Source organism: Rattus rattus, chromosome 15 (genome assembly GCF_011064425.1).
Source record: "Rattus rattus isolate New Zealand chromosome 15, Rrattus_CSIRO_v1, whole genome shotgun sequence".
NCBI lineage: Eukaryota > Metazoa > Chordata > Mammalia > Rodentia > Muridae > Rattus > Rattus rattus.
Genome location: NC_046168.1, coordinates 58,471,397 through 58,543,485, shown reverse-complemented (window position 1 = coordinate 58,543,485; position 72,089 = coordinate 58,471,397). Strand labels below are relative to the sequence as shown.

Sequence of the window (72,089 nt, the reverse complement as noted above, 5' to 3'; positions counted from 1 at the left end):
GTGCTTTACCACTGGGACTATGTGATCCAGCATACTCAATGGTGCTTGAGACGTCAAGGACAGGTAGGGATGCTGTTTGGAGCCTTTGGTGAATTACAGAAGGGAACTTTGGGATTTGGGAATAAGACTCTACCATCATCTACAGACAACTATTCTGGACAGTTCTTGGCTTGCTATTGGGTCTTAGTGGAAACCGAACGTTTGACAATGGGCCACCAAGTTACTCTGAGCTGCCCACCGTTGTCTGACCCACCAACCCATAAAATAGGATGTGCACAGCAACAAACCATTATCAAATAGAAGTAATATGTACGTGATCCGGCCTGAACAGGATCTGAAGGTGCAAGCAGATTACACAAAAAAAGTTGCCCAAATGCCTATTGTTTCTACCCCCCTTACAATGCCATCTGCTGCCAAGCATGTGCCCATATCCTGACAAAATATTCCCTGTGATCAGTTAACTGAAAAAGGGCAGACTAGGGTCTAGTTCACTGATGGTTCCTCACATCATGAAGACACCACCTAGAAATCGACAGCTGTAGCACTACCACTCCTTTCTCAGACAACCCTTAAAGACACCAAAGAAAGGTCTTCACGGTGGGCAGAACTTCAGATATATATTTTGGTCATACACTTTTGTCTGAAAGAAAAAAATGTCCAGATGTTCAATTATTCATGGATTCATGGACTACAACAAATAAATTGAGAAGGTTAGAATTTGGAAAGAGCATGACTGACTAATTGGTGAGAAGAACATTTGGGGAAGAAGTTTGTAAAGATCTGATCTCTCTGAATGGGCAAAGGATATACAGATACATGTGTTGCCTCTGATGCCCATCAAAAGGTGACTTCAAACAGAGGAGAGGCTCATTAATGAAGTAGATAGAATGTCCTATTCTGCAGACAGAGCGCCTCTTTCCCCAGCCATCCCTGTCATTGCCCAATGGGCCTGTGAACAAAGTGGACATGATGGCAGAGATGGGGACTATGGGTTGGTGAAACAACACGGACTTCTGCTCACCAAGGGTGACCTGGATACATCCGTTGCTGAGTACCAGATCTGACCACGTCAGAGTAACCAACACTAAGCCCCAGATATGGGTGACAGCATAATGATCTGGTAGCAAGTTGACTGCACTGAACCAATACTTCCATGGTCCTTACTGGAGAAGATAATTATTCTGGGTATGGATTTGCCTTTCCTATACGTAATGCTTCTGCCAACACTACCATCCATGGATTTACAGAGTACCTTACCCACCATCATGGTATTACACACAAGCATTGCTTCTGAACAAGGAATTCACTTAACAGAGGAGTCCAACAGAGGTCCCATGACCATGGAATCCACTGTTCTTACTGTGTTTCCAACCATCCAGAAGCAGCTGGCCTGATAGAAAGATGAAATGGCCTTTTGTGAGCCACCATGTGGTTGCTGGGAATTGAACTCGGGACCTCTGGAAGAGCAGTCATTGCTCTTAACCACTGTGCCATCTCTCTAGCCCCTGAATGGCCTTTTGAAGACACAGTTACAGCATGCAGAAGCATGGAGGGCTGAGGCAGGGTTCTTCAGAAGGCAGTATATGCTTTGAATCAGCATCTGATGATACAGGTTTTCCCATTGCCAGAATTCATGTGTCCAGGAGCCAATGGGGTAGAAAAAAAGAACACTTTCATGCAATATCATCCCTTTTGGCCCACTAGGAAAACTTTTGCTTCCTAACCCTGTGACCCTAAGTTCTGCCGGCCTAGAAGTTTTGGTTCCAGAGACTGGAGCACTCTGTCCTAGAGACGCCACAACAAGCATTCCATTGAACTAGAAGCTCAGACTTTCTCCTGCTCACTTTGGGGTTCTGATGCTCTCAAACTCCTTCACAGTTAGTTACTTCTTATAGTCTTAATAAAGGAGTAACAGTGCTAGGATGGGTGATTGATCTGAATTACCAAGGGGAAACTGGATTGCTTCTCCACAATAAGTAAACAAGACTATGTCTGGAGTGCAGGAGAGCCTTTAGGATGTCTCTTAGCGCTGTGGTGTCATGTGATTAAAAGCAATGGGAAACTACAACAATCTAATCCAAGCAGGATGACGGGGGCACGGACCTTTCAGGAATAAAGGTCTGAGTAAATCCACCAGGAAAAGAAACAAGCAAGACCTGCTGAGGTGCTTGCTAAGGGTGGAGGAAATACAGAATGGAGAGTGGAGGAAGGTAGTTAGAAATACCAATTACAGCTTGTGACAAGATGCAGAAATGGGAACTGAATGCGTGTTTCTGTCATATTCTGTTTATAAAGTGTTTGTCTAGGTGTTTGTATTTTCTTTCCTCAATGGCTATTCTTGGTTGCCAAACTTGACTAAATCTGGAATTAACTTAAACCCAAGTAGGTGGGTACACCTGTGAGGGGTTTGTCTTAATTAAATCATTTGAAATGAGATCTAGTTTTTTTACTTAAGTATTTTATGTATGTGAGTGCTCCATCTGTGTGTACACTTGCAGGCCAGAAGAAGGCATCAGATGTTATTATAGAGGGTCGTGAGCCACCATGTGGTTGCTGGGAATTGAACTCGGGATCTATGGAAAAGAAGACAGTGCTCTTTACCACTGAGCCATCTTCCCAGCCTGAGAAGACCCATTTTAAATCTGGATCTTCTGAAGTAGAAAGATCCACTCTTAATTCATATCCTTTAAGGTGGGAAGATCCTCCTTTATCTGGGCTACATCTTCTTCTGGCAGCCTATATAGAGAACACGGGAGAAGGAAGCTTCCTCTCTTTGCCTGCTTGTTCTTCCTTTCATTAGCAAGTCCATTCTTTCTCCGACTTTAGGACATAGTTCTTCAGACTTCTGGTTTATACTGCAGATGAACTAAGACACTAACTGTGCAAACTAATGTTCAAAAATAGGATTCAAAGAACATGGGTAATGGCCTTCACTCTCATTCAGTGAGATTAACATTCATTCTTTAAGTTCTGTTTCTCTAGAGAACCATTACTGGCTTCGTGGATTTTCTGTTGGTAGGCTAGCAAGACTATGGCCTGTATGCTATTCAACTATAGACAGACAGACGGACATATCCTCTAGCAAACCCGTATTAATATAGGCACAGTACAAGCATGAATGTTATGAGAATAATGAACTACTTCCTAATTGGATTTAAGGTTCATTCTACAGAAGAATATGTATGCCTGGTACTATAAATTCTAGTCAAGAGCCTATGATTGGAGAGCTCACAGGCCCCAGGGGTGAACCTACTGCTAATTTTTTTTATTGTTAAATGGACATACTTTCAAATTGTTCTCTAATTCATATCTCCATGGAACTTTCATACATCAGAGAAGTTTCTTTGTCAGTGTCTGGTGCTTAATCCGGAAACTCACAACTAACTCAAGTGCATAGAATAAGTATCGGGGGAGTGCTCAGCCATAAGTCACCCTCCCCAAAGTTCAGGGACCATCACAGAAAGGGGGACAGAAAGATTATAAGAGCTAGTAGTCAGGGAGGAGCGCAGTGAAACAGTGTCATCTGGACATGACGGAACTGTCACACTCATGAATTCATAACAGCCTACACAAGATCTACACAAAATCAAGACGGTCAACATTATAGCACAGAAGAGGAAAGGGCTCATGGGCCTCCACCTCTAACTGAAAATATTGGCAGTTGGTGACTTCTGCAAAAGAGACAGTGTTCGTTAAGGGTGTGGAGCTTAAGTCAAACACTCCAGTGGATGGCCCCACACCCATGAATATATTACAAGCATGTACTGGACTTGATAGGTTATTTTAAAAGAAAAAGAGGAAAGGAAGTTAGGAGGGAATGAGGAGGTGATGAAGGACCTTGGAGGATTTAGGACAAAGAATGGGGATGAATATTATCAAAATACAGTGTTTGAATTTCTCAATTAATTAATTAAAAATATATTTTTCAAAACAAAGGGGGGAAAGCTGATATTTTGATTGAGATTAGATCTACTACCTAGAAGCCATATAAGGAACCATCTGAGTTGCCCAGATCATGAATATGATAATCTTCTCGATTTTATTGTATTTATTTTATTCAATCTTCTCAGCTACATATCTAGTTCTTCCATACCCACATCTTAAGTTAGAAATAAACACAGAAAGACAGCCAACCAGACTCAGAGTAGGATCTAGGATCTAGGAGGGCACCCACGCAATGCCACCAATCTAGGCGTTGGCATTACAAGGAAGGGGTCCTTTATGATTGCAAGTATCTGGCTCACCTAGCTGAGGGCCAAAGGAACACGGAGCATTAAGATGATGGGCTCATTTGCTCTGATTAGTCCTGCAGTGAAAGGCAGTGCCCGAGAAGCACCTGGATCATCAATTCAATCAGCAGTCATTACAACCCTCACGAGCCTGTGGAGACGGGATGCAGGGAACAGCACCTGTCTTGGTTCCTCTCGTTCACAACATAGCTAGAAAATGAGGTACTTGAAAGGGAAAAAAACTTAAAACAGGCGACCAGAGAGTGCCCTGGGCTCGGGCCTCGGCTTCTCTCTTGCCACCACTTCTCTCCAAGAGACAAGTTATATTACTCATCTTTCTCATCGCTGTGAAAAAATAGCTGACAAGAAACAAGGGAGGAAGAGGACGTTTGGCTCATAGTTTGAGGATCCGGTTCATTGCACTACCAGTATTCTGCCTGTCACTTCCATGATGCTGCCCTCTACTCTGAAATCTTGTCTTCTTTCCTCCTGAAGAAATACTGTGCATGAATCACACTATTAATTAGAAATGAATGCCCTTACCAATTAGACTCTGAGCAGCCTGGGGCAAATCCCATAGTAATAGTTGTCATCGTCTCTTCAAAGCCACCATAAAGATAGCTAACATATATAACATATATTAAGTGGTAACTGTCTTGAGTATTCCGAAAACACTTAGCATATTTTATTAGCCTAATTATTCCTCAAAAAACAACCATAAAACATAAGTTATTTTATTATCCCCATTGTATAAATGAGAAAATTACAGTCCGTATAGAAAATAGACCTATGCAGGCTGGTTTCAAAACCTCCACTGTGCTGTAGGTGGCGCTCTGGTTACTGCCCAGTTGGCCACCCTCTTGAAGCAATAAATTACCTATTAAAGAAATGAAAGCCATACTCTCTTAACCTACAACACTAGTAGACATCTGGGCTGGATAGTTTATGTCAACCTAACGCAAGCTAAAGTTCCCTGAGAGGAAGAAATCTCAAGTAAGAAAATGCCTCCATAAGATCGGTTGCAGACAAGCCTGTAGGTCATATTCCTCATTAGTGGGGAGAAGCCCAGCCCACTGTGGGCGGTGCTGGAGGTCCTGGGTTCTATAAGCCGGCTGAGCAAGCCGTGAGGAGCAAGTCAGTAAGCAGTACCCCTCCATGACTTCTGCATCAGTTCCTGCTTCCAGGTTCTTTCCTGCCTTTAGTCTCTGTCCTGACTTCCTTTCCTGATAAACAGTGCTGTGGAAGTGTGAGCTGAATTAACCCTTTCCTCCCCAACTTGCTTTGTGATCATAGTGTTTCACCATAGCCATCGAAACCCTGACTAAGACAATAGCTTTAAAAAAAAGTCTTCAATAAATAAAGAATCAATGAGATTACAACTCAGTGAGAATATTAAGATATACCAACTCTTCTTGTACCCTTAGAAGCCACTAGAAAGGCCTGGAGGAGAGAATCAGTGTCCTTTGCACTAGTCAGAATTCTCCAAAGACTAAACCCAACAGGCTACCGAGAGAGCAGAGGCAAGCGAAAGGGAAGAGAGACAGAGACTCATTGAATTGACTCTCATGATGGTAAGAGAATTTGCTGTAGTCCAGAATTTTCAGGGTAGGCTCACACACTGGATGCAGAGGGAGGAGGTGATGTCACAGTTTAAGAGTGGAGGCCGACTTTCTTCCTTCCTAGATCCCAGCCTTTCAAGGCTCTCAGTGGCTTAAGAGTCCTGTCCACATCCAACAGGATGATCTTCTGTGATCCGAGGATACTGGTTTAAGTGGTGATTGTATCTTAAAAAATACCTTTACAGTAATATCTAAACTGTCGTTTGAACAAACAAATGAATTGCCTGCCCGTGTTGACACAAAAAGGTAGCCAGCATCACAGATGGCAAATCCAGGCCAGTTCAGAACTGGCCTACTCTATCATTTCCTCCCTGTACCCCATAATAATGATTACTCCACCCATCTGAGACAAGTTACACAGTGACCTGCTTTCTTGTTTACCTTTGATTTCCATGTGCCTTGTCTCCCTCATACGCAGGAACGTAGTTTTTCTAACTCTTTTCTTTCCTCTGCCTCACTCAGAAGTAAGCACTCAGCAGACACTATGTGGGGTGTTAAAGAACAAGCCTGAGGAAGAATGGCAAAATAAAGTGGAGAAAGTCTTGAGGTGAATTACGCGATCCTGTTACCTCGGTTATCCACGGAGACAGATGAACTTCTGCATCTTACAGGAAAATAAGAGAAGGATCAGCTTACAGGGTGGGACGTCCAGTATGCAGAGGCCTGTGACTCGTGTGAGGGCTAGCCACAGAGGCTCTACAGTACGCATCAAAGGTATATTTCTGTTTGGGATCCATTCAGATATTTGCATTTTTTTCTATGCCCCATCTACAAACATCTCCAGCAAAATGGAGGGAAAACGAAATGAAAGTTCTCTCTCTCTCTCTCTCTTTCTCTCTCTCTCTCTCTCTCACTTTCTCTTCCTCTCTTCCTCTTCCTCCTTCCTCTCTCTCTGACTCTCTTCTGCTCTTCCTCCTTCCTCTCTCTCTCTCTCTCTCTCTCTCCCCTCTCCTGACTTGACACAAGAAAAAAAAAAAAAAGAAAGAAAGAAATGGAAGTTATCTGAGCTCTTAACCAACATATAGACATGGCTAAGGTCCTTCTTGAGGTAAAACCAGTCACTGAACAAATAGAAAACCGAGACTTAGAGAAGTCTTACGGTAGAAATCAAATCCTGACAAAACCAAGATAAAGAGCAGATGTTTCAGCTCTTGGCTGGAAGCTGTTTCCACCTGTCATCTTTTGCCATTAAGCAATTTTTCCTAACTCTGTTGTCATTTATATGTCAGAATATTGTTAATTTACTATGGTGGCAGTGACAGTAGTTGTTTGGCTTAATAACTCTCAGATCTATGGCTTTGGCTCAGAGCCACTGAGTGGGTAACTGATAGTCGGAACTAAACCGGAAATGGAACCTCCATTTGGATCCGCCCCTGAGAAGCTGCTTCGGACCCCGCCCTCTGTGAACTATCGCATCCCCCAAGAACACTTTGGAGTCTAACACGTTTTTCTCAATGATTCTCCACTCACACACACCCGTCCCCCTTTTGTTCTTCTGTCTCCAGCCAAAACAATTCTTAGAGTTCCCAGGCTTCTCTCTAACACGTACCCAACCTATTTCTACCCAGGAAATAGCTGCCAGAACATTTCCTTCGGGGTTTCTGTTTCCCTTTAGCTTAAGTAGGTCACAGCACTACAGAAGGCATAACACAGAATGAACGTAAGTAAGCCCCTGGATTTGGCTGGTCTTCAGTCTGTGAAAATTGCAGAAGGGGCAGAGTGGCCAGACTGGGAGTGCCAGGGAAGTCCCCATGATCCTTCCAATGACTCAGACCTCGCGGAGTTAGTAGTCAGACAGGCAGGGTGAGCATTGGAAAGATTTTAGCTCTAAAAATGTGAAGTCACTGTTGGCCTGTGCCTGCGTGGTTCCCTTCCTGTGGAGAAAGGAACTCAGCGGGCAAGACAGACTACAGGGAATGGTATTTGGCGCATCTGAGGGGTTGCTTGAAGCTGAAGAGGCAGAGATGGGAGAGCTGAAATGCAGCTCTCCTAGGAACATGGTGGACTTTCAACAAAAATAAATTAACTAGAGCAGGCGCGGTAGCATAGCAGTTAATATCAGCACAAGGGAGACTGACGCAGGGGGATCATGAGTTAGCCAGCCTGTCCTGTGTAAGAAAAAGGATCTATTTCTCACTGAACCAAAAGTGCAAATGGCAAAGGTGACCTAGTTGGGACAAAGGAGGGCTAAGTCACCAAGAAGATAGATAGATAGATATCATGGAGAATAAACACTATAGCAGCACAGTATATTTTTATATGATGACATTATTGGTCCTCATCTCTCAAAAACACCCAATATTTTGTCTCATACCCACCAAGGAAAGATCTACTCATTTGTGGCCGTTACCTTCCCAGCCCATCCCAGAGTGTGGTCTGTGCCTTTGTTTAAGTATGATACCCAGATTTACCAAGTTAAGCGTTTTCACTTCCGGGAGATGAATACACACTGGGACCTCATTAACCTCACTGCTTTATCACTTTTACCCGAAATGTTTACCCTAAGGACAGACTGGTCTGGAGATGTGTCTCAATGAGAGAACCATTGCCTACCATGAACAAGCCCCTCCGTTTGATCTCCACCACTGAAGAAAAAAAGATATAAATACACCAATAAAAATATGGTTCTCTAGGCATAGCCGTTCCTAGGACTGCACTGCTGTCAGAGAGCACCCTGCCATCCGTTCACACATGTGCCGACCATGTGTGAGCACCTAGGAAGCTGCCTGTTCTATGGCGAAAGACAGGGGGTGAGAAAACTGCCCTCTTTCAACTCACACTCAACTCCAAAGGCACATAGAGCCTGAGAGGTGACAATGTGGCCACACACGGCATTCTGGGTTTTCTTGTGATCCTGCTTTAAAAGGTAAAAATAGGCAAACTGACTCTAGAAACATATTTTATTTAGTTTGGTAGATCTGGAACATTATTGCCTCAACATGCAATCAACATTTTTTTGGGAATATTTTCCTTTATTCTCTGACTATTTCACGTATGCAGTGTGGTGTGATCATATCCACCCTCCATTCTTCCCATTCCCCTAGGCCCTCCCAATGTGTCCCCCTCACGTCTTCATAGCCTCTTCTTTTTACTTTTTTATAACCCTCTGGGCTCAATTAGTGATGTTCTCACACGCAATCATGTGAAGACAGGCATGAAAGTGTGGGCAACCTACCAGCACCCACACCCCTGAAGAAAAATGACCCCACCCCCACCCCAAGTAGCCATCTGTTGCCAATAACGCCTTAGATAGGGGTGGAGCTTCACAAGTCCCTTCTCCATCCAGGCTGGAATGTTGACTGGCTTGATCCTGTGTCGATAAGCATAGCTGCTACAAGTTCATCAGTGCGACAGTCACATCATATCAAGACAGCATTTCCCAGCGCTCCTCCCTGACTCTTACCTTATTTCTGCTTCTTCTCTGGATGTTGACTGAGCCTTACATGATTGATATAAATGTCCCAATGCTCCAAAATCACCTATTCTCAGCGCTCTGACCAGGTATGAATCTCCATAATGACTGATGCTCATTGCAAAAATATAAGATTCTCTGACCAAGGTTGTGTGAGGCACAATTGGGAGCAACACTGATTAATACACAGATACAAGAGTAAATGTTTAGAAGACAGTTTGACAGCATGTCCATTTAGCAAAACAAGTCTTTAGGTTTCTCTCAAGAGCCTATGCTGTCTTGAGCCATGGGCTTTTGACCATGTTTCCAGGGTCAGTGCCCTTCTCTATATTGGGATCCTTGATCCCACCCCTCACCTTCCTCTGGGCTTTGAGTGAAAAGCCTTCTGTTAAATGCTCTGTTATGGTACCACTGTTACCAGAGGCCCAGAGCAACCGACCTGAGCAACTGTGGATGGAAACCTCAAAACGAGATCAAAGAAACTTCTCCTCCTTTTACATTGGTTATCTTGTGTTTTGTCCCAGAAATGGAAAGCTCACTAACGCAGACCCTAAATATTATCAGAAAGTGGCAAAGGGGGAAGGCAGGGAAAGTTATATTTTAGAGTAAATACATTTCAGCAGAAGTACTTGATCTATGTATAGATTCATACATGTTTATAGGCAACAGAGCAGATTGATCACATGCCCGAGTAGTTTCAAACACGCTTACGAGTTTACCGGCAACTTTGACCTTAGTTCTTTAATTGGAATTAAGTAAAAAAAATAGCAAAAGCATACAGCTCAGTTCCTGGACTGGGCTATATTGAGTCACCATATCCAGCAGACACATGTGACCAGTGACTGCTCTATACATGATAAAATTTTAAAGGGAACATTAAACAATAAATAAAAATAATTTTAAAAAAAATCTGGTTGGGGGCTGGAGAGGTGGCTTAGTGCCTAAGACCACTTGCTGCTCTTACAGAGAACCTAAGTGAGGTTCCCAGCACCCATGTGGCTTCACCCAAGAGTTTGTAACTCCATTTCCAAGATATCAAAATGCTGTTTTCTGGCCCCTGAGTGTGTTTCACACATGTGGTGCACTTACATACACAAGCAAGACACTCATAAAATAAAAAATCTAAATCATTTTTAAATAGAAGAAAAGCTCTATTAGAATATGTGAGAAATGACGCTGTGTAATACCAGCTTTGAGAGGAGGGCAGAGTCTCCTGAGGAAGGGTTTTGTAAGCCTTTTGAATATTCATGTAGGAACAGTGAAGCTAAAAGAGCTTTCATAGCTAAGGAAACAGAATGTACAAAGGTCCCGAGGCAGAAGGGAACCCTTGGGGTCTGTATTGTTAGCATCCTGTGGAGAAGCAGATGGCGCTTTTCTCACTGGGTAAAATTTAGAAACGTTCCGTGAACGGACGCTGAACTCTGCTGTACGGGACACGGCAGAGTACAGGGCTGTGCCTTTCATTTGCAGCAGCAGACGCCATTCACTGACATCCTCGCCCCAACTTAGAAGCAAAGAAGGGGTTGAGTATTAGAAACTAGACCAAGTATAGCAAGGACCGTCTGACAGGGACTGTAGTCTTCAGTAGGGAGGAGCAATGGGTTCCAGTCAGATAATGGACGGCAGGGGAATAAATAACTGGGCTTCACTTTCCTCCCACCTGTTGAGTGCCACTCTCCCGTGGAGACGAGAACAAATAAATATCTAATCACCTCAGATAGGGAGCAGATGACAGACCAAAATACGGTTACCTCCAAAGTCCAACTTGGTGAACCAATGTATTTTATTGGTGTTACTTGGGTAATATATGGGTGAGAAGTTACTGACAAGAACGGATATGACTCAAAGACAGCTGCATCACCAAAGCCCACACCAGCCCAGGCGACAGCTCACAGAAGCTGGGGACTTGAGCCTATTGCACAGCCTGCAGGCAGCCCAGCAGGATAGAGGTGCGTTGTTGGTCTGAGCCTCCTCCCGGCAGCTCAGCTACTCTCCGCTTACTCTCTGGCAACTTGGTTTCTCTATCTCTTCCAGGTGTCTCAGCTGGTCAGAGCCTTTTCTAGGCAGCTTGGCTTGTCTAACAGCATCTTTTACGGCTTATATATTCTTGGGGAAGGAGGAGCTAGTGAACCTGGTCAGTTTCAGGGACTTCCTGAAGTAACTTTAAGTTGCTTGTTTCCGGTCTTAATGAATTTCCCAGGAGGAGGGACTGTTTCATCTCCCATTAGAACACCCTATTGTCTCAACTCCCTGTAAACGTCTTGTGTTTTCCCTCCAAGATGGAAGGCTTTAATCTCCACAGAAACTGCTATAGACACCACCCTCCATACCCCAATGTGTGTCTCCCATTGATTAGCCAAACCCAACCAAGACCAGCAGTAAAAGAAGTCAGTGATGTAGCCAGCTTGGAAGCATAGTGCAATACAAAGGTGGTGGAGAATAAATCTGGAAAGGTTAAGTGCAGCTCCCTGCACCTGTTTCCTGTTGTCACTAAACACATATACACACAAACACACACACACACACACACACACACACACACATATACACACACATACACACATGCTTACATACACACACATATACACATATACACACACATACACACAAACATATACACGTGTATAAACATACAAACATATTTCATGACTTAAAATTATTATCTTTCATTTCTGTAGGGTTTTTTTATTTTTTTTCTCCATCTTTATTAAATTGAGTATTTCTTATTTACATTTCCATTGTTGTTACCTTTCCCGGTTTCCAGGCCAACATCCCCCTAACCCCTCCACCTCCCCTTCTCTTTGGGTGTTCCCCTTCCCATCCTCCCCCCATTATTGCCCTCCCCCCCCCACAATCCTGTTCTCTAGGGGGTTCAGTCTTGGCAGGACCAAGGGCTTCCCCTTCCACTGGTGCTCTTACTAGGCTATTCATTGCAACCTATGATGTTGGAGCCCAGGGTCAGTCCATGTATAGTCTTTGGGTAGTAGCTTAGTCCCTGGAAGCTCTGGTTGGTTGTCATTGTTGTTGATATGGGGTCTCAAGCCCTTCAAGCTCTTTCAGTCCTTTCTCTGATTCCTTCAATGGGGCTCCCGTTCTCAGTTCAGTAGTTTGCTGCTGGCATTCGCCTATGTATTTGCCATATTCTGGCTGTGTCTCTCAGGAGAGATCTACATCCGGTTCCTGTCAGCCTGCATTTCTTTGCTTCATCCATCTTACCTAGTTTAGTGGCCGTATATATACACATGTGGAACAGGCTCTGAATGGGTGTTCCTTCAGCCTCTGTTCTAAACTTTGCCTCCCTATTCCCTCCCAAGGGTATTCTTGTTCCCCTTTTAAAGAAGAAGTGAAGCCTTCGCATTTTGGTCATCCCTCTTGAGTTTCATGTGATCTGTGCATCTAGGGTAATTCGAGCATTAAAATTGAGATGTTGACAGGGCTATATTTCTAGCCCTTCCTTGCTTTCCCAGCTCTTAGAAGTTTCTGCACTCCGTGTCCCAGTCCCTCGCTCACATCGCTGCTCCCTGCTTCCTTCACGCATCCTATCCTCTGCCTTTGACCCTCCTGTCTTCCTCTTAAGAGAACCCCAGCAGCTGCATTAGGCTCCCAGATGATCCTGCATCATCCTAAAAGTCCATCTCAACATCCCTAACTGAATCGCATCCACAATGTCCTCTTCACAAAAGTATGTTATTTGCAGTGAATGGCACTAGAGTTCATCTTATTCAGAGAAATAGGCCGTGTTCAGAATGGCAAGTGTCACATGCTTTCCCTCTTACACGGAATGCACGTGTGTTTTTACATGTAGGAAGGCTCAGAAGTGGAATAGGGGCAATCTGTGGGTGGAGAAACCACTGGGACGAGGGAGGACCAGTAGAGTAGAGAAGCAATCAGGTGTGTACTGGTTACCTTTTCATCGATATGACAAAGTGAAGCAGTTCCTGAGAGAAAGGGTGTGATTTGTTCATGGTTAGAGGGTACAGTCCATCACAATGGGGAAGGAACTGTGGAGGGAGCAGCTCCCGGCTATGACGTCATCTGCTTATGCTGCATGCACCATCCAGAAGCAGAGAGATAGATGCTGGCACGCAGCTCACTTTCTAGGTCCTGTCCATTTGACTCTGGACCTCAGCCCATGCATGGGACAGTACTGTCCTCAGTCAGGGTGGGTCGTCCCTCAGTTAAATCTCTTTGGAAAATACCTCAGAGGCAGGCCGACAGGTACATCTCCAAGGTGACTCCAAATCCAGTCAAGTTGATGATGAAATTACTGTACTGATGGCAATACACTCCTATCAGGTTTGTCTGGAGGACAGAGGATATCATTTTGAACACGGTGACCCTGAAGTGGCTCTAAGACAAGTAAAATGTCAAAATAGCACGTGGAGAAATGTATATTTTTAAAACGCAGCCTTGAGGGGAGTCTTTGCTCCATCGTTTCAGAGAATAGCTGAGGCCAGACAATATGGGGCAGGATCAGAATCTTGATCAGAGGTCTGGAGAAGCCATTGTGTGGTGCTATAGAGGCAAAAGCAAGGTTTCAGTGGAAACTCAGGATTTTGGAATTGCCAAGACCGCAGGATATCTACCAAGGAGAGCTGTGGGCACAGAGTAGAGCTGGTTCAAGAGAGATGTATGCTACAGGCGGCCATCAAAGAATGGAAGTCAAGCCGGCAAGCAAACGGAACCCAAAGACAAACTGGTGCCGTTAATCTTATAGACTTCAAGTCAAAATTAGCAAGAAGAGATAACAAAGGTCACTACATATTAATAAAGATAAGTAAACATTCAACAAAGTAAAATTATAAATATATGTGTACAAAATTTGGGGACTCCCAATTGTATAAAACACTAAAGAGGCACGAAAGGTCAGATAAGTGCTCAAAAGCAATAGTGGAAAACTTCAGCACCCCACTCTCATCTTTAGATAGATCTTCCAAACTAAAACTCAACAAAGAAACGTGAGAGCTTACCTATCAAATAGATCAGTTGGATTTAACAGTGACCTTCGGAGTACTCCATCTAACAGGGAAGAACCTACTACCACTGTTTTGCTGGATGGACGCATGGTCAAACTGCCTTCCAAATATTTATATGTACTTGCATATATTGGTGCTAATTTCCACTTCATCAACAATCTTCTTACTGCAGCGGACTGAAATTAATGAGAAGACTCTCATCTGGCCAACGTACCAAGATCGAGTGCTGGCAGAGAATTTATCCCTAACTGGGACATCTGTATAATCTAGATCTCACTTCCTAAGACTCCATTCTCCATGATGTGGAGACTGCACCAGCTTGGTATGACCTCAGCAGTGACTTAGAGATGCTCTTTTGCTCTTGCTGAGCAATTGCCCTCAAAGAAAAGCCACAAGCTGCGCTTTGAATGAGAACGACACCCCTCCCAACGTCTCATGCATTTGAACACTCAATCCCCAGTTGATGCTTTTAGAGGGGGTGTAGGAGGTACAGCCTTGAAGGAGGTACATAACTGGTGGTGAGCTTTGAGGTTGAAAAGCCTAGCACCCTATCCAGTCTGTCTCTGTCTCTGTCTCTCTTTCTGTTTGTGTGTGTTGTATGTTTGTGTTTGAGTTTATGTATGTGTGTGTATGTGTGTGTGTTACGTTTCATACTCATGCTAGTGATTTGAGGTACCATGTCTGCTACCTGATGCCATACTGTCTCCACCATTATGGATTCTAACTCTCTAAAACCGCAAGTCCCATACACACATACACACATACACGTACACACATACACACACACACAATTCTTTTTTTCTGTAAGTTGCCTTAGTCATCTTATTCATGGTATTTTATTAAAGCAACAGAAAAGTGACTAATACACCCCACAAGAATAAAAAAAAAAAAAAGTTTATATCTCTCTCACCTCACACATACATATGTACACACACACACACACACACACACACTTCTAATGTACTTTATCAACACTTACAAGACACCCCTATCCCTGGCCTCTGTCCCTTGATGGACTCTAAGCATGGAGCTCTTGTTGTTCATTACCACTCTGCAGGGCACCAACGGTTGGTACAAGGCTCGGAATACACCGGAGATGAGAACAGTACAATATTTAGGAGCTAAGCCAAAATACCTCCTAGAAACGTCCATCCTTGCCTGTCCTGAGCATTCTGTCCCCAGCATAACCTTACGCCAAGCTCAGGCATATACAGTTTCCCTCTGAACCGTCAGATCTTTTTGAGAGTACTCAAACTAAGGGGTTTCTTGGATTCCCTCACAGCTCAAGTTTTGAACTAGAAGTGGGGATATAGTGAGCACAGCACCCCAAAAGTATCCACAGCAGATAGTTTAAGCCTATGTCTCTGGTATTCCCTCTGTGGAAGAGCAAATGAACAACTGTCTGGAACACAGAACGATTTTCCTATTTGCCTAAAAGAGTTAGGTAGATTGATCAGAACTGAGGAGAGTCCGTCCTAAAGCCCATCTGGAGTTCTGAGCGAGCTATAGAACCTACCTAACAGTATATAGCACCGTTTCTATGGAGAAGCAAGTTCTGAATTCCAGTAAAGCCCATACCCTTGCCATTGCCACCAGCAGGAACAGTCAGGTTTTCGCCTTTCTTCTGCAGCCTGCCAGCCCAATGGCAGGGAATCGCCCAAATCGTGAGTGCCTTACCCTTTAGGAAGGAAGGGTCTGACAGGACCTCGCCTGTGGGGAGAGGGAAGGGCAGAAGAGCCTACCTACCTCTGGGTTTAGGCTCCTCCTGAGATAGGCTGATCTGCAGACTGAGATCAGGCCTTAGTGTTTCAAAGTCTACCTCAGCCTTGCTGCTGTATAAAACAATGGAGTGGGGGGGGGTCTGATAAAAGAGGAGCACAGACCAAGAAAAATCTGTTCAGCTAGGATTGAGTTTCTATGAACGACTGATTGTGAGTTTTAAAATACCTAGCATCTAAAGCTGTTGGTATTATGACCAGTACTGTTGTCAATGGTGATGAGGTCAAATCCAGCCCATGGGCTATAACTGGGATGTCTGAAGAACGCAGCTCACATCAGTCCTATTAGACGTGGCCCTTTTTTGGACTTGAAAGAATGCCTTGACCTCTGCCAATATCTAATCTCTCTCTTGTTTTCACCTTAATACTCAGCTTGTGTAAAAGAGAATACATTTATAATTTCTTTTTCCAAATATATGTATATGAAAGTGGGAGCCTCTGTTTGAATTCCCTGAGTCTGTTCATCAATGTCAAGCAAAAGGTATATTTACCAGATGTCAAAAATTGAAGACGTGTTGTTTTATTACATTTATTGTGTGTATATATGTGCATAAACGTGAAGGCATGCACATGCGACAGTCTTTATGTGGAGGTCAGAGAACAAATTGTGAAAACCTGTTCTCTCTCCTTCCATGTGGGTCCTAGGGATCAACCCCAGGTCATCAGGCCTGGCAGCGGGCACCTTTCCTTACTAAGTCAGTTTGTCAAGCCCTCCCACGGTTTTAATAAGCTTGTTTGGAGACCCAGAAAATAGTCTTAAAATGATAATAGTAACATAAAGATGTTTCTTTTTATTGTGAGTACAAATTGATTTAAATTGGGATGGTTCACTTTTAATCTAAATCTCTCTTATCCGATTTAAGTCGTTACAGCCAATTACTTTCACATAACTATAACATTAAGTAAAAAATAAATAAATCACGATCTAGGAAATGTATCAGTTTCAGGAAAGAAACAGGGGCCAGCTTAAATTCCAGAAACCTAGTAGCTTTGGTAATGAATTATCGGATTGAGCGAGTCCGTGGAAATTACTTAGGTACAATCAGTTCAAAGATATTTTCTGAGATTATCCTAAATAATATAGTGTAGAGTATATGATTGCACACACACACACACACACACACACACACACATACACAACAGTCCCATCATTCATGGAGAGGGGGGAGGGGGAGGGAGAGAGTGAGAAGGCAGGGTAGGGAGGGGGAGGGGGAGAGGGAGAGGGAGGGGGAGAAAACTGAGAATTTTGCTTAATATATTACCAACTACTAAACCAAGTGTTTGCTTCCCTCAAACAAAAGGAAAACTGAGCCCAAGGTGAGCTCCTGGAAACAATTTAAATTCATGAAAAATTAACAGAGGCCCAAGTCATTACCCTTGTTCTCTAATAAAAGACCATGAAGAAATTGGCTTGACCTGAGTTAACAAGATGTTTTGGAAGAGCTAGGGAAGGATGGAAAGTAAGGAGAGCCTATTTTGAGAAGATGGCTCTGCTGACGAAACAGAACTTGACGGGCAGAATACATACCAATTATGAGGTCACTGAATCTTCTCAGGAAGGAGGGTGACAGAGCACAGTATGGCGAGACATGAAGAGGGATAAGGAAAGTCACTCCAACAGAAATATAGATACAACGAGCAGCTCATTAGACATAAGTAGAAGACAATTCTCTTCCCTCCTGAACTTTTGATCTTGGTTCTTTTTCCCCGCTGGAGCCATTTATTATTATTTCTATAAGATAATTACATTTCTCCTTCTAAACCCTTCCATACAGAGATCCCCAATCTCCTCTAAATTCGTGACCTCTTGCTTTCACTAATTGCTATCACATGCATATGTGTACACTATATCCATATATATCCCTAAATATAACCCGTTCAATCCCCATCATCTCACTTGCATGTATGTCTCCAGGGCTGACCATGGCACAAGGCCTGAGGAAAAACACCCTTCCCAGCTTATCTCAGTTGCCTATAGCTTTTCATGTAGAGCTAAGGCCCTGTGGGATTTTTTCCCTAACCAGTTTGGCACATTCATTAATTTCATCCTCGTTCAACCTATTTTGGTCAGCCATGTTGGTGACAGTTTATGTGTGTCACGTCTGACAGTGCTAGGAGACGTAGTCTGAACAGTAAACTCCCTGATCCTCCGGCTCTTACAATCTGTCTACCCCTTCGGCAAGGTTCCCTGAGCCTTGGGTGTAGGAGTTGTTTTGTAAATATGCCCACTGCAACTGGGCTCTACGACTCTAACTTTTGATTGCCTGTGGTTTTATGGAATGATCCCATCTGTTTCAAAGAGAAGTTTCCTTAATGGGTGAAGACTACACTTAGATGTCGGTAAAAGGACTAATGTTTAGACTTAATGTTTAGGAAATGAGAGGCCATAGATTCTCCTCCAAAAACCAAAATTGACTTCTCTAGCTAGCACTGAGTAGATAGACAGGTTTCCAGTAGTAAGCATGAGTCCCCTCTTGTCACCCAGGTCTTAAGTCCATGCGCGTTTCTTATACAATGCCTTCCACATATATCTTATTTTGTTGTCTAATTCTGTTTCGTTCTGATTTGGTTTTGTTTGCTTGTCTTTGTTTTAGTTGTGGCACCCAGACCCTCACCCCACAGAGATGACTCAGATACTGCTATGTGTAAGGCTTTCCAATCCTGGTATGGTTTGCTAGGAGCAGTTGTTAATAAGATGGGCCTGTCGGAGAATAGCAAGGGCTCTGTCTCCACAAACACCCTCACTGCTTCAAGCATGAAGCACCCCATATGCATGCATACTGCCTTCAAACCTGTATGGTCAGTCATCCCCCTTCCTCAGCCATTAAATGTAGGCAGACCCCATAGGCTTCCCCTCTTGGAGCTACTGGAGCTTCTTGCTGTGCAAACAGTAACAAATGCAGGTTTAAGTCCAAGGCAAAATGGGTACTTTCTGTGAACCCAGATCTATGTGCAGCTCAGGGACCTGACGTGGAGGAGGCCATTCATTTTCCTTACTCCACCTCTCTCACCATGGGAAAAAAACACACAGCATCATCTAGGAGTAACCCTGATGCTCCCTTCACCCCTTCGATGAACAGTGCCCCTCACACACAGCATCATCTAGGAGTAACCCTGATGCCCCCCACTTCAATGAACAGTGCCAGCCAACTTCCCATCTTCAGACCACCTCCAGGGGCCGCAGATCCATGCCATATAGCACTCTTAACTTCTACAGTTACCAATGATCCTTTCTGGGGGTAGAGGTAGATCTCTTCTGCAGACTTCTGCTACTGTTAACACTGATTACTGGGCTTTGCTTTTTCATTAATTTACAGTGAATAATACTATAGAGGCTCTAACACCTTTGTTAAGAATATGAACATCAACTATGCACAGTTTTAGCCAAAAAGTTTAAGACCACAGTGAAAGTTTCATTTCACCTTCTAAGATCTGCATGCATCATATGCACTTGGAACAACAGCAACTGAGACCTTAGCAGATCATCTTAACCTGTGCTCATTCTGCATTAGAGTTCTTCAGTGAGCTTTTCCAATGACAAGAACAGTCTAAATCCACGGGATTTGTTGATGCTTCATTTTCCATCATGTGATTCTTCATTCTTAGTTAATCTGATAATTAAATACTTATTAATTTGAGTAGTGTATCACCGTCATCTTTGTATCTGAGTCTTTGTGCCTATGTACACAGTTTTATAGACAGAGAGATTCACACTGGGACGTTCAATTATATTCTTAGAATAAGTCCTAAACACAGAATATTTCCATTAAAAATTATAGACATTTTGAAGGCTTTTGATGTACAACAGAAGGATACTTTAAGAAAATTGGAATACCCAACACATTATTCACAACTATTACTATCCTATTTTCCAAAACCTTGCAATATGATTGGTGAAAATCCTTTGCTGTTTGGGTTTGTATTTGATTGATATTCAAGCAGGCTTATTTTATTGATTGTACTTTTTTGCAAGTGGCCCGCTTGTGGCCTATGTCACTTCTCTCAATGTTATTTTCTTACAAATTTGTAAATTCTTTACACTCGATGAGAATAACCTTCTTATCAAATTGTATTTATTATAAATATTTCCCAATTTTTGGCTTAATTTTATCATATTTTAGGTTGCAGAAACTTTATCTTATGCTGTCGAATAGATTGATATCTCGATGACACAGCCTAGCTTAAACAGAAAGGCGGCTACTGAAAAGATTGTGGTTAGCCTACAGAAATTGTAAGAGACACCTGCCAACTCTGTGGGCCTTAACTAATCTTATTGTCACAAAACCTCTAAATCTTGCTGCTTCTCCTCTAACCCCTGTTTGGCTTCATAGTCTGACTCCACTAGAGGTTTCTGGTGAGTTATCTTTGAGCCCTGTCCAGAGAGACGGTAGGATTTGTCTTCAAATATAAATGTTGTAACAAAACAGGCCCAACTTTCTGACATTATCACCTTCAGACCCAATGATCAGTGCCACAAAATTAAGTACTCATACTTGATGGATAAAGGCCTGTCATCAACTAAGAAGATAAGAAATAGACCCATTGAGAAACTAAAACTTTTTTTAATTGTTCTTTACAAGATTTTAGTGTTTTCTTCTACTAGTTTGGTGCTTTTTCTTTATCCTTAGGTTAATGTGTTTTCCTCTAGGTTTCATCACTGTCATTGAGTTCACTATTACTACTATGCCTCACTACAGTATGGTTTCCTCAAGCCTCATTTCACTATACTGCGGTACCATCCCCTTCACCCCAACACACACACAAATGCTTCTTCGATTAACTCTACACATTATTTAAAGTTAGCACTCCCCAAACTCTACACCTACTCATTTAATGACATCATTTCCCATTGCAGAAGACCTCAGTGTGTCCACCCTGCCAATCTACCCCTCAGAAAATGACCGCTAACATGATCAGAGCTCCTTAGGTCACATTGAGCTCGCACTTCTTAAAGCCCTCACACCTCTGCAGGATAGATATTACCTCCTCTGCATAGAAGAAAACTTTAGCCCAAAGACACTGGATCATACAAATTCTACTGTTCTGATGTAGTAGAGCTTGCCTACATCCTTACCAGAGAACTGGTCAACCCACAGCAGCCAGATCTCAAAGCAGTTTGTCTCAGGGTTTTCAATGTCTTGGCTTTGCTTCCTGTCATCATCATCTCTCCACTTCCCGGATTAAGGAAACTCATCTCCCAGGCATCTCTCTGTTGCTCCCAATCCTGTAAGCTCCCTTTGTCTTTATGACTCTCCTATGGGGCTTCCAACCAAGGAGCCTCTCCCCGTCCACATATGAACCCTATCTACTCATTGGTCACCCCATAACATCAAAGTCATGGACTTGGCCGCCATATGTCACAATGTTCCCTTTCCTGTAATCTTCATTTTACTTAATAGACAACCAAAGGCACAGAGTAGTGATCCTGGCAGTCCCCGTGGTACAGAAATATTGTAACAATTGTCCTGCTTATTAGTCATTGTTAGTCTTTTATTGTCCCTAATTTATAAGTTTAGTTTCATCATAGATATATTTAGTGGAAACACATAATGTGTAGTGTTTTGCCATCTATCTATAGGGATCTTGGAATACATACACATGAATAAAGAGGACTACTGTTATTTAGAGTTCACCCTCCCCCCAAAAAAATCTTCATTCGATTTTACTTTCTCTATGAAATCTTTGCATCTCAGAAAATAGCATTTTTCTTAAGAAATATAAAATATTTATTCGATGGCCATTTACTAAATTTTTACTCCTTATACTTTCCTGTGTCTTGTATTTTGATGGATCTACCAACTAGATTTTGTGTCTTTTGTGACCCTACTCCATGAGTTATATTGTCTTTTTCCCCAACATGATCAGAGTCTCAAAAGAAGGTGGCTTGCACTTACTGACCATGTCCTTTTCAACACTGCCATGCTGACCCACATCCTTCCCCTAACAGTGATATACTGACCCATGTCCTTCTCCTAACACTGCCGTGCTGACCGAGGTCTTTCTCCTAACACTGCTGTACTGACCCACGTCCTTCTCCTAACAGTGCTGTGCTGACTGACCCACATCCTTTTCCTAACAGTGCCATATTGACCCACATCCTTCCCCTAACAGTGTTGTACTGACCCACGTCCTTCTCCTAACAGGGCTGTACTGATCCATGTCCTTCTAACAGTGCTGTACTGACCCACATCCTTCTCCTAACAGTGTGGTACTGACCCAGGTCCTTCTCCTAACACTGCCGTACTGACTCACATCCTTCTCCTAACAGTGCCGTAGTGACAGATGTTCTAACACTGCTGTACTGACCCAGCTCCTTCCCCTAACACTGCCATACTGACCCACATCCTTCTCAATAGTGCCATTCTGAGTCATAATGATAAAAGTCTCCCGTCCCTGGCAAAAACTTAAGACTTTCAAATCTTCAGGCTTCCCAGTTAGGATCAATGGTTTCCATGAATAAAGATAATAATTGTCATAAAAATCTAAGATTAAAGATAACATTGGGAAGTTTTCACTACACGAATTCAATTTGCCTTGTAAATACATGCTAGTAAACACGGACAGGGGATTTACTATTAAATTCCACCATACGGGAGGTTTGGGTAATACACCTTTAAACAATAGCTCATGCCATCTAAAGAGATGGGACATTATTAAGCTTTTAATCCACAACTATTCGCTTTCTGGTAGAGTTTGCAATATTTTATACAATAGATAGAAGTTACTGGAAAATAAGCTAGCTTTGGAAATTATAAGAAAAGCACCCAAACCGTGGTTTGTATTGGAATGGAGTTGGAGCATCTTTTTCAACATTGTTTTGAAAATTGCATGAAGCCCTGGAGATGATGAATGTTTACAATTTGCATCCATATTGTTGCTAACACAATAGCCTGTTAAATCCCCAGCCAGGAATATGAGCAGACTGCGGGCCATCCACATTATTTATCAAGAGGGGAAATACACTATTCACAAATTTTAATTGCTCCTGTGGCACCAACATCCTGAAAATGAAACATAAAAATACGGCCTCGGGGAAGTCTTGCTACGCAATGACTTTCGTGCAAACCCGACCAAGGGGACCATTGTCTGTATCACAGCCACCCAAGGACCTGAATAAAATAAGTTAATAGTTTCAGCTCAGGTCCTAGTGGACAGCTGGTATATTTTAAAACTCATTTGATTCAATGACTTCTATGTGTGACCCAAAACAAATAGAGCAGAGACTAGATTGACATGGGAATGGTATTATATATACTCTTCCTTAAAGGAAGCTTAAACCAGGACAGCTTTCAAATATTTTACAAGACACTCAAAGAGGAAATGTTTTCACAGTCCTCTTACCTAGAGAAATGAACCCCAGTGTTGCAAAATTCTCTTCAGATTTGCTTCCAAAAAAGTAAATTGCTACGAAACATAATTTTTAATTTATTTGTATTTGTGCAGATGTATGTGCATGTGCATATGTGTGTATGTATATGTAGGCATGTATGTATGTATACCTGTATGCTGCTATCCACAGAGGCTAGAAAAGGTTGTTAGATCCCTTGGTACCACAGCTATAGGTCACTGTGAGCCACTCAACATGAGTTGATTCTTGCAAAAGCAGCAAGAATTCTTAACTGCTGAGCCATCTCTCCGTTCCCCAAATAAAATTTTTTACAAAAAAAAAAGAAAGAAAGAAAGAAAGAAAACATTCATTTTAAGAAAAAGTGTAAGTTTATTTTTCAAATAAGAATCACACATTCTCTCAAAGACAGACCCTGAGGGTTAATTTTGGGGACAGAGATTGCCAAACTTCGGCTGGCCTTCCTGCCCAGAAAGTTGGAAAGGAGAAAGGGGGAACTGAGAACACAGATGGTGAGAAGTTACAAACCAGAGAAGATATCTTTGGGTTCAAACTACAAACAGAGGGCACTGAACATCATGAGACTTGAAATGGTAGAAATGCCCCAAATCCGGCTGCTGCAGTCCCTCTCACTGGGGACAACACTGCCCTTCCAGTTGTGCAGGCAAACGAGCTTGTCATCATGTGGCTGTCTTCAAAAATATTTCCTTAGCTTTTCTGCAGGTGTTTTTCGGTGTTTTTGAGGTCGTTTTGGTTGGGGTTTGTTTGTTTATTCACTTTACATTCTGCTCACTGCGCCCCTTCCAGTCACCCCGTCTGACAATCCTTTCTCCACCCCCTACCCTTCTCCTTTGATTAGGTGGGGTCCTCCCTGGCTATTCCCCCAGTCATCCCCACCACCCACCCTCCCGGCATATCAAGTCTCTGCAGGGCTGGGTACATCTTCTCAGACAGAGGCCAGACAAGGCAGCCCAGACAAGGCAGCCCAGACGGAAGCACATACCCATATGGACAGACAACAGCTTTTGGGATAGCCCCGACTCCAATTGTTCAGGACCCATAAGTAGACCAAGCTGCACATCTGCTACCTATGTTCAGGGAGGCCTAAGTCCAGCCCGTCTATGCTCTTTGGTTGACGATTCAGTCTCAGAGAGCCCCAAGGGTCTGGGTTAGTTGACTCTGTTGGCCTTCCTGTGGCGTTCCTCTCCCCGACAGGCCACACGCCTTCCCCTATTCTTCCACAAGAGTCCCCAAACTCCATCCAATGTTTAGCTGTCTGTGTCTGAATCTATCTGACTCAGCCGCTGGGTGGAGCCTCTCAGAGGACAACCACGCTAGACTCCCATCTGCGAGCCATCATTATTAGCGTCAGGGATTGGTGCTTGCCCGTGGGATGGGTCTGAAGTTGGGCTGGTTATTGGCTGGCCATTCCCTCAGTCTCTGCTCCATCCCCCATCCCCGCATTTCTTATATAAATAATTTTTTAGTTCAACAGAATCTTTCCTGAGGTGTAGGACACCCACCAGTTACCGAGTTAGCCAGAGACCGAGAGACTCTGAGCAAAGTTCTTGCCTCAAGCCAATGAAGATTAAAGATGAGGGCTTTTGTATAGAAGTGACAGAACAAAATTCATTAGGATTTACAGAAAGGTGAGAAATTGAGGGGGAAAAAATAAGAAATTAAGGAAAAGTAAAGTAGGAGACGTTCCTGAAAGTTGGAAGGATTCCCGAAAGAGAAAAATGCCCCCCCCCCAATGCAGAAACTGGACAGAGGCTGTGGCAATCTCTGTCAAGGTTGTTTAATTCTCTGGGATACCATGAGCCAAGCCAGTGGAGGTCAGACACTGTCTCTGCCAGTTCCCATCCCGACTATGTGCTGCCCATGTACAGCCAGGGGTTACTGAAGGCCGCCACTGTCCATCTCTGTCTTGTGCTTTATTAGCTGGTGACCTTGACTGTCTACAAGCTACTAGTCAGGGGCTGGCACTGCTATCTCTGACCTTGCAGGTGTCCCGAATGCTGATAAATACACTAAGCTGTCTTTACTCTCACAGCTACCAAGCAGTATCTGGATTCATAGCGCTCTTGTCTCTAGGATGGCCTGTGGTCTCTTCCTGGAGCAGGTGGAGGCCTTGTGTTAGAGGCCAACCTTTCTTACAACTCTGTTACAACTAGCTGCATTAGATGCAGGCCTATGTGAAGAGACAAATATATAAATACACACACACACACACACACACACACACACACACACACACACACCCTTGGGAGTTTGAGGAAGAGGGGAAGAAGCTGTTCTGCTGTCATGGGCCCAACATCCCTTCCCTCCTCTGCCCTGCCCCATTTGATCATCTCATACCCAGGTACAAGGATCCTTACCTGTCATCTTCAGTGCTCTAAACATTGCTGTTTTAACCTTTAATCTTCCTTTTAACCCCGACTTCTGTACTCACTGCAACATATGTAAATTGTACTTTTGACCACAGGCCCTTTTTCATTCTTAACCTAGAGAGAACTAGTTCCCACATCAGCTCCTAGTTATCTGCTCCTCCTCCTACTTCCTACCGTCACTTCTCAACCCCTTTGTAATGTCACATTTCAAGACACGTTTCACACAGACTAAAGCTAAGTCCTCCAAATGGCCTACAATGGCACCTTTCTGGGAATACTTTCTCCTCATGCCAGTCAGTTGACTAACTTTCCTAATGGCCAAATCTATATGCATGCATCACCCTTTTGTGTCACCATGCTTTGCACCACAGCCTGGCCCAAGACACTGGAGTTGGTACTCTCTCTACTCCACCACACTCTTAATTTTTGGTTGCAGATACACACACACACACACACACACACACACACACACACACACACACACACTTTTGTGTTATGGGTCGTTTCTTTAGTGTAGACTAGTATTTTTTTTAATGTAAATTTAAATTGTATCTCGTTTGTCAGCCTCCTTTGAATCACGTAAGGCTGTTTTTCTTGACTCTCTGTCAACTACTATTTACTTATATTCCTGACTGATTTCGGCCATTTTTTTTCCCTCCTTCCTTGCTTCCTACAATCTTTGTTACTTTCTTTGGCTTTTCCTGGGAATTTTTATTCTTTTATATATTGTATGCTTTATTTGCCATAACATTTCTATTTCGATGGGAGTAACATCTTGTTTAGACAGTTTTCTACGTTTCCTGACATTTTTTGCGAGTGTATTTTGCTTTACTTTACAGGAGTTTTGTTTTGTATTAACTAAACATTTACACTGAGTATTTTTTTTTTTAAGATTTATTTATTGTGTGTGGAGCGAGGGCATCAGATCCCATTACAGATGGTTGTGAGCCACCACGTGGTTGCTGGGAATTGAACTCAGTGCCTCTGGAAGAGCAGTCAGTGCTCTTAACCGCTGAGCCATCTCTCTAGCCCCTACATTGAGTATTTAAAATCAGTTCCCTTCAAATTCAGTGATGAGTTGTACTAAATTTTCCCCTTTAGCTTCAAAATCTGAACTTTTGAAATTGACACTGTCTTTTCCTTTCGATTCTCAATTAAGTTTCTATACATATATATATGTATATATTATACTTATATATAATATATATATTAGGAAAGGCCACCTAAAGTAACATTCTCATTTCAATCTGTACGCCTATTTCTTTTCTTTCATACATATCAAAAATTCTTCATACTATATCAAGTCCAAGTGGTAAAGACACAGGTATTCTTGCCGGGTCCCAGTCTTAAGGAGAAGAGATTGGTTTTTCGCTCCTAGCCACAGTGTTAGCTGTAGACCTTTGTGGCACACAGGAGTACATAGCATGTGTGTCAGGTACGTTTCCATCGCTATGATGAAACACCATGACCAAAAGCAACTTGGGAGGAAAGGGTTTATTTGGCTCACATGTCTATATCCTAGTTCATCCTCAGAGGACGTCAGGGAAGAAATTCAAACCCAGCAGGAAACTGGAAGTAGGAGCTGATGGAGAAACCATGAAGGGGTGCTGCTTACAGGCTTGCCCCTCAAGACCTGCTCAGCCTGCATTCTAATAGAGCCAAGGACCACCAGCCCAGGGATGTCTCCCCCATTAAGCACTAAGAAAATGCCCTCCAGCCATGGTTCCCAACCTGTTGGTCTCATATCAGACATCCTGCATTTCAGATATTTACATCAAAATTCATAAAAGTAGCAAATTTGTGATTATGAAGTAGCAACAAAATAATTTTATGGTTGGGGTCACCACATGAGGAAGAACATGAGTGTTAAAAGGGTCACCTCATTGGGAAAGAGGAAAACCACTGCCCTACGGGCTTTCCTGGAGGAGGCATTTTTTCCAATTGAGGGAGTCCCTCCTCTCAGATGACGTCAGCATGGATCAAACTGACATAATCCAGCCAGGATACTGTTCATGCATGCATGTACGCATTTGTGCGTGTGGAGACCAGAGGACAGTCTCGGGTGTTGGTCCTCAAACTCTGTCCATCTGTTTGAGACAGGGTCTCTTACTGGCCTGGAACAGAGCACACAGGCTAGGTTGGCAAGCCTTCCAAGGGCTCTGCTTGTCTCCCCGGCTCTGGGATTACTAGTACCCGCCATCACTGCTGACTTTTTGGACGTGAGATTCGATTCAAAACACCCCAAGGGTTGCAGAAGAGGAAGAAAGGGAATAACGTCTATTAGGTACAAAGTGCTTTTGGATGGATGTGTTCTAGAATCAGTAGTGAACATAGGATGTTCAGGAATCAAATCCAGGTCCTCAAACTTATGAGACAGGCACTTTACCATCTGAGCTGTCTCCCCAGCCCTTTTGTAGATAATCTCGACCACCTCCAAGTTCCCTTTCACTACAAGTCTGGAAGATCTTATCATGAAGGGCTGTCATCATGTGATTCTCCCTACGTCAACTTATATGACTTCCTCTTTACTGGCTATACTGATTGACCCCATTGCATTTGATTTAGTGTCTTCCCTCTCCCCACCCCTTCGCTGTGGTGTGTTTGCAAGCACACGTGTGCCATGGCATAGGTCAGAGGACAGACAACGGGTGGGGTCCATTTCTCCCTCTACCATTTGGGTCACAGGGATTAAAGTCAGGTCTTCAGGCATGGCAACAAATGTCTTTGCCAACTGAGCCATCTTGCCGGCCCCTACTTTATAAAGTCCTAATTCACTTAAAATTCACCCACTTAAAGTGTATAATTCTATGCTTCAGTGTATTTACAAGGTTTTGAGGCACCAATGTCAATTCTAGAACATGTCCATCATCCAAAAGGAACTTTGTACCCAACAGTAGTTCTCCCTTTCTCCCTCCTGCCCAGCCCTTGGGAAGTTCTGATCTTCTTTCTGACTTACCTAATTTGAAATTCGATGGAACTAGAATCACAGTGGGTTGTCTCTTATAACTTATTTCTTTTATTTAGGAAAGTGTTTTCAACACATGTGTGTTATAGCTATAGAAGTATTTCAATCTTCTGTGTAGATAAATTATTTTATATGAATGTCACATTTTATCTATTAGTTTGTGGGCTTTTGACTTGTTCCTGCTTTTTAACTTCTATAAATATTGCTGTAACAAACAATCCTGTACATGTTTTTGTCTTTTCTTGTGAGGTGTAAGTGTGTGTGTGTGTGTGTGTGTGTGTGTGTGTGTGTGTGTGTGGTGTGTGTGGTGTGTGTGTGGTGTATGTGTGTGTATGTGTGGTGTGTGTGGGTGTGGTGTGTGGTGTGTGGTTGTGTGTGTGTGCGTGTGTGTGTGTGTGTGTGTGTGTGTGTGTGTGTGTGTGTGTGTGTGTTTTGGTGTGTGTGGTGTGTGTGTGTGTGTGTGGTGCATGTGTGTGGTGTGTGTGGTGTGTGTGTGTGTGTGTGTGTGTGTGTGTGTGTGTGTGTGTGTGTGTGTGTGTGTGTGTGTGTGTGTGTGTGTGAGATGTGTGTGTGTGTGTGTGGGTGTGTGTGTGTGTGTGATGTGTGTGTGGTGGGGGTGTATGTGGGTGTGTGGTGTGTGTGTGTGTGTGTGTGTGTGTGTGTGTGTGTGTGTGTGTGTGTGTTAGTAGGGATTATACCCAGAACCTTCTGAATGCTAAGCATTCTATCACTAAACCTCACCCTCAGCCCTTTACATTTTTGTTTTAAAAGAGGCTCTTAATTTTCCTGTGGTTATCCTCAAACATGTGGTCCCCCTGCCTCACTCTCTCAAGCAGCTGGGATCATAGGCAGCCTGTGCCATATCTGCCACCGTTGAAGAATCTTTACCTGTTAGGTAAGCTTTAAAATATCTGAAACAAATCCTCTTCTTTGATCCGGTAATATTTTGTTGAGATTTCTGTGTCTATTTTCATGAATTTTTTTGATTTGTAATTTTGTTTTCTCTTTGTCTGGTTTTTACTATAGATACCAGATTCATAAAATAAAAAGTATTCTCTCTTCTTGTTTTTCTACAAGAGACTGTAAAATTCTCTTAACTTTTCTCTAAATAGTAACTTTCTTCAGTGAAACTGAAGGCATCTTTTGAGGAAGCTTTTCAGTTATGCTCTGCGTCTCATCAGAGCGAATGCTTCATCTGACTTGAACTTTGGCAGTTTGTAGATGGGAAATTAAAAACTAAAGTCGTCTGTGCTACTCTTCTTTTAACCCTTTAGTGAGTACAGAATCCACACTGACTGCCCCCACTTCTCTGTTGATATTAGCAACTCGTATCTTCTCTTTGGTAAATATTGATAAAGGTTTATCAATTTTACTGATTTTTTTCTAAGAAATATTGACATTGATTTTCTGTTTTTCCTTGTTTTAAACTTCACTTATTTTTACATTTTTCATTACTTTTATCTACTTTTAGGTTTATTTTTCTGTTCATTTTCTAGTTTTTTTTTTTTTTTTTGAGGATTTTCTCTCTAATATATTTAGTGCCACAAACTTCTAAGCTCTGCTGCATAAATTGTATTGCTTTGGCTTCCTCTCGCTGTTACAGAGCAACTTAACGACTGGGTTCATTTGGCTCACGATTCCAAGTTACAGCCCTTCATTTGTCTCATTTCGAGGGACTCGGGAGGCAAGAACTAAACCACGGCCATGTCAGGAGCAGAGAAAGAATTGATCTCTCCATGCTAGCCTGGTCTCAGCTCACTTTCTCTTCCTTTAGAGTCTAGGACCGACACCCAGTTTCAGGCTGGGTCTCTCCGTGTCAGTTAACATAAGACAATCCCTCACACACATGCCTGTCACCCAACCTTCTCTAAACAGTTTGTCACTGAGACACTCTTCCGCCAGGGGGGTTCTGGATTGTGTTAAATTCACAATTAAAAGTAACTGTCATGGCTTTGTTATTTTTATGCATTTTAATGCATGTTTATTTCATAAAACAATTCAATGACACATGGGTTATTTATAAATGTGCGCCATAATTTCTATGTATTTAAATATTTTCTTATTCCCTTCCCAATATTGAGTTCTAGCTTGATTTTATTATAACCAAGTCATAGTTCACATAATCTTGACTCTTGTGTCTACTGAGGTCTGGCTTTACAATTTAGATAAGGTTTACACATGTGGCTGTTACAATGGATACTTAAATTTACATTTTGCTATTGTTTAGAGAAGCAGTATGTAAATATCAATCAGATCCTGGTGGCTTGTTGTAGTGTTTGGTTTTGTTAATGTTACTTATCTCTGTATTTAATGGTAATTCTACTAATTACTGAAGTAGACACGCTCAAGTCATCAACTACAACTATGGATTTCTCTATTTCTCTCATTTTGTCATATTTTCATTCCCATGTGTGTTTTAAGGTCTGTTAGATGAGCTCGTGGTCAATGTTACCTTGGTCTAGCTAAAGTAGCATTTTTATAGCTGTTATACAGCGTAAATAATTCATATTATATTCTAAATGTACACACCAGATTCTTAGTTTTTTTTAGTGGGGTTCATTTTTAAAGCAGTTTTAGAAATCCAGGAAAAGCGAGTAGAAACTCGAGCTCCTGCACATCTCGCAAGAGTAGCTTCACGGCCCCTGAAGTCTGCTATGCTCTGCCCACTCCTATCTTCCTTTATCCTCAGAAATCACTAATATTTGCACCCTTTTTACGAGTGAAGGAATTGTAGTCTGATGTTAGGTAAAATAACTGCTGTAAAATGTACAAAAGAAATACAATATTTCAAGCTGGAAGACTATCAGTTTTTGCTGCTGAGACAAATATCTGGGAGAAACTAGCTGAAAGAATTATTTGTATTATCTCACAGTTTGGGGGATTACAGGCCATGGACAGTTGACTCTGTTGTTCCTCCTGTGCTCAGGTGCACCAGCATTGTGAAAGAATATAGAGACGCAAAGGCACTCACCTCGAGGCGGTCACAAAGCAGAGTGTGAGTAAGCAGGCTTGCACTGGAGGGATGTTACTGCACTTTACTCTCTCAATTCATTCAAATTGATAATCAGCCATCACCCCAAGGCGCTGAGACAAGAGCGTCACAGTCAGACTTACACAGTGAGATCCCATCTCAACACAAAATGCAAACAGAAGAGTGGCATGAAATGAAACCAAATGGAGAGCTCCAGACGCAGGCGATCTTGTATGTTTATGAAGAAACATCGACATCCATTAGCAAATTATGTGTTAGTTCTCTCCTAGGGCCTGTGACCTAGTCAGCCTTGAGGTCGGGGCAGGTGATGGTACCAGGCATACATTCCGCCTTGTGAAGCAGGCTTTCAGGCCAATCAGAAATTGGTAGGTGAGTCCTCTAGCCTGTGTACCATTACTCTATCCCTGGGCATATTTTGCCAGGCCAATTATTATTATAGCTCAAAGAGCACACGGATGGGTAAAGCTATTGTCTACTTTCCTCCCCAGTAACATGCACAGAACTTTCTAACCCTTTGAAAGCTATTTAGTGGGAAACTGTCCCCTTAGCTCTTATCTTTATACCCATAGATTAGTGCCTCTTTCAACCCTCATCGAAGAAGCTTTCTTTTACCAGATGGTGATTAATACAGAAACTTACAACGGATCAATGTGCAGAGAATAAGAGACTCTCTACAGCACACTCCTCTGAATGGGACATCTGTACCATGCCCACTCTCTAAGTTTCAGGGACCACCACAGAAGAGGAGGTGGAAAAGACTTTAGAAGCCAGGGATAGTGGATATTGTCATTAAAATAGTATTTGCCAGAATGACAGCAGTGTTGCACACATTAACTTGTAACATCTGTGACTATGCACAAGACCTGCACAGGATCAAGCCAGCCAAAATCCTAACATGGATTGGGGAAGGGTTCATGAAGTCCCAACCCTAGCTCAGGAACTACTGGCGGCTGGTGGCTGCTGGGAGAGGGAGAGTTTTCTTCAGGGATGCAGCCCTTGTAAGGGAACCCAAGCTCCAGTGCAGAGTCCTTTTTCATGCACATACAGGAAACATTAAGTGGTTTATTATTTTTTTATTTTATTTTAAAGAACATACAAAGTTGAGAAAGAAATATAGAGTGGGCATAGGAGAGGAAGAGAAGGGAAGAGAATGAATGGGCAGACAATTTGATGAAAACACGATGTACTCGAGTATAAAATTCTCAATTACATGTATTTCTGCACCCCAAAATGAATACAGAGTGCAAGACTGGATGGAGAGAAGAATATTGGTTTAAAGCCTATCACACTCCAGTGTCATTTAAATGAGACCTATGGGCTGGAGCACCGATGGCTCTGAATTGTGGTCACTGTCAAGAGTCTGTCTTCAAGACTGTGGGGCTCCAAGGTGTCCGTAAGCTGCCCCACAACTTAACTATATTCTGGCACTTCTCTGAGGAAGCACAGACTTGTTGAGGATTCACTCTGACAGAACTTCCTCCTCCGTGCAGACACCCCGCAATCTCTAGTCCCACTTTCTCCCCAGGAGGGGAAGAAGTTAAGCATAGAGCTAAGAGTTCCAAAGTTCTAATCAGTGTTTGGTCTTTTAGGTGACTAGTCTCCATCCTAAAAAATCTACCTAGAGGATACTCAAGAGTCACCTCATTAGAAAAAAAGGAAATCCCAAACAGATTTTAAAATTCTATGTCCAGCATCAGTTTCTGCAAAAACTGGGCGTGGCACACGACTGTAATCTCAGCACTCACGAAGTGGGAGCTGATCACCCTTGGATACATGAGAAGATAACGGCCATCTTGGGCTTCATGAGACCTGAAAAACTAAACAAACTTAAGGATCTGGTAAAAATAGTTCACCGGAAGCATCAAGAACCATGGCTAAACCGTTGCGTACAGTGAAGAAACGGACATTATTTTGGAGTAGGAATGAGTGTGGCAACAGGGGGCGTGACACCAGAGGAGAGTTTCTGTAGAACAGAGTTGAGGAAGCATGCTTCTGGGACACTTCTGAGCACACCCCAGAGCCTGACATCCGAGGCAGGATAAGCCATCTCCGGGGAATGTAACTCTCTGGCACCAAGCAGCCATTAAAGTTTTAGTTTGGACACTGCCTGAAGAAGCACCCATCCCGCACATCATCTTCCTTTGGAGCTCTTCAAGCAAGTACCACTGATCCCGACCCTGCAGACATCACCCTGCTTTAAAAAAAATCAAAGTGTGTGTCTAGTCTAGGCTGCTGAGAGAGCAAGTCTGTTTCAGCCATACGCTCGTAGCAGTTCTCAGACTTCTTCTCCGCTGTCTTTCCTACTGAAGACAGACATCTTCAGTTTCGCTTGGTTTGTAGTTGACTCTCAGTCTTCATATTAAAACTAAATAGATTTAAAGGGCTAGGTTCAACAATCGGCCTGCTACTGGGTGCACGGTAGAGTTTCCAAGAACCCTAAAACAACAGGCCATTGTATCAAACTGCATCCTAACCAGCAGCTAGGGAACAAGAGGGAAATCTTACACAGCTGCAAAGCTAATGTGCTGTGTGGCTGGGGAAGGGCAGAAGGGGCTGCCTGTCTGATGGATAGAATACAAAGCCCAGTCATATATTTATAGCAAAGAAAATCTAGAAGTTGCTTCACAAGCAAGATTTAATATAAGACAATAAATTTAGGCCCAAATGGGAAGGTTGGTAAGTTTCAATATTCCCTGCCTTGTTCATAAATCACCAATATTGATCACATATAAATTAATGCATGAATATATATTTGTGTATGTGGACACGTGAAACCTCATTTATTATGTGAAAGTGAAAAGAGAAAGAGAAAGCAACTTTTCTATGGTGAGCACCTAAATTAAGCCACTTAGCATCTTTTTAAAAATCTGGAATGAATCTTATCTTTGTGGACCTAGTGTACATGATCTGCCTTTCCCACTCTCAGTGGTGGACCAGCACTACTGCTACAGCTGTTGCTTCGGGCCCTGGGAAAGAGAATTTAAGGTAATTCACAAAAAGAGAGGCTGCCAAGAGTTCCTGTTTCCATTATACTCTATTCCTTTCCAGTAACCAATATATCCACAGAATGTTTTATTTGTCTTTCTCCCTTGCTGGATATGCTTTTGTAAAAATCCTACCCAGATACACTAAACCATCAGGCAATAACAAGTGCATATTCTATAAGTGAATGTCTAATCGCTGGTTAGTCACTGGTATGTTTTAAAAGACTCAGTCCCCTTAAGACACCTGGAGGCAAATCTCAGTTGTAGTAAAGAATTAAAGAGCCACCTAACTGAAAAAGTAGGTAAGATCTCATTGAATGGGAAGAAAGAAAGGAGGAGGGAGGGAGAGGGGGAGAGGGAGGGAGAGGGGGAGAGGGGGAGAGAGGGAGAGAGAGAGAGAGAGAAACTTGGTTGGTTGGTAGGTATGGTGAAGGAGAAAATTTATTATAGATAAAAGGGAGACGGTAGGTAGAGGCAGGAACTTCTGGAAGAGTCCAAAGTGTAGGTGACCAGACTAAGCTGGACCATGTGGGGAGACAGAGGGGAAGGATAAGGGAAGAGGAACCAAGTACAACAGCCGGAGGCCAAAAACACAAAAGGGACCAGCAACAAAAAATGTCTAGATATTGGGAAGTCTCTGGAGGAAGGGCAGGCCAGCCTTTGGGCTGGAGAGTTCAGTGTAGAGGGGTATGCTAGCCCAATCACGTAACTGGTAAGAACTGAGGGATGCTGGGAGAACCTAGAGGACAGGTCCGTTTGATATGTTAAATAGGTACCCCTGTATGAAACTTAACACACTTTTCATAAATTAAGACTTCTGTACACTCAGTCAAACCCTAGAAGTTTTCAACCATAGTACAACTTGATAACCTTTTAGAACTAGCACCGGTATACTAGATCAAAATATTCAGAATATGCCTCTTCCTGTCTTTGTGAGTGGTGGTGGTCAATATCTTTGAAAATGTGATTTCCTGATTTAGTCCAGAGCCCATTCTCTAAGAGCTGTCATTGCAGGCCTAGCCACCAACCAGCTGTTTCTTTAATACCTGTATATACAGGCGGGGTTGGGAATCCACGTCCCACAGCTACAAACGAGCATTTATGACAGCTAGAACTTGAAACCTTGGGATAACTGGGAAGGTTTTAGTACTAGCTAAAATTCTCCAGCCCTTTTGATCGGAGGAGATGGAAAGAGGTTTCTGCAAATGGCTCTTGGGTCACTAAACAGTGAGTGGAAGCCATAAATTCCGCTTTCTTTAGTACTGTTGTGGTGATAGGAGCCAAGAGTACTACAGTTGTACCATAACAAACTGTAGGCAACACGATCTAGCAAATGAACCCAATAGAGTGGGGAGATGAAAACACACTTCAAACCTCCAAAGAGCTAAGAGTTTTTCGTAGCAAAAAAAAAAAAAAAAGTACTTGAAAGTGGCTGGTGTGAAGCAAAATGAATCGACATTGGCTATAGATGGAAAATGCTCTCGAATACTTAGCATGAAGAAAAAAACTAATTGTAGGTTGCTTACGTGTCAAAAATGACAGTATTTGGGACGCACTGAAATAGGTGTTACATTAATAATGGGGCCATTAGAAACTTTAGGATTCCATTGTCGCTTGAATTCTCTCACTTAAACCACGCGGGAGGTCAGGGCTAACCTGAAAAGATCTAGCTGGTACTAAAGGGTAGGGCCAGGGTAAGTAAGGTGGGAAGGGCAGGTCAATCCCAACTCATTTCCTTTCAAAAGCCCCAAGGAATAACATTCAGCTCTCGGGGCACCAAACTAAGGATCCGGCGCCGCCAGGGAAGTTAAGCCGCCCGTGCGTGGGCGGCCAACCTGAGGGAGGAGCGTCCCGGAGCGAAGCAACGAAGGCCCAGGAGCCACGCGGCTCAGGAAATCACCCCCTTGAGTGGCTAAGAGGGCACTCCGGCCCCGCCTCCGACGGCTCGCCAGCCTGAAAGGCAGTCGCTTCCGCACACCGACCAGCGGCCCACGCCTTCAGCCCCAAAGCCCGGCTTCTCAGTCCGTGCCTTCCCTAACACCGCCCCGGGAGGACCACAGAGCGGAAAGCCGCAAGGAAAGACCCCGAATCTACGCTCAAGCCGCACGCGCCTGCGCAAACCTCCGCTCCGCGCTCTGCTCCTCCGCTCCCGCGCCTTCCTCCCGCCCGGTTCCCCAGGCACCTGGGTACGTCACAATGAGTGGCGTGTAAATCGAACAATCACAGTTGCTGCCCTCGAGAGCACTCGGGGCAAGAGGAGGGCGGGGCGAAGGGAGGGACCGAAGGAGCCGGCTTCCAGGACTGGCTCGTTCTCGTCACCCAATCAGAACGGTCTGGGGCGCAGAGGGGCGGGGCCTGAGAAGAGGGCGGGGGTGGGGCTGAGGGAAAGGAGCGTGAAGGCTGCGGGACGAGAGGGCGGGCTCCCGGAGATTAAAAGCAGCCAATCAGAGCGCGCCGGCTTCATTCGGAGAGCGGCGTGGGGCGTCGCCGCCGCCGCGCGCGCCGGGGGCTGGTTAAGGCCATGAAACAAAAGAAACCCTGAGAGGGGAGCCGCTGCCGTCCCCACCCACCCACCTAGTTACCTACCTCGGCTCTGTCCCCAGCCCCTCCACCCCGCCCTCGCGCGCTCCGGCGGCCCTGGCGCTCCTCAGCCCAGGGCGCGGGCGCCGCCGCCGCCGCCTCCCCCGAGGAAAGGTGTTTGCGCGCTGAGCAGGGCCCGGGCCCTGTCCGCCATGGGGCTCGCCGCCCGCCGCGCCTGACGCGCCTGCCGCCGCCGCCGCCATTGACAGCGCGCCGCCGCGATGCCGAGCAGCAGCTCCCGCGGCCCTGGCCCTGGCAGCGGCCCCCCCCCTGCCGCAGCCGCCTCCGCTGCCGCCGCCCGCAGGAGGCCCCGAGCTCGAGGGGACGGGCTGCTGCTGAGGGAACGCCTGGCCGCGCTAGGGCCTCGACGACCCCAGCCCGGCGGAGCTGGCGCCCCCGGCGCTCAGGGCCGCGGCGGCGGCGGCGCAGTGCCAGGCCCGGCGGGCGGCCGGGCTGGCTCCGGAGGAGCCCGGCCGCCTCGCGACTTCCGAGACGGCGGAGCTGGAGCCGGAGGTGGACGAAGAGGAGGGGGAGGAAGCGGAGCTGGACGGAGAACTGCTGGAGGAGGAGGAGCTGGAGGAGGCTGAGGAGGAGGACCGGCCGTCGCTGCTGCTGCTGTCGCCGCCCGCGGCCACCGCCTCCCAGACCCAGCCGATCCCGGGCGGGCCCCTGGGGTCGGTGCTGCTGCCGGCCGCGGGTTTCGATGCCCGGGAGGCGGCGGCCGCGGCGGCGGGGGTGCTGTACGGAGGGGACGATGCCCAGGGCATGATGGCGGCGATGCTGTCCCACGCCTACGGCCCCGGCGGCGGCGGAGCCGCCGCTGCCGCCCTGAACGGAGAGCAAGCGGCCCTGCTGAGAAGGAAGAGCGTCAACACCACCGAGTGCGTCCCCGTACCCAGTTCCGAGCATGTCGCTGAGATTGTCGGACGCCAGGGTGAGTGCGCCGAGGTCTGTCTGGGCACGGCCCTGGGCGTGGGTGGGAGACGAAAAAGACGAGCGTGCGGCGGAAGAGAGAACCCGGAGAGTCCCCCAAGTCCACCGAGAAGGGGTCTGGGAAGAACCGAGGGTCGCCGAGAACGGGACGGGTCACCTTGCGAAAACCCACGCTGTTCTGCTTCTTCAGGCGGACAAGAAGTGTTAAGTTTCTTGGGTCACCCAGTCTGGTAGTGTTCACTGTAATCGGTGTATTCGTGGAACCCCGGGCTGGCGCGGCCCCAGAAACCTCAGTAAGGTGGTAAGGTCAGGTCAGAAGTTGTGGGTTACAGGATTGTTTCTGAAAGCTTCGAGATTGGAAGTTTGTGTCGCCGAGTGGCCTGTAAAAGCAATCAGCCAGCCTTAGAAGTGCTTGCGCTGATGAGAAATGGACCGACATGGAGGCTTGTGCAAAGCTAAGTCGAAAGGGAAGAGATGTTCAAGAGGCCGTATCACTACCTCCCTGTTATTCAGAAACTTGGCTTTAGAAGAGCACCCCAACTCTGTTGATCTTGGGTTCTCAGCGGACACATCTCTCTTAAAAGGCGATAGTGTCCGTCTTTTAGAACACTTTAGCTTGTACCATGAAGGGAAAACTGGGCATTTAGGTAGTTACGGAACTTTATGCATTTGTGCAGTTCTTCATAAATTTTCTTCACTTGCTAGCACACCCGTTCTGCAGACAGACTCCTCCCACATTGTTCAGACAAAGGACCTATGTCTCAGATTCCAGGAGTAGGTTTGTGAAGGTGGGGGAAGGGGATGCACAGAGTACCTCGGTATCCGACATTTTTAGGGAAGGTTCTGTGTGCCTCGGTGTAGTTTTTGCCCCTTTTTGCTACCTGCTGCTACTGCCGTAATACAACATGGTTGATACATACCTCTTGTTGAGGTCAAAGAGAGATGATGGCACTGCTGGTGGAATGAGCTCATTTTCCCAAGTGGTCTAAAGTACGAAAATACGAGATTGGTGACTTTGCATGTAAGAGGTGGCTCTCCTTGCAGGAGTTTGATAAGAAAAATCTTATTTAGAACCTGGACAGAAAATAAAAATAGCTTGTTTCAGACTGCTTGACTAATCAGTTTCACATGTCTCACTTGCCAGTAGGAGCTGATCAGGATAACAGATCATGAGGAAACTCTTTTATGTACATGAAATAAAAATGCATTTTATTTATAGATTCAGAATGAGGTGGCTTTTCATTTAATATCATTGAAAGTGCTTGATTTTGCTGGATAATGAGTTTATGAAAAGTAAGTAAGCTAAAAATTTGAGGTTGATTTATACAGAATTTCTGCTCTTTATTAAAAACTAACCACTTAATAAAATGGCACACAAGTAGTTAACTATATAAAGGCAAACAGTCCCACACACAAGAACATGACCCATAGAGAATGCAGCTTTGCAAACAAAGATGCAATATTGAACAACATGAGGAAAGTGTGGAGGAGGACCTGCTAGGTGGTGATTGGAAAATCACCCAAATGTCATTAGTGATTAGAATCTGGTAAACTGGGGGATGGAAATGACCTGAGAAGTGATTGTTGAGGCTGTGGAATGTAGAGATTTGAATGGCATGCTGGGAAAACAACATAACTTACTTCAGTGTTCATGTGCTTGTCTGCTGAAGCAAAGGAAAAGATCGTTTGCTTGCTAGTTTTACCACATGCCACGTAATATATCTTGGTAGATTTACTTTAACATGAACTTTTGTCCTTTACATTCTAAAGCACCTCAACTGTAAATTGGCAGTATTTATATACATTGAAGTGGCAAGCTTTTATTTTGTGCCATTGTGTGATGATTGTCTTAGTGTTTCTTCTCGGGCTGTTCTTACTGGTTAATAAGGAAGTGTGAATGCATGTCTTAGAGCATGGAGACAACTTGCTGGCTGCTGTTGTACTTATTATTTCCTAGAGTTGCCAGACTATTAAAGCATGTCACCTTCCTCTATCTTATCTTAAAGCAGAAAGTCTTGCCCTTTTCCTGTTTGGAGCCTTTCAACTAGTGGATCATTGACCCCTTTGCCATCCCCACACCCCAGCAGCATGGTAATAAACCTGTATTTGCTAACTTACAGAGAGCTAAGTGGCTTCTAATAGTCACAGTCTTTTACTGTGCAAAAACTTCTTGTTGAAAGTACCTGTCCTAAGTGAGTTTTTAGAAAGTGAGTTGGGGGACAGGGCAGGGAGGTAGATCATTTTGAGTTTTTGTTTGTTTTGGAGGAGCTAAATGTTCATCCTTAAGAATTAACATTCCTGCCATCTCATTCGCTACCTGAAGTCATAATTTTCTATTTGACATCTCTTAATTAGTTTTGGAAATAATTATGTCACAGATGGAGGCATTCATGACTTCAGCTCTGAAGCAAAGAGTATAGGATAAATGGAGTTCTGAGTCACGCATGCAGTTTAGCAAAGCCCTTGGAGATAGCCTCTGGTTCCCTTGTCTTTCAAAAACAACAACATTGCTCTTACTTTGTTTTTGTCAGTGAGACAGGTTTCCATCATGTAGCCTGGCTGCTGGGCTCACAAACATGTACCTTTCTACCTGACCCCAGAAGACCCCTCTCCTTTTTTTAAAAGTGTTATGTGTCTGAGTGTTTGCCTTCATGTATGTATATGTGCCTAGTGCTCCAGAGAGGTCAGAGGAGGGGATAAAAATGATTATAAGCCACCATATGGTGCTGGGAAACAAACCCAGATTCTCTGCAAGAGTCACAAGTGTTACTAAATGTTTGAACTATCTTTCCAACCCCATGACCTCGTTTCCTTTTTAATTCTGTATGTGTGGATATGTATGTGAGTGCAGACACCTGCAGAAACTAGAGTCAGGTACCCCTGAAGCTGCCTGTTGTGGATGCTGGGAACTGAACTCAAGTCCTCTTAACCTCTGAGCCATCTCTTCATCCTTCCTCTCCGTGGACCAGTCTTAATAGTGATGAAGACTGGCGGGGCATTTGACCTCCTGTTTTACTCCCAGGAGCATATATGACCTTTTGTGCGTTAAATTGGTCTTGTTATTGTTGTTGTGTTTTTTAAGTGTTGTATTTATCCTGAAACTAACCAAATAAATTAGGAATTAGAGATATAGTAATAATAAAAGAAATTTTAAGATATAGACATCAAAATAAGTTTAAGGCTGAGAAGATTGCTCAGTAGGTAAAATGCCTACTTGATGAGCATGAAGTTCTGAACTGAAATCCCTTGCACCCACGTAAAAAGCTAGATCTGGTGCCGTATAGCTATACACTCAGCTCTGAGACTGACATCAGGATCCTGGAGACTTGGCTAGCCAACTAGTCTAGCCATTGGGCTCCGGGTTCAGCAAGAGACCCTGTCTCAAAAAACAGGGTGAAAACATATGAAGGAAGACATACAGCATCAACCTCCAGCCTCCGCATGGCATACACAGGTGTGCACACACTGAGAATATTGTAAGATCTCTTTTTATAAATGTGAAATATCTCCATTTTTAAGTGTAGTGCCTGAAAGACATTAATAGTCTTGACATTAATAGGTTTGATTGAAAACAAAGGTTTTATTTGTTCAGTTGTTACTGTCCAGTAAGTCTAAAAAAGAGAATTATAATAGAACTCTGAATCTATTTTTACTATACTATCAATTAATATTAAATGCTGTAAATTGAATTCCAGATAAATGTTCATTTTCAACTACTTTTGATATGACTTTGATAGTGTACATTTCTTTAACCTTAGGGGTCTAAAAAAGTTTTTTTTAATTGTATATACTCTGTCAAAAAACAGTTATACCCCATTATACAGTTTACACACATCACTGTATAAACAGTCTATACTAAGAAAAATGTACATCATACAAAACTGTTAACAAGATAAGGTGAAAATGGGTTTTTTGTTTTGGCCTGTGTGCAGATACTCTTATACTCTAGAGGTCACTAAGCTCTAGACCATTTAGAAAACTTCTCCTTAATTGAGCTGTTTTGTTAGCCGCTCATCTCCAGTGACCTGTGTATTGGGAGTTGGGTCGGGGGTGGGGGGATCCCATTGTTCCAAGTTGTTAGTAGCATTTGATTAGGAGAAACAGAATACTTGCTGGTCTTACTGTGCATAGATTTCCCATCGAGAAGTATATATTTCACTAAAGAAAGATTTTCAGAACAACACTAAAATCATGTCTTCCTTTTTCCAGAACCCTGGGGAAAGGGGTTGTTTTGACTCCTTTGCTAAAATACTACTGGATATTTTACCAATGCCATGTAGTTGTTAGACTTTTCACACATATTGAACTTGAGGTTCTAAAAGATAGTTTGAATACTTAGTAGATCTAGGTTTAGGCCAGTTTCAAACAGTGTTATTTTTACTATTAGTAATATAACCTCAAAATGAAGATTTTGGGAAAAAAACTAAATACGTTTGCAGTTAAAAGTTTCTAGGAATATATGCCAGTGGTACAGCATTTACTTAACCATGCATGAGATGAGAAAGAAGAGATAGGATCCTGTTTTAGGAAATCCCAAAAAGGTACATAGATCATGGTTAAAACTACCACTGGTTTTTGTTTGTTTTGGATTTTATTTTTTTAAGATTTATTTATTTATTATATATAACTACACTGTATCTTTGTTCAGACACACCAGAAGAGGGCATCGGATTCCATTACAAATGGTTGTGAGCACCATGTAGTTGCTGGGATTTGAACTCAGGACTTCTGGAAGAGCAGTCAGTGCTTTTAACTGCTGAGCCATCATCTCTCCAGCCCTGTTTTAGAGTTTTAAAAGTGTTTTTTCTTTGTGATGGCTTCTCACTGTGTGGCCGTAGGCAAGCTTCCTGCCTCAGCTTTTAACTTAAGATACCACTAGTTACTATATAGAGATTTGCAAAATTCAGTGTGGTAATTACCTTTAAGCTACTTGTTTTTAGTCCAGGCTTGCTTCCAGACAAACTCGAGATCTCTGGCCCAGCCTTAGGAGTGCCAGGATTACAGGCACATTACCATAATACTAGAATTACCAATTCCAACTAAGTTAAATATACGCATAGAATAATGCTGTTTGAATAATTGTCTGTGACCTATTTTGAGAATTTTGTTTTACTCTTCAGTAACTATAGACTCCTTAATGTCAGTTTTTTTATTAAATATTCAGAATGTGTGGTTACTGCCTTTCTAGTAGTAGCAGAAGACTACCAGTCACTGCATGTAAGGAAAGCCTTGTTTGACCACACATAGTAGCATGAAATAGTAAGACTTGGCTTTAAAGTAATAGAGAATTTGATACTGAAGCTTGCATTGCAGGTGTAGTTGAAGTTAGGCATGAAGAATTTTGTCATGAACAGTGCTCCTCCCTCTTTATACCACACTTCACCTTTGCCTTCTCTAACTTAATGTTGACTTCATCATTGTTGCCTGTCACTTGGGATAAGTCCTTTACGCCTCTGTTTTTTCCTATTTGGAGAAAACCTGTTCCAGGTTCTGTTCTGACTAGCCCCAAACCTACTTTGTGCTGTGAGGGTGAAATTTGAGATGCCATTAGTGTGAATTCATTGTGCAATTTAAAGTATAGGATGACAAAATCTGTAAGAAGGAAGGTAAAATTTTTAGAACTTTTTAGTGTTCTGTATCACCCAGGCTGGCCAAAACCTACTGGGCCTATGTACTGTTACTGCCTCCAAAGTAGCATAGACTACTAGTACCTGCCAGCTATGCCCCACTCATACAATTTTTGTAGTTAATAAGTTTCCTTTATGGGGCTGGGGGATTTAGCTCAGTGGTAGAGCGCTTACCTAGGAAGCGCAAGGCCCTGGGTTCGGTCCCCAGCTCCGGAAAAAAAGAACCAAAAAAAAAAAAAAAAAGTTTCCTTTATATTCTGTGCAAATTCTAGATGAAATCTAACATTGTCATTTTAGTGTTTTACCTAAAATATACCACATTTCTCAAACTTATAGTATGTACTTCTAGCAAAAGGTTAAGCTAGTCTTGAAGAGAATCTTTTACAGATAACCTATTCCTCCTAAAATTTGTATTCTTCTGTTTCTGAGTGGTGCTAGAGATCTAACCCAGGACCCCATGTCTGCTATACAAGGTCCCCTACCACTGGACCACATCCCTAGCCTGGTAATTCTGAGAATTCTATTAACATTTTCTAAAGGGTATAAACATAAGATATTTAGTTTGGAAATTATCTTAATATTTGAACTCAACTCTTCTCTAACATACTTAAGAGGGAATTTTAGAATCAATAGTTTAGGAGTGGGAAGATGGTCCACAAGGACCAGGGTTCATATCCTACACTGCTCAGCTCACATATGCCTGTATTCCAGCTACAAGACATCCTGTGCCCTCTTGTTGCCTACTTGAGCACCTGTACACACAAATGTGTGCAAACACTTACACAAATAATAAAATACATCAAAAAATTACTAATCTATAACTTTGAGCAGTTCTTTGGGGAGGGTTTGTCATCATTCTTTTCTTTAACTTTAGACAATTCTAACTTGTAAATGTATAAAACTAGAATATCTCATGGGGCTCATAATCTAAACTTTTATCCAGAAAGAACCCCTAAAGTCATGTAGAAGGAAACTGGATTTCATATTACCAGTTAGATTGATTCCACGTTTGACCCAACTTTGAGTTTATAATACTTTTAACATCTTTTACAATCTAAATATTTCTCTTTTGGAGCTAGGAGTTTAATGGGTGTGTGCACATATATGCAGGTGTGCATGTTTGCAAAAGCCAGAGAAGGGTCTTTCCTATTAGCTCTTCCCTTTTTTTTTTTTTTTTTTTTTTTTGTTGAGACAAGGTCTCCTACTGAACCTAAAGCTCCCCATTTTGGTTAGGCTGGCAGACTCCTTAGAGAAAGCTGAGACCCTCCTGTCTCCATGTCCCAACAGAGTTAGAAACATAGGGCTGCCATGCCTTGCTTCTTCTGTGGATCTGGGGATTTCTTGTGGTACACATGCACACGCACACACACACACAGACTGTGAGCATAGAGATACTCTCTTTTTAGACTTTTCATCAGACTTTAAAGATATAATGCTGAAATCGAGTTCTTACAATGTGAAAGGAGCTTTTGAATAGTCTATTGTAAAATTAGACAGTATGGCTCTTCTTGCTAACTGTACTTACTATATTATAAAGCATGTGAAATTGAGGGGGGGTGATTTTTTTGGGGGTTTTGTTTTTGTTTTGTTTTGGAAAAGACTAAAGAACAATGAATGAAAAGAGTGTGAAACTAAGATAGTTTGCATCTAAAATCTAACATAGCAGCTAAAATGCCCTCAATTAAGTCCTTTCCTGCCCTTCCCAAAGGACCTACTGTGAAAATGTGTGTAGGAGAGAGGTTTTAGGAAACTGGAGTGTTTGATGAATCCTTACTGTTCCAAAGCTAGCTCCAGTCTACTGGGGTTTACTCATGCATGTTGGTAAGTAGTGGAGGGGATGAGGATTGGTTCTCAGCTGAGTGGTGTGTTAGGATTAGCTTTGGAAGGATGGTCAGGATGAGCCTGGGGCCTTCAACAACATCTGTGCTTTTACAAAACACTTAGCTGTACAGCCCATGCGAGGAAGCTTTTTTAATATAATATTTTGTAGCGACTAAATGAGGGCAACTATTTTTAATACTACTAGTTCTTCTCCATGACAGAGGTAAATAGAGGCTTCACGACCTGTTTTTAAGTTCACTAACTGATTCATGATAGTTTGCCCACATAGTCTTCCATTTTCAATACTTACTAAATCTTCCTTAAGGAAAAGCTAAATAAACACATGTGAAGTGTGGTCAGTATCTTATTTGTTTTAGTGGTTGGTTGGTTGGTTGGTCGATTGGTTTGTTTTTCTCTACATTGGTGTTTCAGCTGGATTTATATCTATATAAGGGTATCTATAGAACAGGAATTACAGACAGCTGTGAACTGCCATGTGAGTCCTGGTTTTCTGGAAGAGCAGCCAGTGCTCTAAAACAATGGGCCATCTCTCCAGCCCCTGTTCCAGTTGTATTTTATTTGAACTAGATGGTAAATTGTTTCCATGTGGTAGCTGTGACACTGAGTTAATGTATTGTTTTTGTGGGTTGTGTTTCATACTGATGTACTTCCTTGTGAAAGCCAAAGGTCAGCCATGGGTGTCGTTCCTCAGGAGCACCTAGTTTGTTTTGGTGTTGAAGTAGAGAGAGGGAAAGAGGAAGAGAGGGAGGGAGATTTTGAAAGAGCATCGTATCCTCTGGAATTGAATTTACAGTTGGTTGTAAAATGACTAATATGAGTGCTAGAAACCAGACTTGAGTCCTGTGGGACAGCTGTGCAATACTCTCTTCACCATGGCTGTAGCCCTCCAGTCCGCACCTTGTGTTTTGACGCAGTCTCTCATTGGCCTGGAGCTGCTTATTAGGTTGGCTGGACAGGGATCTATGTGCTCTGAGATTACAAGCACACGCCAGCACATCTGGCTTTATACGTAGGTTTCGAGGGTTGAACTCAGTTCCTCTGCATTACAAGCACTTTACCTTTAGCTGTCTTCCATCGCTGTGTGATAAACTTAAAGCCATACACACAGTTTCTATTTTTAAAACTCCATTGTGTTAACTGAGGGGAGAATAGTGTGTATGCTAGGAAGGCGTCCCAGGTTATTAAAGGAAAGATCTGAACAAAAAACGGAACAAGAGCAGCATGTGCTTTCTTGAAGATCATGTGAGCTATTCAAGTTTAAACCTCCTCTTCCCATTTTTATTTAAAGAATGTATGCATAATTTTCCAGTATTTTCATAGGACTACCAAAAGTTAAAAAGGGCATGGTTTTGAGATTTGTCTTTAAGGGCTTAAGTTTTCTTAACTCACTGTTGGAAAGTACAGTGAGTGTAATTTCTGAAAAACAAACTTGTTTGAAAAAAAATCAAGAACACCAGATGTGCTAATGCAAAATGCAAATGGTTCTGGGAGGCCTTGTCTTGAATACTATCATTTTCTCCTTTTTCTCTGATTATTGTGATGGCATTTCATTTCAGATAAGGAATCTTTAACTAATCATCTTCCCCCAAATCTTTTGTACCTGCAAGATTAAGACCCTTATCTGACATTGGAGATGTCTCCCTCCCCTTTCTTGTCACCTGAAGATATCAAAATGCTGAACTAGCATTAATATCCCCCAGGGTACCAGTTTTCTGCTTTTGCGCTTCCTCCTTACTTGACAAAACTTTCACACCTCTCCAAAATACCTTTGAAGTTGGCCTGTGCTTGTGTGTTGAGGACAGAGGTCGATGTTAGGTTTCTGTCTCAGTTACTCTCTACCTTATCTTTTGAGACAAGATCTCTCAGTGAACCTGAAGCTCACTGATTAATCTAGATTAGCTTGCTAGCTAGCCTCAGGGATCCTAACTAAGGTTCTAATACATGTGTAGCTTTTCACCATCCATCTCCTGGCCCTTGAAGCTGCCTTTCGTGTATTTTTTTTTTTTTTTTTTTTTTTTTGAGCTGGGGACCCAACCTGGGCTTTATCGCTCTACCACTGAGCTAAATCCCCAACCCTGACTTTAGTGTATTTTAAAGTGATAAAGCTCATCTCCTTCTGTGTACCCCCCACTGCTTTGTAAGCCTGTTCTTAAGTAACTATTAATTGCATCTCTTGGGCATGAGCTCCTTGAAATCAGAAATGACCATGTTTCTTATTTTACTGGAAGTAAGTCCTGTGCTTTTTAGGGGGGTGAGGAGGGCTTGACATTTGAATTGATAAAGTCAGTCACTAAGTGAACTTAATGTTCATTATTAGTAAAATGCTCTTGGAGCCCATGATTTAGCTAAAAACATCTTGACTGGTACATCCCTTCAGACAGATTGAGAAGGCCAACTTTTGTTTATCTTTCACTAACTGCTCACCTTTAGAGCTGCATTAGTAAGAGTTCTTACAAATACTTAGCTTATAGTATGTTTTCTTTTCCTGTTTGATCAATAACACTATTCTATTTTCAGTGTTTTATAAATCTCCAAACCTCTCCCTAGCCAGAGGCCATTTGATTACTATTCCTAAGTTGGGTTTAAAATTCTAATGAACTGATACATCTTTCAAAAGGTGGGGGCTTGGAAAAAAGGAAGGGGTGATATAATTAGCAGAATAGCCCCACACATCCAAAGATTTTAACCCTAACCCACCATCACCACAAAAGAAACAATTGAAGTGTTTGCTTTACTTGGCATGTTGCAGGTGTGCTTAAGGGCATGGGATTACCTAGGATTATCTGGTAGGCCCAGTAGTGAGCACATGAATCCCTAAAAGCAGAAAACTTCCCAGCTAGGTGTGAGCTCAAGCTGAGGAAGAGAGATGAGAAGCCTGACTCCTGGTTCTGAGGATGGAGAAGAGTTAAAAGCCAAGGAATGTAGATCGTTCTAGAACTACAAACGTAAATTCTGCCACCAGCCTAAATCTGCAAGGAAACATAACCCCCTTAGAGCTTCCAGAAAACAAAAATCTTGAATTTTTAACCTTGTTATGAGACGTCTGTTATTAGATGGGCGGGTGGGTGGGTGGGTGGGTGGGTGGATGGATGGATGGATGGATGGATGGATGGATGGATGGATGGATAGATAGATAGAATGTATGTCTTTGAAAACAGCATTTAGTGGCAGCATTGGAAAACTGTAGCAGAGCTACAGAGGCAGTAGCTCAGTGGGTAAACATAAAGACCTGAATAGACCCAACACTCATCAAAAGCTTGGCTTGGCCACCAGCCTAACTAATTCCTGGCTCAGTGAACCTAGTCTTAAGGAAATAAGGTCAAAATGATAGAGCAGGACATGTGATGTACACACAACAACCATACATACAGGGAGTGGGGGACTAAAGCAGGTCATAAAGAATCTGATCTGTAATTGAACTAAAAACCAATACAGGACTGTCTGTTCAAAGCTACTGCTTAGTTCTGATTGAAAGCCTTTCATGGTGTCTTATAGAGTACTAGATTAGAATATAGTACAGTCATATTCTTATGTGCTCTCACAGGGCAGAGATTATAGAGCTCTTAAAGAGCTGAGGACTGCTTGGGCTTTGTGGATGCATAATCGTTATCATTACTTTAGTTGCTTAAAACAATGCAAATTTATTATCTCAGTTTCTATAAGTGGAAAATCTGGGTGTGGTGTCTCTTGGTTCTCTGTTTCAGAACTAACTGGCCTTAGGTCAAGGTGTTTAGCCAGAGGTATCCTCATATGGGGTACATATCCTCTCCTGCCTAAGGTTGCTGGCAGAATTTAGTTGGAAAATGGGGTCTCTATCTTTCAAGTCTCATTTCCAGAAGACAGTTCCTTGCCATCGTCACCACTTTCTTCCAGATGAGCTCATTTCTAACTTGTCTAAAACAAGATGGAAAAACTTTTCAAAACTCAAGATTAGGTCAGAACCTCCCTAGTAAGCTGGGTAATCTCTCCATTTAAAAGTGAACTGGGCCAGGTTTGGTGGTGCATGCCTTTAATTCCAGCATTCTGAAAGAGGTTCTAAGCCAGCCTTGTCTACATAGTGAGTTCCAGGACAGTCGGAGCTATATAGAGAGCCTATGTCTCAGAAAAACAACAAAATTAAATGGATTTAAGGTATAATTACATCTCTAAAATCTCTTTCCAGGAGGACCTAAATTTGTGTTTGATTAACTCCAGGCAGTAATGTTCTCTCCTAACTGGCCTAGAACTTGCTACGTAGTCCAAGCTGGCCTCAAATTCACAAAACTCTACCTGTCTCTGCTTCTAAATGTTGAGATTAAAGGTATGAACCACTACACATAGCCAAATCCAGAAATCTTGAGGCAGAGAATCATCATAGAATTCCTTATTCAGTCAAAGCATGTAGCACACACCTAGTCCCAAGCACTCCAGAAGCTGAGAGTTTGAGGCTAGGCTGGGCTGAGTACTGACTGGAATGCTCCATTAGAAACAAACAAAAATGTCCACTTACCATGCTGCCTACAAATGCATTGGCTGTATCTTCTTTGAGGGAAGGATAAGCAACTCACGGCAGTCTCCTTTTTATTAACTAACGATTCCTTCAGTAGACATAGAAACACTGCTTTGATTCTTTATCATACACTACTTTCTCTCTGTGTGCAGGTGTCTGGGGCTTACATCAAGTATTGGGGTGTGTCTCAGGAACCATCCACCTTATATTTTGAGACCTTTAGGCCAGTCTGACTTGACTGCCCAACAGACCTGATCCATCCTCTTCTCTCTGCCTCTCCAGGCACTCGGATTAAACATGCATGCCATCATGCTTGGCTTTTTTCTGGGGATCTAACTCAGATCCTCTTGCTATATATAACAAATGCCTTGCTGACGGAGCTATTTTCCCACCCTCTCTAATGCCTTTTTCTTCTTCTTTTTTTTAAACTGGAAAATATAGATGGGCTATCTGTTCTTTTCTACCACCATCTAAATGAACCACCCATTTAAGAACATAAGCAATCTTTATAAGTCTTGTGCTAGATATCTACTGTATCTTTCAGATAACTAGAAAAAAGTGACTTTAAATTCAACTTCATAAATATATGTAGACTCCGTTCTCTAAACGTTGGATTATATGACCATAGAGCAGCCTTCTGCGAATGGGATCATTAGCCCTGGTCCTCTTGGTGACTCTCCCCTTCCAGTTCACACCAGTTCTTTGTTGCAAATATATCACCTCATACTTCTTGAAAGTAGAAGGTGATCTTAAATAGCCAAATCTAGTGATGGTGACCCATGACAGAAAGAATAGTTCATATTGTAGCCCGTCATGCACATGTTCCACTGAAACACTGGGAATACACAGGATCAGTTTCGTTGGTTCGTTTTTAAATGCTACTTACAACACAACAAAGTTTACTTCAACTCATTTGAAAACTGAGTTTCCTCCTCTTCTTCCAACTCCAGTCTCAACAACAGAGCCGCCCTTTCTTTGGAAGAGGTCTCTTAACCTTGCGAAGCGAGATAGAAAGTCTTGCATATACCAAGGAGGGAGAGGACAAGTTGGAGGGTTTTAGCCCTTGCAACAATGATAGAAAGGGAAAATGGGTTCATATCCCAACGAGGTAAGCAGTAGGCTTTATTTCAGGGAATTTACTTCAAATTAAGTTGAAATTACAGCTCTGAAATTTGTTAGTACTGTAGTTCTTGAGCCATAAACTGGTCCAGGTTTCTGCCCTGTAACTACCTTCAGTAAAACTTTGATACATATTACCTTCATCTATAGCTGTATGAAAACAAATAGTAGTTTATATATTTGAGAGTTGCAAAACTGAGGTTTGACTTGGAGATTATGAAATCATTTATCCTGCTGTAATTTAAAAATAATTAGCAATACTAGCCAAAGTCTTATCTAAACAAAAATATTAAAATAATATTTCATATTTATTTGATTTGAGTACACAATGAAAAGTAAGTCCCTGTCCCTCCAAATCAGCTAGTTTTCCAAATGCATTATACTCCATTCTGCAGCTGTCTCAGCCTCACCCCATGCTTACCAACAAGTAATACAATGAGAGTGTCTTGCACTTATGTCAGTATTACCTCAGGATCACCTCTGCAAATGGAATTGTGGGTGCTATGTTAATTTAGAGATACAAACTGCCCTCTGCAGATTGCCCACAGCTAAAGTACGTGCTCTCATTCCACTTTTCCTGTGGCGGTAAAATGCTGACATTGACAGCTGTAGTTACTGACAAGGAACTTAGTTACTGAAGAAAGAAGAATTCCATCTTCAGAGCAATGCTCTGCTGTAAGATGTTTCTTTTACCTGTTGGTCTCTTCGGGTTTCAGTTTATAGTGGAGAAATAAGGGGGTGTAAGAAAAATTAGCTTATTATGAGATGAGTTGTAAGCATTTAAATTTTTTAGCTACTTCTGATGAATTTTGCCATGCAGCAATTATTTTTTAAATAAACCACAATTTATCAGTGCCCTGCTGCTTTTGTTTAGTGTCACCCTGTAGTTACCTTTTTAAAGTATCTGAATTTCAAACAAATCAATCTTAAATACTCCTTAAAACTCTTTCTTTACCTTGCTACCTAGAAAGAAATAATAGAACAAATGTGTTAGTTCTCCTTACATTAATGCCACCTTTGAAAACTCCCTATTCAAGTAGTCCCTACCTTCACAGTGTGATTCTAGGAATCCCATTGTTCACAACTCAGCATGAAGAAGCCATGTTGTGATAACTGAGGTTTCTTACAGTCTTACTCAAGATTGAACTGTCATAAAATTTGGAAAAAAGAAGTGCTTGCCTCTGAGTGTGTGTTTATTTTTGTTCATTTGAGAGTTGGGTGGGGGGCAGTGGCTTTAAAGGCTTCATTTTACTGTCTCTTTTTTTTTTAAACCTCCTTCCCCTGCTCTGAAAAAACCAAAGTATCTGTGGTAAGATGCCTGGCCTTTCTATATCAGAAGTGATTCAAAGCTAATCTATCCTGTCTTTCTACTGATCATGCATTAAATACCTGTTTTTTAATACCACTCATAGGGTCAAATAAGTGTTCTGTGTACCTGTAAGCTAGAACTCATAGTTACTTAAATTACTGTCTCAATGGGGGTTTGGTTGGTTGGGGTGGGGGGTATCCTGTGTAATATGATGTGTGATGTGGTGCTAGGGATTGAGCCCAGGGGCCTTCTGCATGCAGGGTAAACACCACAGTAGTTATATAGATAGTGTCTGATATGTCCGTGGATGCTAGTAAACATGGAAAGAGGACAAACCTAAACTCTTAGCAATGTTTTGCCCTTAACTGCCCATGTTTTTCGCTGAATGAACCATGGCTGTTATTAGGAATGAGTTGAGGGTTTGTTTTTTGTTTTTTGTTTTTTTCAGTTAGTGTGTGTGTGTGTGTGTGTGTGTGTGTGTGTGTGTGTGTGTGTGTGTGTGTGTTTATATACTGTGTGTGTGCAGGAGCCGCACTGAGATACGATCTCACCTATTAGCACTAGGGTTACACCTGCACCTTCGGTGGCTTCTCACATGGCACGAGGGAGTTGAGCCTGGTCTTCATGCTTGTGCATCAAAGGATTCTTACCCACTAAGGCAAGGCTGCCTTCTTACAAAGCTGTAGCCCACAGTGTAGACTCACGTAACTAAATGATATTCTTTGAGTATAGAATATGACCAGTTAGTATTCTACCTTTCAGATATTCTTAGGTATCTATGTCATTGCATGCTGTCCAATGAACGTGATATCAGTTCTTAGCCCCACCCCTACCCCCAGCACTTACTATGAGGAAGATTTGACTGTAAAGAGACAAAAAAAATTTTTTTGCTGTGATCACGCAGTTCATATTATTGCAGAGTAAAAACAAATCTAACTCATCTTTTACTCAAATATAACCAATACCCATTTTATTTTAATGTAGTTGATTGTACATGTGGTCTTACCATAGCACTTAGAAAAGGTTTCATGTTTCACAGTAGTGTAAATTTTAATTGTGATTTCTTGATAGAACACCCTCCTCCTGATAGCCCTACTGTACTAAATGCTTCTCCTAAGATTCTGGTTGGGACTTACAGTTAAGAGTGAGGGTGGTTTTCTCTTTACTTAACAGTATAGTTCTTAAGTTCTTGTTAAACTGTGTAACCAACAGTAAGATTTCTGAAAGTATAAAATGAAGAAAAAATAAGGAAAATCTTTTTGAGGAAGAGTTGTTTCACTTTGATGCTTGACTACTTTTTGTTTTCAGAGAATCTAACCCTGGGTTTCCATAGTAGTGTACCTAAGACCCACAGTGACAAGGATTAGGATCTCAGTTAGTTGGTGGTTATGATTCAGAAACTCCATGGTAGATTAACTTGCTTTAAATTTGCTGTGATATTTAAATTTTAATAGTTAAATATGCAGGAGCCTCTTGGGTTCATTCCCTAGCACTACACATCATACACACATACACAAAAAATAAAATAAAATAAAAACACTGAGACAAATTAATTTTAAATTTTTTAATTTAAATTAAAATTAAATTAGTTTTTAATTTTCACTACGGATGAGATTAGCAATATGGAACCAGAAGATGGAAGTCTTGAAAGCTAAGGGTTAAAGGGGGCTTTGTGGTCCAAAATAATACATAACAAAGCCCCAATGTTCTAATACTGAAAATTAGCGTCTTCCTTTCCATTAATGTTACATGGCAACTCTGTAATATATATGAATATTCAAGTTCCCAGGGCTTTGGAAATTTAGAGGACATACATAGCCATAGGAGAGAAGGCGCATCATTGAGGACAAGACACCTAGACCAAAACGAGGCAGGAATTAGGAGTTGAGTAAAGCAGAGCTGGGATTCGAGAGGGAAGAGTTAAGTCATGGAAACAAGCAAGCATGGACATGCCGTAGATTGAAGTATGTGACAGAGTTTAGAAGAGTGGAGGAGTGGCTGTAGAGTAAAAGTGGGACGTCTGGGACCAGCTGAAAGACCCTACGGGAGGAAGTGACCATGTGATCCATGCTCTGTTGAGAAAGCATCATCTTACTAAAGAAAGCCGTGAGAAATAATTGGCGTAAGGGAAGGCACAGTTGGAGTTGTATATATGTATTGCCTGGGTTCAGGATTGTGTATCTAAAAAGCCTTAGTTTTAGCTTAACCATTAGTGATTTGCTGGACAAGAGAGGAAGAGAGGGCTTAAGAAAAAGGCCTGCCCAAATTGTAGCTACTATCTTCCACGCACCTCCTTTATGTTTTTTAGGAAATAATTGTATGGTGTCATGAGAATAAATTTATTCTGGGAATCTGTTGCTTTCTTTGAAAACTGTAACTTCAGAGATTTAAGCCATAGTCTTGTGTTTGACAGTTTGGAGACCTAGTTAAAGTTAGGGATTATGAAAAATTAAATGTATCTCCCGTGTTTTATTTTAACTTAGGTACAGTTGGAGGTTAAGACCAAAGCTTCTAGTTTGGCTTTAGAGGTGATCCTCTAGCCATTTTCCATGAGTCTTCACTATTTTTTTTTTAAATCAATCAAGAACTTTACAATAGGCAAAAATTAATTCTACATTACTTTTTTTAATGCTATACTTTTGTGGTTGTCTCCCTGGGTTTAACTAAGAGCTGAAGAAAGATAGCCACTAGCCATGAACATATTTGTCAATAGAATTTTACAAAGGAGTCATGTTAACACAATAAAATAAATCAAGTAAAATTTGTAGAGTATGTGAAAATTAAAATTCCTGGACTATGAAAAGACTATAGATTTCAACATCACATGACCTTATCTGTGTCTCATGTGTTAGTATTTTCCTTGCCACCAACATCTTTGCAAAGTAAAAGTTCAACCCTACTGATTTATAGTTTACCTATAGACTATTTTGTACATCTTTTCAATGTGTGACTGAGAGAGAGAAATAGACTTGAGCTTTGACCTCCCAGGAGAGGTTCCCACTCTCCCAAAAGCCAAAAGAGTGAGTGGCAGACAAGCACACCTCCATGTCTAGCAATGTTGCATTGAATTGGGGGGTGTCATCGGTTAATGTTAAATTTTATGATAAAGAAACTATTAAGAACTGTGCACTAAAGAGTTTTAGTTTACAGACTTTTCTTAGTTTGCCTTTATAGATAGTTCTAAAGTAAATACTGATTCTGAAATGTTTTCTTTTAACAGGTTGTAAAATTAAAGCACTGAGAGCCAAGACAAACACGTATATCAAGACACCTGTCCGCGGTGAAGAGCCCATTTTTGTTGTCACTGGACGGAAAGAAGATGTTGCCATGGCCAAGAGAGAAATCCTTTCGGCTGCAGAGCACTTCTCTATGATCCGTGCATCTCGGAACAAAAATGGCCCCGCGCTCGGAGGGTTATCGTGTAGTCCTAATCTGCCCGGTCAAACCACAGTCCAAGTCAGGGTCCCCTATCGTGTGGTAGGGCTAGTGGTTGGACCAAAAGGAGCAACAATTAAGAGAATTCAGCAACAGACCCACACATACATAGTTACTCCGAGCAGAGATAAGGAGCCAGTCTTTGAAGTCACAGGGATGCCGGAAAATGTTGATCGAGCACGAGAAGAAATAGAAATGCATATTGCCATGCGTACAGGGAACTATATAGAGCTCAATGAAGAAAATGATTTCCACTATAACGGTACCGATGTGAGCTTTGAAGGTGGCACTCTTGGCTCTGCGTGGCTCTCTTCCAATCCAGTTCCTCCAAGCCGAGCAAGAATGATGTCCAACTATCGAAATGATAGTTCTAGTTCTCTAGGAAGTGGTTCCACTGATTCCTATTTTGGAAGCAATAGGCTGGCTGACTTTAGTCCAACAAGCCCGTTTAGCACAGGAAACTTTTGGTTTGGAGATACACTACCGTCTGTAGGCTCAGAAGACCTTGCAGTAGACTCTCCTGCCTTTGACTCTTTACCAACATCTGCTCAAACTATCTGGACTCCATTTGAACCAGTTAACCCACTCTCTGGCTTTGGGAGTGATCCTTCTGGTAACATGAAGACTCAGCGTAGAGGAAGTCAGCCATCAACTCCTCGTCTGTCTCCTACATTTCCTGAGAGCATAGAACACCCACTTGCTCGAAGGGTTAGGAGCGACCCACCTAGTACAGGCAACCATGTTGGCCTTCCAATATACATCCCTGCTTTTTCTAATGGTACCAATAGTTACTCCTCTTCCAATGGTGGTTCCACCTCTAGCTCACCTCCAGAATCAAGAAGAAAGCACGACTGTGTGATTTGCTTTGAGAATGAAGTTATTGCTGCCCTAGTTCCATGTGGCCACAACCTCTTCTGCATGGAATGTGCCAACAAGATCTGTGAAAAGAGAACGCCATCATGTCCAGTTTGCCAGACAGCTGTTACTCAGGCAATCCAAATTCACTCTTAACTATATATATATACATAAATACTATATCTTATATGGACTCATAAAGGCATGGGTATAATGGTACCCCAGTAAACTTCCTAATGAATTCTTATGACTGTTATCAGGCTTTATTGGGATTAGGCTAAAGTTGTTAGTACACTTATAAAAGGCTGCTATGGTAACACTAAACCTAAGTGGTCTCTTGTCTATTAGTTTGGTTTGAATTATTAATACTATCTTGTAGACTCGGAGACATAGCTTGTATAGGAATTGTTAAAGCTGAAGTTCTACTTGGCTGTGTAACCTATGAGCAAAATGTATCCATCTGAGGTTGTAGTCAGTGGGTCCCAAAGCCTAGCCGCATTAAGAGTTTATGGAGGTGCCTGGCATCACAAATGACTGACACTCCAGCGCTGCCTTCTTCACACTGCCAGTTTTGACAAAAACAGGTTTGTTTTTTATTTTACAACAACTTCTGCCTAATTCTGCAGGATTGCAAGTAACTTTTTAAAGCATTGTGATTACTTACTAGTAATAATAGGGCTGATGGCAGTTTACTAGATCACTGGTTATAATTTGGGACAAAAACTGCTACATTGACTTTCATCTCGCCCAGAGTGCTCAAGGCTGGTGTGTTCAGTGGATCAGAATACAATTGTCTTTTGATTGTGAATTCCCTACCATTGCCTCTCTCAGTGAATGTGAAATGGCGCCTGGGTTTTCCCATTTCTGGATGGGCTTTGGGAAGCACCTATATTGGCTGAAAATTTGAGAATGCGAACATTCCATTCATTAGTCTGATCAAGATATTAATTAATATTTAGACTGTAGCTCAAAATGTGAAACATTTTTTGTTCAATCCATATTTGTCTTGCACATTATAAATATATTTTTATTTTTTAGTAATGTAGGGGATGGGGAGGGAGACAATAATGCCCTTGGCATGATTCATGAAAGCAGCTGTGACAACCTCCAATCAGTTTACTTCATTTCAAACCTATTTCCAATCACAAGGAAAGATTTCTTTAAGACACACTTGTACATTTCACCTGTGGATGTTTTAACGTCATCCTCAGTATGTCCCCAAATTTGCTGGTATTGAGAGGATAAAACATTATACTGGTGGGTTTTTCTACTAAATATTTTTTGAAATGTTATTTTCCCAACACAAAAGAGCTTTTTTTTTTCTCAGTATAACAAAAATTGAATCTTAAGTGTATTCAATAGTAAATAGACAAAATTTTATTTTTATTTCCACTTGAAGAGTTACATTTCGTATAAAGTTTACAAATAACGGTTTTTATTTTGATTTTTTTCAGTATAAAAAGTTGCCTTGATGGCACATTATGATGTAATGCTAATGGCTTGTAGGATAGTTGATTGTCAGTATTGAATCCTAATCTCTAGCTGCCGTCTTGTAGATATGGACGAATGTCACCAAGCATGTGTTTCGTATTTTGTTGCATCGTACACTGCAACTAATAAGCCAAGGAATCGACATATATTAGGTGCGTGTACTATTTCTAAAAACCACAAACTAAGAATGATAAATTATCAATATAGTTTAGTATTTGCTAATTTTACTACACTCTTTTGTTATGTATATGTAGGGAAGTCATAGGGATTATAAATTCAATTTGAGTAAAGTTTAAAACCATATATTTTATGATAAAGGGCCTTTAACTTAAGATGGCCAAAGCACTGATATTATATATTTGCTGTAAAGAGAATTATAAGAGTTTTATTTTTCTGATATTAAAAGTTACTTAATAAAGACTTGTTTCCATTAACTTGAATGTATTCTCCTTGGTGTTTTTTCATATAACTGTTAGCAGTTCATCTTAGACAAAGGGAACTACTTAAGAATGAAATTTTCTTACCAAATTTTCATACTTTCTAACTTATGCTCTTGGTTATAACGTGAGAGAGTAGAGAGTGGGTGTATGTGTGCGCACACATGCATGCTCCTGGTGTTCAGTGTGTCATCTCTAGTCTACACTTACCTCTTCTGTTGCTGTCTACCTTACTCTTGGAGACAGGTTCTCTTACTGAACCTAGAGCTCATTGATTCTGGGAGATCGGCTCCAGGGATTCACCTGACCAGGCCTATCTCACCGCACCCGAGAACTGACGCTGTAGGTCTGCACTGCTGCACGTGGCTTTCCATAGGGTCTGCATTCATGCACAGCAGGCCCTTCACCATCAGCCATCTTTCCAGCCTGAAAGTAACTAACTTCTGAAAGACCATGGTTTGGCAAAAATATTACACCATTTGCAAAGTTGATTTGATGTTGATTGGAAGTAGATTGTTGCCATTTGGTTAAAAAGATAAGGTCATCTTTAAGACTGTTGTAAAGAGAGAGAGGCTCCAGGAACTCTTACCAAATACCAGGAATTTCTACCCCATTCTGGATAATCTGCAGTTGAACATCATGAGTTCAAACCTTGATGAGAACTTTAGTTCCATTTTCACAACCTGGGCAGGAGGAGGCAAACGATTTTGCCTCCAGAGTTAATTGAATTCTGAAGTGAGGCACTTCAAAATTCAGGATTTTATCAACAGAACTCTATGCAAAGTATGCAGCAAAAGGGAAAGACTAGAACGATTGGATTTAGAAAACAGACACAGACATGACAAACATACTAGGACCTACGTTACTTTGGCGGATTTCCCTTCAGAGCTGAACACTGTTCCTTCTGCTGCCTGCTTTCCTCTCCCTTAATTTTCTATTTTTTTCATTCAAAAACCTTACAAACATTAGGGGTTAAGAGTAGTAAGTTACATCTTTTCCATGGCAGTATATTTCTACAATTTAATGGTTGCCGTGATGTTATGACTGCGCCACACTTGAACCATTTACTGTTGGTTGGTCATTAAGTCACTACATAACGGGGCATTGGAAAGATCCCGGACACTGGAAATCTAATGAGATCACATTTGAGTATCTCTTAGGAACTTCTAAGCTAACCATATGGAATTATCAAAAGTTAGAAAGTAATTGAATTTTCCTGCCATTGAGATTTCTACTTTCCTAGTGACTTGTGATCCTCAGTTTTAAAGGATGCCATTCATTCAGTGCCAGCACACTTCAGTACAGGAAAGTGGTCAGAGATTTAAAATATCAAAATGCTTTGGTCAAAAGCGGAGGTCATTAAGCAAAAAAAAAAATATCTAAAGGGATATTTTTAATTCCCTAGGCCTCCATGACTTTAGATCTCCATGATGTGTCCTGGAGCTACTTGTAACCTAACAACAAAAGAATTACAGAATTACTCTTCCAGCTGCCTTTGGATGACCTTATACAAATCTTTGATATGTGACAAGTTCCTTGAATAGGGCTAATTTAGTGCAGCTAAGACGTTGAACACAACAGGCCTGGGCTGTATGAGGACCAGGGTTCAATTCCCAACATTCTCTAAAGTTTTGTATATGGATAAAATATATTTTCATATCTCCCTAGTCCTAACGTACTTTTTTTCACCTTCAAATCCACAATGCATGTGTCTGCTGAGTGCTCTATGTGTGTGTTAAGTTTGAAGCCACCACGGTCATCTTAAAGGCTGAATAGTCCTTAAAAGACAACTTAGACTGATGGAAGTTCGGTTAAATTAGGAATGTTCTTCAACCGGCTAAAAATTACTTGCCTATACTCAAAAGTGGGATTTTGAATTTCCTTATGTGATTCTGAGACTTTAAGAGAGAATAATTGCTTTAAACTGGGAATTAAATTGTATGTATTCCTATTCTAAATCCCCCAAGGATCATAACTTTTTGTGACATTTCCCAAGATGAAAGGCAGTGAGATTTTGACCTGATTTCTCCCCACAATTTTAAGGATAATTTGAGGTGTACTTGAGTCAGGTAAGAACTGCTGAAGTATATATGATAGCTACTGAATAGTGTAGATAAATGCATTAGTTAGCTTATTCTAACAAATGTTTGTAAATTAGCTAAGCCGAAGTTTATTAGAGAGTGAAGCATAATTTTATGACCTCAATATATTCTTTAGCTATACCCAGTCTGCGTAAGCAATAGAGTTAGTAAGTAACTCAGACTTGGTAAGAAGTCCTTATATTCACAAGGTGAAATGTTCTGAAAGGCAGCTGAAAACCACAGGAAAGTTAGATATGTTCCTTGTTTCATGTGAACTGCAAAAACTTGCTTTGACAGTAAGTTTTATGCATAATAATCATGGTGTTGGGAAATGGCACTTAAAAGTTATAAGATTGTGGCTGAGCATAGCCCAGGCTACCCTCAAACTCAGAATCCCTCCTCTTGAGTACTGAGAATACAAGTATCCAGCTGTCCTTTTGGTTTGGTTTCATCCAATCATGGCAATGGACACACACATGGTAGGCAAGTGCTACCACCAAGCTGCGCCCACAGTCGTTAGAGCTGCTAACTTAAGATAGCCTTTGTTACATTAAGGAATTTTGTGTATCTAGGCTACAGGAAAACCAGGATTGGACATTGACAAATACTTGGTTATGTTTGGGTTAGATGACAACTTAACTAGTGTGGTGCTTGGTGATGCCACACATTCTTTACGTCTCTAGTGGAAATGCTGAATGGGAACTGGAAGATCTTACCTCAAAGCTACACAGATCTTTTTTAGGTTATCTTTCAGAAAAGGAAGAAGGCTCACTGAATTCTTATTTTGAGAGCTGCTCACATTTGAGAAAGCAATGTCCAAAAACATGCTTTTCCTGGGCTGTTCTCAGTGGCCTTTCTTGGCTGCATTTAAAACAGTGGTATAAGGTTTCATTCTCAAGATAAGAGACTCGAAGTGAGACCTACCTCTCTCTGGTCATATCTCTCCTAAACAGGTGGTTCCAAGTTCTTTTTATAAGATACACCTTGGTGTCAGCTTATAATCAAGGCTACCATAGAGTAGACAGGCCTTTCTTGTTCTTCATTTCTCTCCTTGTAAGTTCAGTTCTTGCCCCTTGTATAATCTCTCTCCAAGAAACACAGTTTTAAAACCTTCCTCAGGAGTATCATCTATAGCCATCCCTCTGCCACCACTACTTGGACACGCTTTGGTACAACCCTCCAAGAAAAAGATGGGACCGCTTAGATCCATGGTTCTCAACTTTCCTAATGCTATGAATGACCCTTTAATGCAGTTCCTCGTGTTGCAGTGACCTGACCCCAACCATAAAGTTATTTTTGTTGCTACTTCATAGCTAATTTTGCTACTGTTACGAATCCTAATATAAACCTCTGTGGTACGCAGGGTATCTGATATCCACAGGGGTTGAGAACCACTGTCTCTGTCATTCAGAGATTTTTAATTTGAAGTTGACCAACAAAGGATTGTACCACCTTTCGGAGTTCATCTGAGTTCTTAGCAGTTCCAAGTCCTACTAACTGAGCCCAGGTTGCCTCTGAGCTAGATCCTACAAATCTCCCAAGACACAGTGAGAGAATTCCATTAACTTCTAGCCTTGGGCAGCCCTTGTAATTCACTTTTTTCCTGCCTTCCTTAAGGAGGGTACCTAGTTCCCTATCCTTGTACTTGAGTCTTGTATTTCCCATCCATGAAAGTGAATACCTCTACGGACTGGATGGAGCGCAGAAGAATCTTAGAGCTGCTGAGAAGTAATTTGCTCCTCTACCTAGCCAGCCTCCTGGTTCTGATTCGTTGTAAAGTCCAACATGGCTGAAATGTTCCTAACAAGCAGTGTAGAGACAGAGCAGAAGCCTGAAGTTAGGAACCGCCTCAAGCCCTGTGACCGCCATGATACAAAGAGAAGTTCCTTTGCGTAATCTTTTTAATCAGCCATGGTCCTAGGAGTGTAGGCACTGTTATCTCCACTTCCCAAAGGATACAGCTGAGTGTTAAGACTTTAATTGACTTAAGGTAAACATTTAAATCCATAAAAATTAAAATCCCTCAAGTGTAAGTGCATTTTCAAAAGATAACATTGAATCTCCTTTATTGCTAAACTAAATATTTTTCATTTAATTCTTAGTTTTTTAATTCCTGGAAATATCAAAAGATTAGCAACATACTTCAATAAAATAGGGTTAATTTCTATCCTTAAGACACTAGTGGCCGTGGAGGGTTTGGCCTACATTTAGGGACCAAGTCTCTTTTCAGTGTTGGTTTGTGAACTCACTAGTTATTAAAGTGAAATGTCAGAATCAGCTGAAATTTTGATGGAATCGAGATTTTTTTTTTCCCCTTCATCCTAAAAGTATACAGGAGGAAATAAAGTGTGGCCTATCCAGATAACTCTGTTGTCTCTTTCCAGAGTTGTGTGAACTTCTGCTTCAGTTTTGGAGGCTTTAATATGTAACTTGCCTCATCCTAGAGTGGAATTGACAGGAGGCGTGGGGCTCCCAGTTTACCACTCTCGAGATGCTCCCATTTCTCCAGCCTGCACACTTCAGTCCCTCCCAGGCCCTATCCCGACCCTCCCACTTCGGTGGTTTTCCACACCTATGTAACTTAACTTTGTTGTTGTGACAAGATACCTGAGATGGGGGCTTGAGAAACAACCCCACCGTTAAAAGTGCAGGCTGCTCTTCCAGTGGCCCTGGGTTCAATTCCCAGCAACCATGTGGTGGCGCACAACCTCTTAGAATTCAACTTGCAGAGGACTCCCTCTTCTATCCTCAGACAGCACCGGGGCACAGCGTGCATGTAGTGCACAGACATATTTATATGCGGGCAGAGAACCCATGCACAAAGTCTTGTTCTAAAAATAACTTGGATGGCGTAGGTTCAGTGCCAGAGGTCTCCGTCACTTGGTTCTGTGGTGAACCTGTGCTAAGGCAGAATATCATTGGCAGATGGCCACGTGGGAAATCCAGCATAGCTCATTGGGGGACAGGAAGTGGAGAGGAAGGGACAGCAGGAACGATGGTGCCCTCAAAGTGCCGGCCGGCTCCTTCCCTCCCTTGCCTCACTTTCTAACAGACCATTCAACTCATCAATGGTTTTATCCGTTGGTAAGACCAGTGACTTTGTGTCCAGCCGCCTTCTCTGTAGTGTAAGTCAGCTAGAAACCAAGTCTCCGACACATAAGCCTCCAGGAACATTTTATACCCAAACTAGAGCCACATCTTGCCAAAAAGCTACTTAACTCCATCCATTGATGAGTCTGTCTTAAGTCTAATATCTTTAATGTTCCCTTGAATTCCTGCTGATTATCCAGAAAAGCCTTAAAAAGCCTCGAGTAGTTCCTGAATTCTGCTGCTGCTGCTGCTGCTGACGGTGCCAGGTCACATACTTACAAGGCTGTTTGTCTCCACTTCCCATTTTTTCTGGTCAAGGCCTTTCCTCAGATCCAGGTTTCAGCCTTAGCTTTACCGCTGATTAGGGCTGGATACTCTGTCAGCAGGGGTGAGCAGGGACTCTCCCGTACAATGTAGGGGGTTGCCCAGTATCCCCTGCCTTCTGTCCACTTAATGTCAGCAATACATGGACACTGTTGACTTCTGAAATTTCTAGTTAAAGGGTAAGTTTGCCCCTTCCCAATTATGGTTGCTTGAACCAAAGAGAAAATGGAGACTTGACCTTGCCCGTTGCCCTGGACAAGTCCTAGGTACTAGAGCAAGTGAGGGGGGAAGGTTCTCAATGAGCAAAACTGTCTGCCACGCTTAGTATTTGAGTTAAGCATGCCACCAAATGTTTGATATACAGGCGCACGTCCCCAAACTCTGGAAGGGATGAAAAAGCCTGTGACAGGAAGAGAAGGTTCAAAATAGTGAGCTACCCTACCATACCTGTGGGATCCTGATGCGTGGCCCTCACAGAGTTCCACACTGCTTTTCCTGGTCTGCTCGGGGCAGCTTGCCTTCTTGACAGCCTGAACCTGTAGTCCACTTTGTGATCTGTCTCTTTCACATCCCAGATGCCCAAGAGCAGCTTACTGCTGGGATGCCTGGCCATGATGCCCTGGGGACGCCTTACAGCCGCCACCAAGTGCTGGGTAGAACAGATTCCGCTCAGGAGCACCAGGTTCCCCCAATCTGTCTGGTGAAAGGTGAGCCATTGCTCACAGAGCCAACAAAACTCAGGCACAGCACAAATGCTTTGCGTATGAACCTATTTCCCAGGCATCTGCTTTCCTTAGACCCCCCCCCAAGATTTTATTAGAAACTTGGGGCACCCTGTGCTTTCTAGGAAGTCTCCTTTTTCTCTGTCTTTCCCTTTGGTCCTCTTTGAAGTAAGGAACTCAGGTCTTGAGAGCCACCACCTTTGACCTCAGTTATCCTTTGGGGCTTGAGATTCCTCTCAGCCAAGTCCTTCCTCGTGTGATTGATTCTGATGTCCTCAGTTTGCTCGCCATCATCAAATGGTGAAGAGAGACCCCCTAAATGTCTCACAGATGTGTATTGAGTTTGGGGGACAGTACCAAGACCATTTATTTGTACCTAAACCCTGTGGGCATATCCCCTGGGGCTTTGACGTTGAAGGTCCCCAAGTGAGTTTCTATCACCCAGCTCTTGAGGAATGAACTTTCTCTTATCTGGACAGGCTCAAACCCAACGCTGAGGGAGTGTGCTCAGGCTCTCACCCGCTTTACCTTTGAGACCATGCAGTCCAATTCTCCTGAGTACGCGAGTCACCTGGGAACACTTGAGACAGACTGGCTTCCACCTTCAGAGGTCTCAGCCCCCCCCCCTGCACCATGGCTGGGGTGAGTCACCTCTCCCAGCCTGCTTTCAGCAGAAGCCTGAAAGATCTCCGAAGGTATGTGTTTTTTAATCACCAAGAAGCGTTCTCTGAATGTTTTTCATAAAAACTGCCTTTAATGGCTTAGTTCCCCACGTACCCTCCCCAGAGTAGCCAATGCCGGAGAAGGCGTTCACAACTCTCCTGTGCCGTCCTCCAGCTGCTGGTTGTTGGGTTCCTGTAGCTGCTGGGTCATGGGAGGACGCCGGCCAGCTTCACAGGGGTGGTATTTGTTTATCAAGGGCTTCTGACTGCCCAGTTCTGGAATCAATAGATAGGTTCCTCTAGCCTCAGGTCCAGTTGCTTCTAGAAGCAAGGGAAAACGGATCAGAAGGCTGAAGCGTTCAGTTTTGACCAGAAAGGCAGCACAAACGGAGACCCTGCTCATCATTAATCAGCAGGAGATGGTGAAGGCCTGAGACAGAGAGAGAGCCTCCTCCCTCCTCAGCTCTCGGGCTTGGAGCTCCTGTGTATGTGTGGGGGGGGGGGTCACATTTGAAGGTTCTCTGTCTTATTCTTTTATTCCACTCTGGGCAGTATCAAGAGGGACTTTTCTGTCAATCCCTGAGAGCAGTCACCTCACGTTAAAGATGGGACAGGGAGAAGACTTGAGAAGTTTCCAGAACTGAGATTCCAAATATGTGGTACCAGAACGCCAAGCTGAGGGCCTAACCACCCAGAGCCGACCAGCCCTCTGCCTCTGCACTCAGTCTTATTATGGGGGGGGGGGGGAACTCTGCCTGGCCCCCTTAGCAGGATGAGAATAGCGATGGTGGTGGCAGGGGAGGTCTTTTAGGGTGGGCTTAGTCCCACACCAGTAGGAAACACCCCAAGCTTTGTCAACCTCAAGGCTTAACAAGGAATCTGGTCAGATGAGACACATTCTGACTAGCTGGAGCGAGGGGACAATGGGGGCATGGAACGGCTCAGACCTGGAAGGCAGACTATGTTGTCGTGGGACTTCAAACAGCTCAGGGGAGGGTGTTGTTCACATACAGGGCAGCCAGGCCAGCCAGGCCAGCCCTGTGCCTTTTTAGAAGAGGGACAGACTGACTAAGGAAACTTCAATCTGGAGAGTAACCAGGTAGAGATAGCAGAGAAAAATGGCAGTCTTCAGTCTAGCTAGTCCAGGTACTTAACAGCAAGGACCTATAATGAGAACAGTTTGGCCAAATATGTTTTCTGGCCCAGGATGGAAACTCTGGCAGTGATGGGGTACTGGCTGGTCTTACCCGCAGCCCTGATGTCAGGGCCAACCAGCTTACACAGGCAGGGGGAACTCCGGGAACAGTAGCTGACAGCTCAGTCCTCCTGGATCCTCAGGGAAGTACTTCGCCAACCACCTCACCTTATCCAGGCCTCTCCTTGTCACCCGGCCGCCTCGGCCATTGATCCTTCTTCCCATTGGCATTTGTCAACTAGAACCAGCATTCAGCCTAAAGAAACAAGCACATGAAACAGACTGTCCTTAGCTACCTGGGTCCCGGGACCTCTGCCTCAGTTTTCCTCTGGGGTTTAGGGAAAAGGCGTTAATGCATTCTTCTCACTGAAATTGAATCCTACCCTTCCGGGAAGCTGTGTTGACACTGGTTTTAAAGGGACACAATCAGCCAATTTGCATGGCATAGACCATGAAAATCTAGGTAATGCAATTTTTGTTGCAACTTCTCTGGCAAGGGCTCAATGCAGGTTTGCGTTATCAGGAGCCTGTGTGCTCAGGTAGGAAAATAGAAATGGAACCAACCAAGTGCCACTCCTGCAGCTGCTTGTTGCATGCTTTGGACCGGTTGCAGGGAGTGGCTGCAATGCAAACTCCAACTTGCTTTGGTGTCCAAATAATATGCAATTGTCTTTTCCAGAGCACAGGCCTTCTCAGGTGGCTTGTGGGCAGTGAGTGTTTCTGGAACCAACAGTTTCTAGAAACCAGACGCTGTGGCTGCCACAAAAACAAACCATTCCCAGGGGTTATATTTAAAGGCGTGTTAGTTTCTAGAAACAGCCACTTCAAGCCAGAGGCCCGGATTGTTAACAAAGTAGACCCATGTCTTCATGAGCAGCCCTTCTTGAGACCTTAGAGGGGGCCAGCAGTGTGAACATACAGCCCTCCTTCACAAGGGAGGTTTTGGGTATTGTTCAGTCCTGTGTCTCATAACCAGCTAGCTGCCCTGAGGTGACACCGAACCGTTCCTAGGTTCTCTAAAGTATGAGGAAATAATCAGGTTTGTACCTTGGCAGGAGAAACATACAGACCAAGGGCCTCCTGAGTGACTTGGAAATGGTTCAAGCATCTCTCTTGCACAAATGACAAAGGTCTATAATAATTTTGTCATACTGAAGATTGGAGAGAAAAACTAGATTTCAGCAGAATGCTCTAGAATTAGCCAGTCCTTATGTTGGAATGGCCTTTCCCATCTGATAGCATTTCCTAGTTAGCCTTCCCTTGCAAGATCGGGAGTGCAAGTCCTTGGTGCCCACTTGTCTCCTTGTTAGCTGGAACTGAAATTAGAAGCCCGGGCCCCATGCGCTCCCCTGCAAGGGAGGGCCACCGGAAACTTACTTTCACAGGTATTAGCTTTGGCCTCTGTAGCTCAAATAAAAATGAATAAAAATACAGTTCTCCTGAAAGGCAGAATTTCTGGAAGTCAAGGGTGAGCAGAAGTGTTTTCACAAAGGGTCAGAGCATAAATAGTGTGTGTGACACAAAAGTAACTGTGGACCACACAACAGGCCAGTGACACCGGGTGTGAGCTTAGTAAGACATCTTCATGTCACAAATATTTGAGGTTGTCAACACTTTCCAGGTACAAAGCTTAGCACTATCAGTCCATGTTGGAAGAGGCTCTGGCCAGGCTTGGCCCATAGGATCTTAGAAACTTCTGTCTGTAGCTGTACTTTGAGGGTAAAATTTTAGTAACTGAGAAACTGAGAAGGAAAAAATAATAAAACAAAAACAAAAAAACACCCCCCAGATGCCCCAGACAAGGAGGCTGGGGATATTGACTGGCTAATGCCACCTGCTATGCCCTGGGACTGTTGGGAAGACAGTGGCTACCCATTGTGCTGTCTTGGCAGCCATCGAATCTGAGGTACCATCAGAAGCCATTCGGTCCTCATGAGAGCAGAGACTTTAAGATGCCGCCGTCCACAGGTTAGCTGACTGTGAACCAGATGGTGTCTCACCTGCCCGTAGCTGCGCCCCCACCCATTTCCCTCCTGAGGGTCCTTTCTCGGCACAGGAAGGTGAAAAGGCCAGGCTGTCCCACATTGCAGTCATGTTTGAGGCAGTTGAAGCCCGACACTCCATAAGTTTCAGACTCCATAAGTTTCTCTCTCTTTTAAAACAGGGTCTTTCTATGTAACCCTGGCCATCCCATAGCTTGCTTGTGCTTCTGCCAATCGGTCTAACCTTGAACACAACAGAGATCTCCCTGCCTTCCTCTGCCATGCTGGGATTAAAGGCGTGTGCCACCAAGCTAGCTAATTTCTAATTCCTTATCCATCTTCCCAGCAGCATGGAGTCCACAGAAACCACCAGAGACAGGGTCCTTCTGCATGAACAACCACAGGGAATCCTGCGTTTCTGTGTGTTTTTTCACTGAGGGGGATCACAGACAATCAGCACGGTGTACTGGAGGGATGAATGACTACGTTAATGCAAAGTCATCCATCAGATGCCCCAAGTTAAACTTGCAGTGCAGCAACCTGCAGGGCTTGTCTGGAGTGCGGTCACGTTGAATCAGCCCATAAGGGTGAAGGGCGTGTACAATGGGCCCAGTCCGTTTATACACTTGCCCCCATTCACGGCCATCTGTATCGAGCAGATCTCTGTCTCACAGAGCAGAGGACTTAAGCAAGCTCACTGGTCACGGGGGGAGAATAAACCATCCACGGTTTGCTATTCCCATGTGGTTGGTTCTCCTGTCCTTTTGCAGGAAGCTCCACAATACACCTCCATGACAATGCTCAGGCCCCATGCAAAGAAATGTACAGAGACTTCCATACTGCCCAGGCTGCAGCACCAAGTGCAGCTAGGCTGGGCCGAGAAAGAAGCTACTTGCAGTTGTCCCTACTCCCCACAGCCTACATGCACACAGGTCTATAATTCTGTTATTTTTTCATCAGATGTCAAGGCAAACCCGTTCAAAACCTGACACTACAGGAGGCCCCTCAGAAGTATCCTGAGCAAGCATGGATGTGCTGACCATCTCACCTCCTTGTCTGTGCTGGATATCCTTTCGCTGTGGCTGCACCCCATGTTGTAGGACTCTTTCGGTACTCAAGAGCCTCTTGTAGAAGGTGCTTTCGGGCAGAGGAGATGGCAAAGGTCTTCCTGCCAACTCCAAACGTGACTTCTGCACAGCCATGTGCTTATCCACACTCTGGCTCAGCCGCAGTGGCCCGCCTTTGGAATAGAACAGCTGACTGAGGATCTGACACGCAGTGTGGTGACAACCTCACACTGAACTCATAGCTCTCTCCACATCTGTTCGCAGCAGGCTCCCTCACACCCTGCTGTCTGAGCAGCAGCTCCCAGTTCCTCCATACTAGCACCATGCCTTCCAGTCCTAAGACGACCTTCTCAGACGGCAACACAAAGATCAGAGGTGATACGGTTTTTGAAGTTTTGTTTTCGTTTGGTCTGGGTTTTAGTTTTTTATTTGTTTTGGTTTATTTGTTCATTTGAGGGTTGTTTGAGACAGGGTTTCTCTGTGTGGCCCTGGCTGCCCTAGAACTCACTCTGTGGACCAGGCTGATCTCGAACTTACGGATTCGCCTGCCTCTGCCTTCCCAGTGATGGGATTAAAGGTGTGAGTGCATATTACCTTAAGACTGAGTGGCTCAAAATAAATGTCTCCCCTTAAGAGAAAAAACAAAAACAAAAAAACAAAAAACAAAAAAACCCCAGCAGGATGAATTCTAAGCCAGTCTGGTCCACAAAGTGAGACTTGTCTCAAAACACCAAAAATAACTAGGACTGAAAATACTACTCAGTGGTAGAATGCTTTCTTAGGATGTCCAAGTCCGTGGGTTCAGTATCCCAGCACTACAGAAATAAAAATAGAATAAACCCAGAAATACCGAGGGGCCACAGAGAGGATCCACTTTGTGCCTCCAGGCCACAAGGTCAATGGTTCTTAGTAATGAAACCAGTAAGTGGGCTCCCCCACCCAGGACGCGCACACACACACACACACACACACACACACACACACACACACACACACACACACACCAGACTCAGTCATAGCGTTTCTATTATAGTTCTGCCCTTTCTACGGGCTGTGTCACATCCCCGTTCAAGGCCAAGGAGTCTACCTCTAACAGGAACTTAAGGCTGTGAGGCGGGAAGATCCTCCATCCACACATGGGACCCTGGTGTTTTCCTTTGGGACAGTGGACATTCCACCACTGTGCTCCCCCTGCTTCTATTGGCTTCCCTTCAGGCTGTAGTCCTTTCCAGACAACTGCAGCATCTCCTAGGAGCTTGCTATTAGAAGAATAAATGCTCACATCCTGTGGTCAGGAAGTGGACAAACCTCCCGCTGGCTCTGACCCACCTGAAGCCAGAGACCCACTGCCCTGGATCCGGTCCTTAAGTTTACAGGTTGAGAGAAAGATAAAAATGAACATCTTTTCGATGCCTTTTTCAATCCTTCATAGCACAATATGTTCTTCGGGCAATATTCTGCGTGAAGCCCTGTGTGTACGCCGGCCCAAATTACAGAATAGAGGTTCTCCAAGGAATACTGGTGTTTAATTGGGAGGATCTCTGCAATAGGAGTATTTATGCCATAGAGACTATGATGAAGGCACTTTGTCCTCCGCTGGTGAGAGCTGAAGTCAGTGAGGGGTGCTGGAAGTGAGAGAAACAGTCTTCCTCAGTGAGGAGAGCACCAATCGGTCATCCAACTCACTAACGGTCAGCTCTGAAGCATATATACCAGTCACACAAGTCTGAGCAGGCTACACTTAGGAATTTATGTGCGTCCGTGTATGCCTGCAGAAACAGTTAATGACAAGAGAAGCCACGAATCTGAAAGAGAGCAAGGAAGGTTTCTGTGCGAGGGTTTGAGGGGAGGAAAGGGGGGGGGGCGTGTTGTAATAAATCTCAGAAATTTTAAAAAAGTTTAGAAAAGGAGTCGCCCTCTCACCTCTATGCGCCCATTCACACTCACAGGCCACACACACACACACACACACCAGAATCCAAGAACAGGTACGAGAAGGATTATATCTGATATTTGAAACAATAGTCCTTGGTCACAATGACCGATACCAAGATGGATTGGAGGCCAGGCCGTGGCTAGGCAGCAGCTCCCTAGTGGAAACGTGTTTTGTATAAGGGTGTGGTAGCCTCTATGCACACTTGAAATCCTGACAGCATCCT

General features: G+C 43.1%; 1 protein-coding gene across 1 annotated transcript; it reads left to right on the top strand.

Moving 5' to 3' along the window:
* The first annotated feature begins 33,035 nt into the window (after window positions 1-33,035).
* On the top strand, window positions 33,036-58,810 carry Mex3c (mex-3 RNA binding family member C). Its single transcript, XM_032885501.1, is given in 7 exon segments — window positions 33,036-33,099; window positions 34,633-34,691; window positions 36,643-37,198; window positions 37,404-37,586; window positions 37,589-37,629; window positions 37,631-38,204; window positions 55,810-58,810. Coding segments are annotated over 7 exon segments (2,703 nt in total). The 3' UTR covers window positions 57,036-58,810.
* Window positions 58,811-72,089: the final 13,279 nt, after the last annotated feature.